The 72,089-nt window shown below is 32.5% G+C and overlaps 2 protein-coding genes across 2 annotated transcripts; both read right to left on the bottom strand.

Annotated features, from left to right (window-relative positions):
• Window positions 1–30,282: 30,282 nt before the first annotated feature.
• LOC139504421 (putative ankyrin repeat protein RF_0381) lies at window positions 30,283–31,941 on the bottom strand. Its single transcript, XM_071294504.1, has one exon. It carries the CDS (start codon window positions 31,939–31,941, stop codon window positions 30,283–30,285), a length of 1,659 nt encoding a protein of 552 aa, XP_071150605.1.
• Window positions 31,942–41,419: 9,478 nt separating this feature from the next.
• LOC139502679 (heat shock 70 kDa protein 12A-like) lies at window positions 41,420–62,085 on the bottom strand. Its single transcript, XM_071292212.1, has 7 exons — window positions 61,782–62,085; window positions 51,380–51,601; window positions 46,470–46,593; window positions 45,320–45,933; window positions 43,503–44,299; window positions 42,933–42,993; window positions 41,420–42,222 (listed from the first exon to the last, which is right to left on the bottom strand). Exons 1-7 carry the CDS (start codon window positions 62,076–62,078, stop codon window positions 42,199–42,201), a joined length of 2,139 nt encoding a protein of 712 aa, XP_071148313.1. The 5' UTR covers window positions 62,079–62,085; the 3' UTR covers window positions 41,420–42,198.
• Window positions 62,086–72,089: the final 10,004 nt, after the last annotated feature.

Genomic DNA, 72,089 nt, shown 5'->3' with positions numbered 1-72,089 from the left:
CGGAACTCCAAAAGGAAGCGTTAAAGCATCAAAAGGAATCAGAAACGCCGATTGTATTGGATAGGAAGCGTTGTAAATAAACACCGTGAAGGGCATCGACCCAGATAGTGGTAGTTATAACTTAAACGGTACCAGTTGTTGTGCATCGAAATTCAATGTCTCTTCAGTATTGCTCGAGGCAAAAGTTTTTGAAAATCAAAAGCTAATTAAAACATGTAAAATAAAAAATGAAGAGGTATACACTAAATAGGAAAAAAAAGGTATAAACAAAGCCGGGCAATTATAAGGATACAATCTGTCTCATCAGCCACAAACTTTTGTTTTGTGAGGTTTGTGTTGCTAGGTTTTCGGCTTTTTTTTGTGTTGGTCCTTTGTCTTTCAGCCATTGCGTTTTCATTTTATTTTAAACTTATGTAGTTCGAAAAAAATAATTATCGTCTAGATTTTCAACTTAAAGTAATGATTAGCTAGGCGCCAAAACGTTAAAGGAAATACAAATATTGATGAAATTGTTACTGGCCTGCTTTTAATTGCATAGTAGTTCGATAATCATATGTTATCAATCGTAAAGCACACAAACTAATTTGTTCGCATTACGGAGCTTATGCATTCTGAATATTTATCGTCCACATGCTTTCTTGTTACGCATAAGATAATGAGAATGTACAGACAGTATTGGTTTACCCCCTAAAATATTAAAAGTTTTTTGTATTTGCGTACAACAGACTAGATTTATATCTTACATAATACACCTACCTTCTCTGCACATGATCTCAGGAGCTGTTTACCAGTATTAAGCAGATCTGCAGAAACAGGGATGACCCATCTAATGTCGTCTTTATGAACATTAGCTCCAACGTTGGTAAAATGTTTGTTAAGATGCTTAATAAATGCTTTTATAAACATTTGTAATACGTGACTTGCGAGTAGTGATTTTCCGGTCTCGTCCACCAACATCATATCTCTGGTAATATTCTAAATCATCGATGCAATATTGTTTAACTTTGAATTCTCCAAACAAATAATTATTTACATATCAATTACAACGGATTTAATAACATAACAGACAAATATTGTAGGAAATATTTAAATAAATGACAGGAATAAAGTAATTAAAAAAAAATTGCGTTCGTCTCACGCTTAAAAAGCAATGCATACAGCGCTTATAAATTTGAAAGTTTCTTTTGTACCTTCGGACTTTTATTGTATAAATATCTAAGTGGTGATATGAAATATCTTTGATTTAATCATTTTCTGTAAACTAACTGTTGTCAATATGTTGAATTGTGCGAAAACTATCGTTTATGTACTCTAATGCATGAAAATATACGCCGGGGATTTGATCACCAATAAGACCAAGACCAACCACCCATTTTGTCTTAAAACGTCATGTACCAAGTCAGGAATATGACAATTGTTCTGAAAAAGTCAGTGTAATGTATATTGGCGTATGTTTTTGTAACAGTTCTGTGTTTCTGATGTTTTCATCTTACAGCTGATGTGTTACCCTCGGTTTTAAAGTTCAAACTTATTTATATTTTCAATTAATCCATCGTTCACAACTAATTTCGGGGAGATATGTATTGAACCTTATGGATTGAACATTACTGAAAAAAATCTAAATCCAAACGTTACCTGTATTTTTTTATTTTAAAACAAACAATACATTATCAGGAGGAAACTAACGAAAAAAATCAAGAGTTAATTTGAATGAATAGCAGATATAAACATAATCAAAGTCTACCTGCAGTCTTATCACTACACTTTTCGCCTTTTCAAAGATTTGAAGAAAAAAAACACTTATTGCCGTAGCGAGGCTTCTCAATTCAAAGAGATAAAACTACATGATATGTTGTCTAGTGTTTAATGCGGTCATATTTAAGATTCCGTTCAAGAATATGATGTTGAGAATTATGTGGAAAGGAATGGCAACTTATTCATTTAAATGTTGTTTGTTTTAGTAAAAGCATGAAAAGTAAAGTTATTCTTGCAGATTTGATTAAGTTCTTACAAAACTATAAGCAAAAGACAAACACGAGAAACTACAATAAACGACAATTATTCAATTGAAAGATCCAGAAATAGGACAGGCACATACAGAATGGGGTTAACCTGTTTGCTTTAACTTTTATGCATAAGCAACAAAACTTCAAAACCAATCTATGGAAGAATTTGGTAGTAGTTAAGAAATGTTTTTAAAACGAAATCTCTGACATACCAGTAATTCAAACATCACATTAATTTAAATGAAAAAGTCGCAACAGACAGGATTAGCGAACGCGCTGTGGAGAATAATCAACTTTTTCATTTATATTATTTTAGGGGTAAAGCAACTTTATTTACATGTTTTTTTAACAGATTTGATTTTGAAGAAGAAACATGGTTAGAAAATAATCAAATATTAAAATCATTACAAACACAACTCCATCTAATTGCCTGTCATGGTAAGAAAATACATTAAACATCACCATTGAAAACGCAATCCAGATGTTTATATTCTTTGTAAATGACGTGTCCATTGTAAAACAAATATATTATATTCTTAGAAGTCTACCCGTGCTTATATAAATATCACAAAAATCCGTGGCGTTGAAACATTAAAGTAATGCTTAGTTTGTTTGATTGTTTTCCTGGTTAAAAGTCGTACATTAATTAGAGGTGCTCGTTATTATTCCCTGGTTAACGTATTGTTATAAGGAAAATCACAAAAATACTGAAAGAAAGTACCCATATCAAAGGACAACAATCAAAAGCTCAATCCCATCAACGAAGGAATAACAACTATCATATTCCTGACTTGGTACAGGCATTTTCTTACGTAGAAAATGTTAAATAGTGTATGGTGTAAAAAGACGAAGCTAGTAGATTATTAGTCACCGATGGAATCATCTGCTCATGATCAGTAGTACTGACATGATTGATAACAAGCTTTTCCTCAAATATCCATTTAGCAATTCAGAAATTATTCAGAAAAATAAGGTTTTAACTTTCACAGGCAAATATGACATTTTAAGGATTTTGCTTTTAATTTTAGCTCTGAGATTTCCTGATGAAAGTGAGAAAAAAAATGTTTCGGGTGCATGCATATATGTAATTCCAAAATCCTGTTTTAATTTTTAATTTTAAATATTGATTATATGACAACAATACAATGAACATTGAGTATGTGAATTAATCATATAATTTCTAAACGAGATATAACATATCGTTGCAAATGATGAACATGTAGGAAAACAACAGATGAAACTTATTTATTATATAGAAATGTTAATTAAATAAAATACCTTATTGGTATCAAATCCTCTGAAAAAATAGTAGTCATGTTGAAGATCGGCCAAACATATATCCGAAAATGTAGTTTCTGCATCATACCCAAAGGTTTTCAACTGTTTGTGCTTGTCTAAAAGGACACATGTCGGAGTTTTATTTGACAAATAACATGGTCCATCTGACCAAACCTGGTTGAAATGAATATTCAGTGGATTTTGTTCAAATTCACCTTTAAACGACATCGCATATCCACTTTCCGTAGTTCCTAAATGCAGAGCTGCAACCATTGTATAATTTGAACGATCCATTATACAATTAGTTACCTGCAATAATTGAATTGCTACATAGTTCGATTGCAAATAAAATTTCAAATGTAATCAAATCTCCTCCTGTGGGTTTATTTATTTTCGTGGTTATTAATTTTAGTTGGTTGAGGAAAATTACTCATTTGCTGTTAAATGAAGACTTTAAGAAAAGCACGAAATCAAATATCCATGAGAATTGAAGTTTTTCCTCAACCAACTAAAATTAATACCTACGAAAATAAATAAATCCACAGGAGGAGATTTGATCATCTTTGGCCTCAAAGTTCAGGTTCATATGATGACAGATTTTTGACACCTTTAAAACACCTAAGTTTCTACTTCAGTCGATTTAATTAGTTTGTGTGAAAGATTCGAACTGATTTAGTTATTACAGACGCTCTAATTCAAGCTTAAATATGAAAATCTCTCAAATATAATATAATATTTCATTTTTCAGATTTTTTTTGTCAAAAAAGAAAGAGGTCGCATCCGTGTTCATTCTCAACCTTTATAGATGTTATGTATTATGATAAAATACAACTGACAATAACGTATTAAGAATGAACACAAATGTGGACACTTCACTTTTCAAACGGAAAGCATCTAAAAATGAACCAAAATGTTAATCTTTCGACGATTTCAATAATTTACCGTGACTTAATGATTATGATTATGCTAGTACCCGACACATGTGTAATGCATTGTCAAAAACAGCCCATATTTATGTAACATAAGTATTCTACTTTCCAATAAATAGCTAAAAGTCTAAATGTAAACAATCTTGTGAAACTGCTATAAATTGGGTTTAAAAAGGGGTTCTCATGGGCCTACTTCGTGGAACATTTAAATTCGTGGTTTCCCTGTACCTATAAAATCCACATAAATGGATATCCAACGAATAATGATAAAACCACAGTTTGTAACATATACCTTGCATAGTCTTGTTATTACCATGCAACTCAGCATAGCTATGTCATGTATGTTTCATGATGGTGACAAAAGTGTCTTTTCAGGTTTTCTGGCTTAGACATTATTTTATTTGTAAAGGGAATTCCGTGATGTAACTATCATCTGCAAGCTTTTTACATTAGCTTCTCTGGCCTATTTTGACCTTGAAATAGATAATTTAAAAGACAACTATGACAAGACCGACACAAACAAAGCGTTTAAAGATTAATAAATTAAAGAACGCAAAAACTGTCTTTAGTTTTGATAACTCTTATGATTATTTTTACGCGAGTTTTTGAAACTGATTCCAAGAGAACGCTATTTGAACAGGGACATGTTACGAGAGGAGAGCACAAATTAGACCGCATATTTTAAAGAAACACGTTTAAAGATTGAATAACATTTCTGAATCATTATCTTACATGTCAAGTATACATAAAAGTATGAAAAACAAATATGAAGAAGCTATCATTTAGTAAAAAGTAAAATAACAAAATGCCGAACTCCAAAGGAAATTCAAAACGGAAAGTCTCTTGCAAAATGACAAAAAATAAAACCTCCAAAAACATCAAACGAATGGAAATCAACTGTCATATTCTTTACTTGGTACCGACATTTTCTTATGTTAAAGGAAATATCAAATATAAATACTGAACTCCGAAGAAAAATCAAATACGGAAAGTCCATAATAAATAAATTACATCCCGAGAGAAATTAATGGAATTTACATGTGTTACTGATTGCAGGCAAAATACAGAAAGATATTCTTAACACCCTTTTGTGAAGAGCGCACAATTTCATTACAATTTAAGAGTTTTCATTAAAAAAAGAAATCATGTATCGATATCTTAAAAAGTAAGAATAATGAATATAATATGTTTGGCCTCACACTTATTAATCTGCTAAAGAAGAAAATACATTTAATGGAAAACAAAAACATGGCCCTAAATAATAAAACAGGAGAAGAGAACTAGAAATGGGTGTTAAAAATAAAACAAACCATGGAGACCAAAACACATGATTCATGCTACATTCAAAACATTTGATAGAGTATTTGACAGCTGATTGTGCAGAAAAAAAACGACCCTTAATAATACAACAGGAGAAGAGAACAACTAGAAATGGGTGTAAAAAATAAAACAAACCAAAGAGACCAAAACACATGGTACAATTAATGTTTGCTAGAGTATTTTACAGTTGATTGTGCAGAAATCGACCATTTCAATGATAAAATATAATCAATATCAAGGGAGTAAGTAAATAAAAAAAAAACTATAACATAGATATAAGAAGTTGTGGTACAAGTGCCAATGAGATAACACTCCATCCAAGTCATAATTTGTAACAGTCTATAAATTTCGTAAAATGACAGGTTTTACCAACAGGACGTTCAACATTATGATATATAAACAAACAAATGGGGTATGAATGCCAATAAAACAAATCTCAAACAGACACAAAATGACATAGAAATTTTAAGACAACCAAAAAAAAAACATTTTCAAAGAGAAAAAGACAACGGTATGATTTCTATACAAAACAATGGACGAACAACTAAATTGTCTCTGCTTGTATCATATAAACAGGTGAAATATTAAACTTTGAGCGTTCCTGATGAAGGTGAATTCATAAAAGCGCTTCGGACACACCAAATTTATAACGTCTTGTTAAAACTTCTTGTTATAATTCACGAGCCTACCCTGATAATGAAATATTTTGATTCTGATTCAAACTTCTATTCAAGTTTTGTTAAAGATAACTGATTAACCAATACACCGTCACAAAGACCGAATATCAAAATATGAAAGGTTTCAGACCACCAATTAAAAGTCCTGAACTGTTCAATCAAATTTTTTTTATTTTTTTTTTCATAGATATAAATCCAGTATCCAACTATTTAGGTGCGAAACATAATTTTATAGACATTGATCAAATATCAATATCCACCCACTTCATCAGAAACCACCTCTTTTTTTCATTTATTTCTTTTTTATAACTGTTTTACTGTAATTCATTAAAGTTTTATTTATTATTTTTTTAAATAGTTTTTAAATTGTGTTTTTAAAAATTATGGTTTCATAGTAGAAAAAAGTAAACTCACAAAAATACTGAACTCCGAGGAAAATTAATCGGAAAGTCTACAATCACATGGCAAAATCAAATGACAAAACACATCCAACGAATTGACAACAACTGTTATATTCCTGACTTGGTACAGGCATTTTCAAATGTAGAAAATGGTGAATTGAACCTGGTTTTATGGCGCTAAACCTCTCACTTGTACGACAGTCTCATCAATTCCGTAATATTTACAACGATGCGTGAACAAAACAGACATCATAAATAAAATTATAGTCAAAAAATGGGTACAGCAATTTTCACTGTGTTACAATCTTAAAACATACAATTTAACAAAAAAGCAAAAAAGCATCTATCAAATTAAAAACACATTCATTGCTTTGCGTGTTGTTTTGTAGTTCAATGTTTATTCAAAACAATTTTATAATTTCATCTGGGGAATGTTGGCACACAGGGTTGAACATCAAAAGTATTTTAGAATTTACTTCAGAAATAGGACGAGATTTGAAATTGTCCAGAAGTTCTTTAGAATTTTTAGGAATCCACGAATGGTTAATACCACTACGCGATTAAACTAATTTTGTCGTTTGTCGTTCAAGTATTTTCTAATTTATAATAAAACAATAATATAATGAATATCAGTTAACATATGTTGTTTACAGGATAGTAATTAATTAGTTCTACACAGTTAAACGTTTCGTAGGAATTATGAGGTTTCTATAAAAAATATAGCTCGTTTCACTAATTCGCCAATATTGTTGGTTCGTTTGAATCCTATTGATAAGTTTATATGGAATTTAGTTTTAATAAGATACTAATATTTCCTTTTTTTTGTCTTATTGAAATTTGATTTGAAATAGAATTTATTCTACCAATTTCATTTGACAACCTCCAACTAATAGTTTTTCAAAAAAGATTTTTTTTTTGTTTAAAATTCATTGTCAGTTGTGGTGTTTCTATGTATACGAATGCCTTTACCTTTAATAAAGGATTTAAAATTTGAAATCGGGTGGTTTGAGTTTTAATGAAGATATAGGATTTTTTCGGTATTCATTGTAATTCATTTCAGGTGTAAAACACCAGTATTATTGAAGCGTTCACCTTTGAAGATTTCAAAGTCTAGAAGTTTAATTGAATGATTATTGCATTTAGAAGTTAACTTTGCATCGGAACTAAACACATTTATTCAAAAACCAGTTGTTGGCATGACACGGGTTATGTTCTTCTCATATATGTTATGATGGTATGATACTAAACCCCTAAAGGGAAGGATTGTGTCTGATATTCATATGATGAAATCATAATCTTTCAATCAGTTTAATTGAAGTCTGGAGCTTCCATGTCAGTTAACTGCTAGTAGTCTGTTGTTATTTATGTATAATTGTCATTTTGTTTATTTTCTTTGGTTACATCTTCTGACATCAGGTATGGGGGATGGTTGAGATCTCGTAAACATATTTAACCCCGCCGCATTTTTGCGCCTGTCCCAAGTCAGGAGCCTCTGGTCTTTGTTAGTCTTGTATTATTTTAATTTTAGTTTCTTTTGTGCAATTTGGAAATTAGTATGGCGTTCATTATCACTGAACTAGTATATATGTGTTTAGGGGCCAGCTGAAGGACACCTCCGGGTGCGGGAATTTCTCGTTACATTGAAGACCTGTTGGTGACCTTCTGCTGTTGTTTTTTCTATGGTCGGGTTGTTGTCTTTTTGATACATTCCCCATTTCCATTCTCAATTTTATTTAGAAAGTCATTAAGTATTACACGTGAACAGGATATTCCCCATAAAATTAAGGTATTCCTCACTCAAGGGTACACGCAATTATAATATGAAAATTTCTGCTTTACCAGTAATCAGCCATACCAACTTATCAGTTGACTGACCATGCCACTTTAAAAAGTTATTAATGGATGAAAATGATAATCATCATTTTGATTAAAATAGATTGCATAACAATACACTTTCTTTATCAAAATTATGAAGTAAATTATTTTAACATTAAAACAAATTGAATAATTTTCCAACGATTAAAAGAAAATTATTATCTACTTCGGGAAGAATAGAAAACTTGTATGTATAAAGGGTCCTCATGAAATGGATCTAAAAAAATAAATAAGTTTTTGAATTAAGATGGGATCAAATTATTTGACCCAAACGAAAGCCCCCCTCCCACCTGTTGTTTTTTTAGCCACACACACGCACACGATGAATTGTTGGGTGCAAGAGACACATGGTCACATTTTAAAACTGCCTCAAGTCACCCATTTTAGTAAAGCAAATTTAAGAGTCAATAATTGGTCGAAACTAATCAAGACTCTGATCAGATGATACAGAAGGTGTCGAAAAAAGTTTAGACAATGTTCATACTAATAAGGCACCTTATTAGACAAATTCATACTATGTTAAGCATTTTTAAAGATAATTCAGACAAATAAAGAATGTCGAGTAAAAATTCATGCAAATTCAGACAAAAATTGGTCTTTTCAGACTGTTTGACATTTTTAGTGTAAATAACCGTAGGAGCTTCAAGAATGTTTAAAAAACCCACACTGCATAGTCTTCAATTCCAGAAATGACAAATGTGAAACAAACGAAAAATCTAACGGCCTGATTAATGTACAAATAAAAAAACATATAGTACTTAGAAATAAAAGGACAACCACTGAATTACAGGCTCATGACTTGAGACAGACACTTACATAATCTGGTTGGGTTTAACTTTTAAAAAGGCGCGCCAACCCTCCCTTATCTGGGACAATGTGTACTAGTACAACACGCTATACAATGAATCAGTTTCTCCGTTATCTTTATTTAATCAATCAGCACAAGACATGTATTAATATTTCTACACATTTCACTTCCATGGCATAGACACAGCTCATGAAGGGTTCTGCTCCAGCGAACACATTATTTTGAGCACGCTTCACTATACGGAGCACAAAATCGATTGGAGGTGTTATGAACCAATTGAAACTCATGATACATTTGTAAAGCCAATTTTAGATGAACAGGTGTAAAACTGTTTTGGCCACAGAAACGATTGACTCAGCAATTGCCTAGCATTTACGACAATTATCTTGTGCCATTTCCAGCGAATAGACTTGGTTGTACAATGTTGTATGCAGATCATTCAGTAATCATGACATGAATTGCTATGAAGACGAAGGCGTTGTCTTAATTAAAGAAAGAAGAGAAAATTCATCAGAAGTTTGTTATTCTTCTGTGGAAATCTGTAGAGTTTGGATGTCCTATCTAAGTAAACTTGCAGCTGAATGCAATTTGTGTCCGTTGTTGACATTGAGATTTTAAGGTCAGCTTTTTATTCACTAGCAGCCGTGATATAGTATCTCCAATAGTTATAATGCTACATAATGTTATGTAAGATTTGCCTTCACCAAGTTGTGGTTGCTTGACAACTAAGTTTCTTTACAAATCAATGAGTTTAGATTGCAGTTTACAAGTAGATTTTTTTAGGTTAAGACGATTTTTAGCCGTTTGTAATTTTGGGAGATTTAACTCGCAAATCTAGACAACTTTTTCCACTTCTGTCACCGCACTAAAGTGTCAACGCTCTTGTTCGTCTTTTTCAATGGATTGAATGAGCTTTAAAAAAGACAAAGGATTGACATTTTTAATAAGAAAGTGTTTTTAACATTATTTCCAATGACAAGTTATGTGGGATGCTTACTAATGATTGATTCCGCTCATACAATAATTTTCCCGAAGATGAGACCAATATTCAAATTCTAAATAATCACTGATCTACATGTTATTTCGTACGTTCAGATAGTTTTGATTCCATCCCCATTTTGCCATGTACTTCCAATCAGAGAGGTGTTCTTGAAAATAGTGCTGCAATTGATGCTACTGCTATAGTTAAATGTATTTATAATATTTCTCTTAAAAACTGTTATCAAATTAAAAACAAAATTAAATAAATTTCTTATCTCTATCAGACATGAACACGTCGTATGGATATGACTATAACAGTAAGCTTAATGTTGCAACTAGGCAATGAAAAGGGGATAGTAAAAATTATGAGGGAACATTTTAACGTGTTTTCCTAACTGTTTATTCACCGTGTAGAACGCCACATGCGGGGTGTCGGCTATGTTTGACATGGAGTTGCAATTTTGAAGCGACGAAAAAGTAACAAAGTAAGTTCAAGCATCAAAATTTCTTATTTTTAGAACTCTCAGTACCATATAATGTATTGCACGGAAGGAACCGCAACATAATCTATTTCCTGAAAGCAGAAGCAGTCGTTTTCAGTGCTCATTTTTCTCAAACACCTCGCCCTAGTTTTCCGTGTTGCAGATTTCGGGGTGTCAGATTTTGCGTCGCAAGGGGTAGAGGCTTGTCATAAAAAAGAATACATTTTCTTATAAATCGATCTCTATCTGATACTTTTTAATTCAAACACACCTACACTGTTATGATGACAAATTACAAACTTAAGGTATGTAGTTCTAGCTGGGCGATTACAAACGAAATAACTTTCTTGAATCATACTTTCTTGTAAACCTGTTCCGTTGTATATTTGTGTACAAGTCGTTGTTTTCTCATTGACATTTGTAGTATCATCGTCTTCAGGATTACTTGAAGTTGTGTTGTCATTCGCTGAAAAAGATGCCGGTGAGTGTTTTATTGGAGAGAGTGTTCTAATTCTTTTAGGAGTGATGGTTTTTTGGCGGCGTGCACGAGTGCTTTTTAGATAAACCTGGTGATGAACTATGATGCATTTTGGCTGGTGGAGGCTTCGGGCATATCTTATATTGAGGACTATTTTGTGATTTTCCACCATGTTTTGGTTTATTGAGCCATAGCCTTGCCTTTTTTTTACCATGATAGTGACTGAAAAGGAAAAAATCGTTTACCAGCTTGGAAACTAAATATTTTGAGCCATTTTTTACTATGAATGAGATCAAAAGCACATGTTTTATAAGACCAAAAACAGGCAAAATGAAAAAAGCCTTATTTTGTCATGGTAAAGTAGATGTGAATGAAATCAAAAGCATATCTTTTATAAGACCAAAAACAGGCAAAATGAAAAATCCTTGTTTTGTCATGGTAAAGTAGATGTGTTTGAAATTAAATGTATCATATGAAGGCTAATTTACATCCAAATATGTATTTTTGTATGACAAGCCTCTTCCCCTTGCGACGCAAAATCTGACACCCCGAGCGACACTTTATATTTTGATGAATAACAGTTTTAAAACCAATTGAGTTTAACTAAGAAACTGGTATTTGGTATAAGTCAATGAGAGGAATACAATTCTATATAAATGATACGGAGGGTAGCTGTGTAGAGTAATTTTTTTATACCGAAATTGGCATATAAAGCCTCAAAATCTGCAACACGGAAAACTAGGGCGAGGTGTTTGAGAAAAATGAGCACTGAAAACGACTGCTTCTGCTTTCAGGAAATAGATTATGTTGCAGTTCCTTCCGTGCAATACATTATATGGTACTGAGAGTTCTAAAAATAAGAAATTTTGATGCTTGAACTTACCTTGTTACTTTTTCGTCGCTTCAAAATTGCCACCCCATGTCAAACATAACCGACACCCCGCATGTGGCGTTCTACACGGTGTTTATTGCTACTCGTAATTTATATTTATTTGGTAACTGTTATTAAGTTAGAAAACTCTTTTTTTTCAAATATTTATTGACTGTAGAAAAAAAGATGAGATGTTGGTTTGGCAGACTCAATATTGATCAAACGATTAAATAAAATTGAGAATGGAAATGGGGAATGTGTCAAAGAGACAACAACCCGACGAAATAAAAAACAACAGCAGAGGGTCACCAACAGGTCTTCAATGAAGCGAGAAATTCCCGCACCCGGAGGCGTCCCTCAGCTGGCCCCTAAACAAATATTTACTAGTCAAGTGATAATGAACGCCATACTAATTTCCAAATTGTACACAAGAAACTAAAATTAAAATAATACAAGACTAACAAGGGCCAGAGGCTCCTGAATTGGGACAGGCGCAAAAATGCGGCGGGATTAAACATGTTTGTGAGATCTCAACCCTCCCCCTATACCTCTAACCAATGTAGAAAAGTAAACGCATAACAATACGCACATTAAAATTCAGTTCAAGAGAAGTCCGAGTCTGATGTCAGAAGATGTAACCAAAGAAAATAAACAAAATGACAATAATACATAAATAACAACAGACTACTAGCAGTTAACTGACATGCCAGCTCCAGACTTCAATTAAACTGACTGAAAGATTATGACTTCATCATATGAACATCAGGCACAATCCTTCCCGTTAGGGGTTTAGTATCATACCATCATAACATATATGAGAAGAACATAACCCGTGTCAACATACATACTGAATTGTAACAAAAAACATTCGGAATCATTTATATATGTAGAAATATATGTATATATTTCGAAATAAACGTATTCATTTTACCGTTAAATCTTCAAATACGGCCATATCAGGAAACCCTGTTTCACTCATGCAATATTCCTTCGTATTCGTTCGTATTTGTTTATCAAATGAATATCAGTTGATAAGGGGTATTGCTAAATGTATCGCTGTGAAATATATCTATTTGAATAATAAAGATAACTGAATACTTTATTACCTACACTTTGAAGTGTGAACGTTCGCACCCCTCTTTATAGTTGGTTAAATTTCTCCCTGTACTTTTATTAGCTTTTTGCGACCGGATTTTATTTATACCCTTATAAGTACCTCTATGACATTTATACCGTGATAAAGTATATGAAGGTAGAAACATAGATTACATTATTTGTGTCGGACAAATATTAGACACTCTTATCACACACACTATTTGTAGATTGAATAAGAGTCCCACATAACAACCGTATACAAGTAGATCAATCATATTATTTTCTAAGGTTAAAAGTTAAATTTAAAAAAACATTTTCAAAACACCAATTCATGCAATGCAAATACACATTTGAAGGGTTTTACATTACTAATTTGTGTGGCCCTTGATAGCTTGCTGTTTGGTGTGAGGCAAGACTCCGTGTTGAAAGCCGTACCTTGACCTATAATGGTTTACTTTTATAAATTTCTTATTTGGATGGAGAGTTATCTCATCGGAACTCATACCACATTTTCCTATATCTATTATCTCATTATATGAAATGATTTTAAACATTTTTTAAATATCTATTAGGATCGTGTATCTTATTTTGTTCCATGCGAATAGTACACACAACTATTCAACCTGGTTGTTCCAATAACGCTGTCAAAAGGAAGTTTTGTTTTGGTAGAATGTCCACAATACAGCGTTATCAACAAAGATTAAACGATTTAGTTATTTCCCTACATCAGTTCTTCACATTTTCTAAAACAACAAAAACTTGTAATTTAGTAAGTAGTATATGACTTCCATCCAGTGCGGTCTATCTGCTATTCAAATAACATTGGCGGATTACAGACCCCTTTAGAGAGCTACAAATGTGATCAATGCAAAAAGTTTTTACAAGCATCAGTCTAAACGTTGTCTAAGGGAGCAACCATTTAACTTCAAGGGGAAGGGTATGGTTTTTTTTTGTCATTCGCGCAAACAACTTTATTTAGTTTGTCAACGCTATCAATCATTTTTTTATATTAAATATTAAAAACTATTAGGTATGGATTCAGAATACATTGTAGTTTGTGTTGTCCACTTCTTGGGCAGATTTTTTTTCTCATTAAATTGGGGATCAGAATATTTTTTTAAAAACCATACCCCCGCCTTTTGAAGTTAAATTGTCCTTCTCTGACTAGGCCCCAAACTCCTTTTTTAAATAGATTAATCCGCACATGAAAAGATGTACCATTTTGGAAGCCCATCGTTGAGATATCCAATTCAAATTTAGTGTCTCATTAATGACAATATTTATATCGCAATAATATCAACATTAATTATATATGTGTGAGAGGGAAAAAAGCATATGGAACAAGTTTATTTGTTCATTAAAAAAATGAACATCTCAAAATAGCCCAACCGATGAAATCAAGGCAAAGAATCTAACTATAACGACAAAGAAACAGCAACAAATATACAATCATAGGTTTGCCTCCGAGCACTTTGCAGAATATCTATAAAAAAAAGCATTACGAAACCTTCTGTATGGTTTGTCATTTGGTATGCGTTGTTGAGTGATATCCTTAAAATAAACACATTCGTTGAACATTTTACTAGCTTGGTTAGTGTGTTTGGTAAGCAAAGAAAGACTAGTAATGTAGAATTGTCTGACAACTCAGAATCATGAATTATAAGCTCAAGAGACAAATCTATATGAGCTTAATTAACAGTCTAACATTCAAATCCATGTGTGTTCGTAGCTCCATCAAAATGAGTTCAGTTGAGACGAATTTGTATAAACTTTCAATCTCTCGTTGCGTGATATATGTTCATAAATTTTGTGTATTTATTAGTGCAGATCGTATGTCTAGGTGTGATTGTTTCTGATGCAGTCAAAAACTGACAGGCGCTTCAGATGTACGATTAGTGTAATAAGCTACTTGCATGTGTATCCCCGAGAGGTAACAATCCTGTATAAAGATTATATAAACTTAAAATAACTAGTTTTTGACTAAGTGTCGTGTAATTCAATACTGTGCAGCATTTATCAATAATTATTCAAGTTTTCAAGCTTATAGTTTGATACACCACAATACCGTTTCGTCTACATTCGACACACCATTGACGCTGATATCAAAATAGTTAGAATGCCAAAAAAGTATAAAATTTACGAGCATTGAGGACTCAATATTCTAAACATTTGTACAAAATACGGCTAAGGTAATATTTGCCTGGCAAATAAGAAAATACTTAGTACTTTGAGTAAACTTATTTATGCAAAATTTATTTATAAAAGTGGCATATCAATAAAACCATCAGTAGTATACCGCTGTTCGAAATGCATTAATCTATTAAGAAAAAATCCAGTAATTGATGTTCACATCTATACCAAAGTGCTGACTAATGGGCTGGTGATACCCTTTGGGTCAAAACGTCCACCAGCAGTGGTATCCATCCATATGAAACATATGTCACCATTGACACGGTATCGTCTGATACGGCAGTTGTACCCTCATCACCAGATATGACAAATATCTCAAACATGACTCTTTCAGATCATCGTACTAGTGACAATAGCAATATTACACATATACAGCCATGTTCAGTTCTCCTTAAAGACATTTTGGATTTTGATGACTCAGAACAACACTGTCGCATTTCGAAATATGAGACCAAAGGCTGTAAAACATAATAACAGTTGCTGAATTCACTAGCAATTTAACCAATTTTACAAGAAGCTACGATACTCTGAATTGTAAATCGATAAATGTCGTCTACGGATTGGTATACGTCGGTGAAACGAAAGGAAGCTTAAGCCTAAACAAACCTATGTACGGTCATAGAATAGACATTAACCTGAATGCAAACGGCATTCTTTGACAGCATTTTATTCAGCCTGATCATTCCATCGTTTCTACGACAGTTCACATTATCGAAATATATACCATGATTCTAACAATCCTAATCTTGCAACGCTTCTCCGTAGACAAAAAGAGGACTCCTGGAGTAGACAGTTGGGAACTGCGACACCATATGGTTGCAATGACAAAATTGATGATATAAGTATTCTATGTAGTCCTTCGTGTAACTCGGTGAATGTGATGAATAGTTTTAACTCTACTCCTCGACGTAGGCGATGTCATGGTCAGCGTCATTATACATCACCTACTCTGCATGTTGTCTCGATTAATAATTTGCTGCCATTTATACAAAAGCCGTTAAATATTCATCACATTCGCACGAAACTTTATGCATTACCCCTTTCAAAACTTCACTCTCTGTTCCATTTATGATTGATTAAAAACCCTCAATCACATCAATACATACTTACAGCTATAATTCCGGATATTGCAAGTCACAGACTGTTCAAGCCAGTTCGCATTGGGAAAGATGAAAAAGAGAAAATATCTTTCCTTTGCCAACAAAGGTCTCGATGGCGTCAACTTAGGCAATATCCTTCATCATAAATTAGTATAATCGAAAATACCTTCTTATTATCAGTCTGTACCAAGCATTTCTTATACCTATACCAAACGTATTGCAACTAAAATTGTCAATTACAAACACGTTTTGCAGGATCTCAATATTGACGACTTCAAGTCTAAACGACCTGATTCCCAATTCAAATATAATCCGGCTGGCCACGTCATTACCGGTGACCTCAACATTGTTAATAACACACCCCTACGAAATGTGTTATCGAAAGGTCCCGTGCTTGTATTTACTATTATGATTTTCTTGATAGAAGATTGCTGCTCACAAGGAAGCTATTAAACCAAGAGTTCCAAATAGTGAAGTTGAAATCATCCACTCGTAAATTTTATAGACGCCATCACGAGTTGGTTGACAGATATGGAATAACCTTTTCACAAATGATATCGGATATGTTCCTGACGTCGTAACTATAATGCCCTTACCTTTCATGAATTAGAACTATTTACCGGATTTCTTATGATATAAACAGCACAAAAGGTGTGACATGTGGAGCAGGATCTACTTACCCTTCCGTAGCACCTGAGTTCACCCCTAGTTTTTGGTGGGGGTTCGTGTTGCTTATTGTTTAGTTTCTATGTTGTGTCATTTGTACTATTGTTTGTCTGTTTGTCTTTTTAATTTTTAGCCATGGTGTTGTCAATATAAAAAAGAAGATAATTTTCGATTTGTGAGTTTGACTGTCGCTCTGGTGTCTTTCGTCCCTCTTTTCCATAGCGTTCACTTTGTGCAACGACACTGATACAACATACAATATACGAGACAAGAAGAAACGGAAGTACATTGATAGATATAAGAACTATACCCGTTTAAGATTTTGATAAAATAATCCAGAGTAATTTTTGTATAAAAAGTTATCCCATAAACATGCATATATATTTATTCAGGGGTCAGTTGAAGAATGCCCCCAGGTGCGAGAATTTCTCGCTGTATTAAAGACCTATTGGTGACCCTCTGCTGTTGTCTATTCTATGATTGGGTTGTTGTCTCTTTGACACATTCCCCATTCCCATTCTCAATTTTATCGTAAAGCTTATCAATCTCACAGTTTTTGCCCAAAACATCGGAAAATTTTCACTGTCACATTGTACAGATAATTAATTGATTAATTGATTTATCTCACGGTCGTTTATTAGGGCTCGTGGTTCTACTCCGGTGAAGGTAAATCCAGAACAGCTCTTTGGACGCATGGAACTAAAAATATGATATTTTATTTATGTAGCAATTATCGATACCTCTTGAGGTGAACTATAATACTCCGATAGTGTCATCAGCACAGTAAACAGAACTTATGTACAGACATGATTAATAACAAACCTTTAAAAACATGAAGAAACTTAGATTTAACTCCCTTATGCAAAGTTGACCTTAGATGAATTAAGCTATATTTGGTTTTTGCCACGTTTTGGTTATAAACTCTTCAATTGTTTTGGTTCTCCGAACCGTGATGGTCACGCTAAAGTACGATGGTCCACGCTGAAGTGCGTTTGTTTACCCACTGGAGTGCGATGGTGACATTGTGACGCTTACTTGTTGTTAGATACGCTCAAGTGCGTTGGTGTGTACACTGAAGTGCGATGGTCTAACTGTGATGTCTATAATACTAACTCAGCAGGACACATTTAATTTTGTCAAATATACTAATAACTTGTTCTTGTCATGTCAGAGCGAAGAAATTGCTCACAACACTCAATTACAAATCTATCTATCTGATATCGTAACAGTGTTTATGAAATAAAAACCACCAAGTACAATCATGCTTGATTCATATCTATAGTAAGACGTCAGAAGATTGGGCCATTTGGGTTTATTTTGGCCTAACCAATTGCAGAAGATGATAACTGTATATACAAAATAAAGTGATTAAGATTGCGTTTTTTTTTTGTACAAAGCATGTTTCATTTGAAGAATAATACAAAAATATAGCTTCTTGAAATCACAAAAGCGTTGCTAATAATTAATTTTAGTTTACTATTTAGTTGTTCACACACAATTATGTGATTTATATTTGAAGAGAAGAGTAAATTAATATTAAGAACAATATTTATTTGTCTTACAAATCGTTTTCGGCACGCATTATACATGCTTCCGCAAACACTAGTTAGCACATTACAGACTAAGAACCTCTTTTAGTGAGGGGGGCGTTGTCTTTATAGTCGCTTTTCTCCAATGGTTCGTTTTCCGACTTCGTTTGACAGCGTGACCATCGCACATCAGTGTCCCCATCGCACCTCTGAGTCATACATATACATGATATATATACATTTGCATTGGGCATTCCTGTGGAAGGTAAATCAAGAAAAGCGCTTCGGACGAAAGAAATTATTAACGTTTGTGTTTTTTGTAACACAAAAGTATAATCCTTTCATTGGTGCTTACTTTGATCTTGCTTTTCAAAAGTAAAAAAATAACTACATATATAAGTATATATAAAATACAAGGCATTTTGTAAGTAATTCATTGTTCCAACTCAGTTGATTGCAATTGTTGTTTTTTTTCTATTTGTTATCACATTTTTATCGCGGAAAAGGGATAACTTTTTCAACAGTTTCATAGGAAGTGAATAAAATATTTAGAAAATTTTTCTTTTGAATGGCAATACATTTTATTTACAGATAATCAGGATTTAATTCTACACCTACATGTACCCTCCCCTCCCCATCCCATTATGAGGTACATGGATGTTATTTAAAAGAATATAAGAATATTTTATTAGTTGATCATTTGAAAGTCTAAGAGTTAAAGGTATTCATAGATGTTAAAAGGCTACAAACTGACTCCAAATCGTGATCCAGGTACATAAATGATTATAATTATGTAGGTCACAGTTCGATTTCCTATTCAGTAGGAATCAATGATATTTTCAAAATCGTACATACGAATGAGTTTAATTTGGCTTTTTTAAAAATGGTTATGGAAAGTTTCACATAATTATTCATTCTCTATATGATAGCGATACATTTAAAAAAAAAACTTCGTATTATCTGTTTCGTAATTTAAAATATGGCTCAATGACGATTTTTCAAAAAACCTATCAAAGATTAAACTTTAAAAAAAATAATATCCCAATTGGCAGCAACAAACTTACAAACGAAAACACAGGTCATTTTTCTAAGCCTTGGTGCGTATTTCATTGAAACATCGGATTGTCCGGGTTGATTCGATGGAAGAGATACCTATCTTTCTAAAAGAAAATAACTCCATAAACATTGATATATTCTTTTCAATTTGTCATTTTGGGGATATTATATCTTTCAATGCAGTAGTGATTTTTGTAAAATTATTTAATGTTTTACTTAATAGAGCTTTGATAACAATAACAGACCTGTGTATCGGTTAATATATTATTATACCGGGCAAATAATCCTTGTGTAAAAGATTAATGATAAAACTTAAATAAATTTCTTTGTATTTGAGATTTTAGATAATTATGCATACTTAGATAGCACTCTTTGACTAAAATAATTAGAAATTGAATAAAACCTTAAAGTCAAATGAAACTTTTAACAAAAGTTCAACATCTTTCATATACTGGGTAGGCTAACTTTTGCTATGAAAGAAATGAAAGTGAACTTGTTTTAAAATAAACTTTTTAAACCTTATAATATCAAAATCTTAATTAATGTACCGATATTGAATTATTGACACTTATTCGTCCATATTTTCCACACAGCGGAAGTGGGAGAGGAAACACGTGATACATGAATGTAAACACACGTGGTGCCCTCGATAGTAAATAGAAATGTGTCTGTTTCATCAAAACTTGTCCGATTATTTCTTTGCCTGAGCCTGTTCAACAATTGTTATAAATGCCGAAACATATCTACTTTAAGACACCATAACGTCTAAGCATGTTTCGCCATTATGGTCTATAGCAAATTCAATTAATAAATAAAAAAGTAACAAAAATTATGAACGTCAAGGGAAAAACACGCTAAATATACACAGAAAAAAGTCCCAAAAATATTCGAAAGCTATTACTTGTTTAATCAAACAATTTTCTCCAAACCGGATTAAATTAACTGCAATAACTAATACTTTTTAGAAATATGCCTTTTTTATTAGAATAAACTTCTTATATCGAAACCACTGATATAATGTTAAAAATTGCAATATTATAACATTCTGTTTAATTGGAAACAACTGATAAATATTACTTTCTACTTTCGATTTCCAAAGGTGGATACATGTACCTGTAAACAGATGTCAAATTGAGATTTAACAATATAAAACTTACAAAACCTTTGAATAGACTTATTAAGAAGGGATATAATTACGATACTGTTGTCAAGTCATTAAAGATTGCATATTTTGGCGTTAATATTGAGTCACTGATAAGGTCTTTGCATCGGAACTAAACACATTTATTCTAAAAACAGTTGTTGGCATGACACGGGTTATGTTCTTTTCATATATGTTATGATGGTATGATACTAAACCCCTAACGGGAAGGATTGTGCCTGATGTTCATATGATGAAATCATAATCTTTCAGTCAGTTTAATTGAAGTCTGGAGCTGGCATGTCAGTTAACTGCTAGTAGTCTGTTGTTATTTGTGTATTATTGTCATTTTGTTTATTTTCTTTGGTTACATCTTCTGACATCAGACTCGGATTTCTCTTGAACTGAATTTAAATGTGCGTTTTGTTATGCGTTTACTTTACTACATTGGTTAGAGGTATAGGGGGAGGGTTGAGATCTCACAAACATGTTTAACCCCGCCGCATTTATGCGCCTGTCCCAAGTCAGGAGCCTCTGGCCTTTGTTAGTCTTGTATTATTTTGATTTTAGTTTCTTGTGTACAATTTGGAAATTAGTATGGCGTTCATTATCACTGGACTAGTACATATTTGTTTATGGGCCAGCTGAGGGACGCTTCCGGGTGCGGGAATTTCTCGCTACATTGAAGACCTGTTGGTGACCCTCTGCTGTTGTTTTTTATTTGGTCGGGTTGTTGTCTCTTTGACACATTCCCCATTTCCATTCTCAATTTTATATGCATTTCATAAATTAATGGTACGAGTAAGCAATAATACAGAAACTTTCACAACACAAAGGGTGACTGGGGAATAGAAAAATGGTCACTTGGTCTTCTCCCGACCGGAAGTAAAAAGCTTGCCGAAATGAGGCGTTCGTTTTTCTGTGCGGGATGTATTAAGTTTGCAGTCACGTCCGGTCAGAATGGGGACGTTAAATCCGATGTCTCGTGTAAAGAGAGTGCCACGCTAAGAACCCTTTCAACAACTCTTTGAGGGTCCGTAGGTTGCCTGTTGCAAGGCAACATTTCTGTCCCTATCCAATATACCCTCATTTTCCAGTGGCAGTCCAAATTTCCAAAATGGATTCTATTTGCTTCTAAATTTGTTTGACAGTAACGATCAATTCAGGCCAAACAGAAAAAAATATTTTGTTGAACATTTTTGTTTCTCATGATATCAATAATATTGATGATAATTCATTATATAAAACAATAAACGCCATAAAAATAAATATAAAATCAGTCTACATTCAAATGAAATTAACATAGGCCCTCCTTTGTATTTATCAAGTAAAACAAAGTTGAGGATAAACGCAAGATCACGGCTCTTTTAATATGAACCATGGCAGGGAATTTACTACTGCAACTACTGTATCAGGGGAAAACTGATCAATGTCACCCTCCAGTGAAATTTCTACAAGATTGGGATATTCATCATTCCGAAAACCACTGGTCATTCGAACAAACTATGTTGAGATTTATTGACACTATTGTCTTGCCGTACTTTCACAAACAACGTGACCGTTTAAGATGCTTATGCTGCTCATCGTGTTGAAGAGGGACGAAAGATACTAGAGTGACAGTCAAACTCATAAATTGAAAATAAACTGACAACGCCATGGCTAAAAATGAAAAGGACAAACAGACAAACAATAGTACACATGACACAACATAGAAAACTGAAGAATAAACAACACGAGCCCCTACAAAAACTAGGGGTGATCGCAGGTGCTCCGGAGGGGTAAGCAGAGTAGTCCAGATGTGGTACCGGTCGTTTTGTTTATTCCGTTTTCTATACCACACGACAAAACTATTTTGTGAAAAACGTGCAATTTATCAAAATTTTGTATTTTTTAATTTATTCATGTCGTGATGCTAGTGGGTCCTGTCATGGTGCGCTCCCACCTCCACTGACCCAACCAACCCCTCCCCCTTTCCCCCATTATTGGTATAGTGATGTAACAACACAACAATTCAGCACATAAGATAATAACTTAAAGACACAAATTATTGAACAACAAATACTCGCAGTTACTGAAAATTAGTTCTGTAGTACTAGTAGTTAAAAGATTTTCAACTAATAGATGAACCATGTTCGCTAAGATAAAATTCTCAATCGTACCGATCAAAAACTTCGCAATACTTCAGTTCACATTTTAAGTTTGATAAAGCAGAACTTTAAAAGTGTGCAGTGAATCTGGTGCTCACAACAGTTATTTTCATTATAATATATGCATCAGACATTATAAAGGCATTTGGAAGGTACCAAGAAGTATTTTACAGTTCAATTCATAATAATCATGAAAGGATGGAGATTTCATGGGCGTTAACATAGGATAAAAAGAAATTGATGATACTTTTTGGCGAAAGACTTCAGTTGTGCAGCTGTCCCAAGTCAGGAGCCTCTGGCCTTTGTTAGACTCGTATAATTTGATTAAAGTTTTTTGTTTATAATTTAGAGTTTAGTATGACTTCCATTTTCACTGAACTAGTATATATGTCCCAGACCATATGAGTATTTGGATCGTACGTGTACGATCCGGACCATATACGTATACACGTATTGTCCGACCATACGCGTACGGTTGGACCGTATGAGTATACGCGTATGGTCCAGGACGAGCTGATTATATGTGTTATTGGATCATATGGGTTAAATTTAACCAAACCTTCATCACAATCTTTATTTCAAGCTTTATAAATTGTTATTAATACAATTAGATGGATAAAATGAACAAACGAACAATTGAAATTAAATATTTGCTTAATTGTATATCTGAATCCTATGTTGGTACTCTCGCCCAATGTGACATAAGTTACGTTATAATTTTTACATTATCATGTTTGCAGTTCATGCATGTGCCTTTGCATTTGCATTTTTTTGTTAAGTTGCTTAATATTTTAAAACAATTGTCCTCCCACATTATGTTTACTTTGATATCTTCAATTTTATTGATCATAATTCAATTAATGTATTAAAGATCTACATGCTAAATAGAAAAAAATAAACAGATTTTAAATTACAATTAGCGTGGATTTTTTTAAAAGTTGAAATAAAAAGTTTTAATTATGCCCAACTTATGGGCATTATGTTTTCTGGTCTGTGCGTCCGTCTGTCTGTTTGTCTGTTCGTTCGTCTGTTCGTCCGTCCGTCTGTTCGTCCGTCCGTTCGTCCCGCTTCAGGTTAATGTTTTTGGTCGAGGTAGTTTTTGATGAAGTTGAAGTCCAATAAACTTGTTCCCTATGGTATGATCTTTTAAATTTTAATGCCAAATTGGAGATTTCCCCACATTTTCACGGTTCATTGAACATAGAAAACGATAGTGCTGATGGACATCCGTGTACTTGGGACACATTCTTGTTTCAATTAAAATTGAACTATTTTATATTAATTTGAGAGTTAAGTTATGTTGATCTGTTATATGCATTTGTATCTTATAGACTTGACCGTATGAGTATTTTGAAAAAGTACGCATATGGTCCAGATAACGAGTACGGTCCAAATACTCATACGGCCTGGAACATATATATATGTTTTTAGGGGCCAGCTGAGGGACGCCTCCGGGTGCGGGAATTTCATGCTGCATTGAAGACCTATTGATGACATTTCGCTGTTGTCTGTTCTATGGTCGGGTTGCTGTCTCTTTGACACATTCCCCATTTCCATTCTCAATTTTATTCAGTAGTTGTCGTTTGTTTATGTAGTTCATTCAACGTGTTTCTCGTTTCACGTTTTTTGTATAGATTAGACCGTTGGTTTCCCTGTTTGAATGGTTTTACATTAGTAATTTTTGGGGCCCTTTATTGCTTGCTGTTCGGTGTGAGCCATGGTTCCGTGTTGAAGGTCGTACCTTGATCTATGTTGGTTTACTTTATAAATTATTACTTGGATTGAGAGTTGTCTCATACCACATCTTCCTATATCTATTTAATAAAATTGAGAATGGAAATGGGGAATGTGCAAAGAGACAACAACCCGACCATAGAAAAAAACAACAACAGAAGGTCACCAAACCTTATTTGCATCAAATTCGTATATGGTTAAATCCTCAACAAAAACTCAAAACTTTTGTTCCACTTTTTAGCGTCTACACTGACAAGCCATGTAAGCTGTCGGTATCCTGTTGTATCCACCGCACGTAATCTTTCACATTTCCATCTCCTTTTCTGAAATTATTTATATTTTACCAAATTCATACGTGGCAGGATTATTACCCTAGTTACTGATGTTATCAGTGTATTGGACATTATTAAAAAAATGTCAATTTGTTTAGTTAAAAGAAAACTGCAAAAACTTTGTCATGATTATCTGTCGATTTCTAGATCTATGGTTAGTAAAATTGAGAATGGAAATGGGGAATGTGTCAAAGAGACAACAACCCGACCAGATACAAAACAACAGCAGAGGGTCACCAACAGGCCCGGAGGCGTCCTTCAGCTGGCCCCTAAACAAATATATACTAGTCCAGTGACAATGAACGCCATACTAATTTCCAAATTGTACACAAGAAACTAAAATTAAAATAATACAAGACAAAAAAAGGCCAGAGGCTCCTGAAATGCGGCGGGGTTAAACATGTTTGTGAGATCTCAACCCCCCCTATACCTCTAACCAATGTAGAAAAGTAAACGCATAACAATACGCACATTAAAATTCAGTTCAAGAGAAGTCCGAGTCTGATGTCAGAAGATGTAACCAAAGAAAGTAAACAAAATGACAATAATACATAAATAACAACTAGCAGTTAACTGGCATGCCAGCTCCAGACTTCAATTAAACTGACTGACAGATTATGATTTCATCATATGAACATCAGGCATAATCCTTCCCGTTAGGGGTTTAGTATCATACCATCATAACATATATGAGAAGAACATAACCCGTGTCATGCCAACAACTGTTTTTAGAATAAATGTGTTTAGTTCCGATGCAAAGACCTTATCAGTGACTCAATATTAACGCCAAAATATGCAATCTTTAATGACTTGACAACAGTATCGTAATTATATCCCTTCTTAATAAGTCTATTCAAAGGTTTCGTAAGTTTCTGAGGTGAATACTGACACCTTTGTGCTTTATAAAGAATATTTCCATAAAAAATTGGATGTGAAATACCTGAACGTATTAGAAGTCTGCATGTTGAGCTATATTTACGAATGATGTCTTTATACCGATGATAAAATTTAGTAAATGTTTTGACTAGTTTGTGATATCGAAAACCCTGGTGTAAAAAATTTTCAGTAATACATAAATTTCTCTCGTTAAAATCTAAAACATTGTTACATACACGAGCGAATCGTACAAGTTGAGATATATAAACACCGTAAGATGGTGACAAGGGAACGTCACCATCTAAAAACGGATAATTAACGATTTATGTCTGATGACAAGGACTTGACACCCTGGTGACCCTGCTGTCTTTCATGATTATATTCATATGCATATATAAATAAACAAACTAAAGGCTGCAACCGGTATTTTTGCATTTAAAATTATTCGTTGTAACTAGAATATTTGTGCTAAATGGAAACTGTGTGGGTCAAAATCGTTTATTGTTTATAAATGTTGCTGGACCAAGTTTCGTTAAGTGATCTGAATTTTCTAAAAAATGCAAGATAGAGAGACATTGTCACTTTTAATGTTTTTACTCGGTAAGTTTTGCTCTAACTGCTTGAACTTTTGCGATGTAAAATATAAACTCCAATACATTTTAGCAGGCAGTGGTCATACCAGTTTAGTAAAGTTTGTAAATTTGGATTGTTTTTTTTTATCTTTTATGGTTTTTACAAGTTAAATGTAGGTGTATAATTTAAGATTATATCTTATATACTTGCTTATACTGAATTGTTTGTAGGCAGAGCTACTATATATTTTAGTTTTTTTGAATTAAAGGCACATAAAAAACAACCGATTTCGGTAGGTGCAAAACCTTCTTGATTTTTAATATGCACAAGCATAAATTCAACTGAAAAAAATATACAGTTTTTATTACATGATAAGATATTTAATTTTAATCTCTGGGCACCCGCCACCTACCCCGCCACCTTTTTTTTACGGGGGAGGGGGGAGGGTAAAAAAATGTGCAATTATTTTATCGTAAAGAGTAGACAGTCGAGTACGCATCTTACTTTCAAGGCGTGTTTGAGCTCCTTGTTTTGTCCTAAAAATGCATAAATAAAAAAAAAAGGTTTAATATATCTGGCTTAAGAGTAGATTTGTTTTAAGTATATATAAAGGCTACATGTTAATATAATAATACTAAGAACTCCCAGTTACGTATCAAAAAATGAAATAAATGATTGAAGTGAAATACCTTAGTAACGAGTCATTACTACAGAGACGGTGCGTGTGAGACAAAAACTTAAAAGGGTCGTTATATTACCAATATCTAAATAAAAGTGTATTTCTTTGAATTTCAAAACTATTCCAATTCCAAGTTTAAACACTTTCACTGTGACCTCCCTCTTCTTTACGCCCCCTGCCCTCCTTCCAAAAAAGCAATTATATTGTCATCATTTTAGTAAGCACTAAATTGCACTCAAATTTAATTTTAGCTGCTGAAGACACATGATTCTTACGCGCAGAAACAAGGCTGATTTTCATTTGGTTGGATAAAAATAAAAGTAACTACAGTATCGTACAAAGTTGTCAGAGAAACAATATTCAGGATGCTTAGGACACTGAATGTATTATCTATACTCACCTAAGAAGTGTTCAGTCTCACCTGGTTGTTTAAGACTGATTCTTACAAAAGATGTATTCCTACGCATTTTAGCGCCCGGTCCAAGTTAGGAGCCACTTGCCTTTGTTAGTTTTGTATTTTTTTTTAAATTTTAGTTCCTTTATATGTTATGAAGTTGAGTGTGACGTCCTTTTTCATTGAACTAGATTACATTTTTGTTTTAGGGCCGGCTGTAGCCCGCCCATTTTATGCTCTTTGGTCATTTTATTGTCTCTGACACATTCCCCGTTTCCATTATCAATCTTATTAGAAAAAAGTCCTTTATTCTATATTTATGCTTTCCATTTTTATGCAAAACCTTTTTTTTATATTTTGATTTTTCTTTTGGGGTTATTGTTGAAGGTCGTACGATGACGTATGGTTGTTAATACTATTGCCTTTGGTTATATATTGATATTTGTCCATTGACAAACATTCCACATCAGCTTTTTTATATGGGTATTGTATATTTTACACCGTATTTTGGTGATCATGCAATAGGATCGTAATCCCCAAAATCGTAAACATATTTTCTTATCTTGAAAGGAGACAAGAGGGGTTCCATTAACGGGTCAATAAAGAAGATAACAGTTAATTTAAAATATTTATAACCGTTAAATCATCTTAAAGTCATAAGAAACCTCAAATTAAAAAAAATGCATATGATTTTTTATAACTCTAAAGATAGTTTTCATTATAAAACTTATGTACATATACCTTTTTATGAAGAAAATTCTGTAATTTGTACATATTTAGAAGAAGTTTACTTTATTTTAATTGCTTTCTTTCCTTTCAGGAAGCAATTCCCCAAAATATTTTCCGTTTGAACGTGACCTCAGTGTGACCCATCTCGTAAAAATGTTGATTGTTGATATCAGGTGACAATCATTAAACTTCGGCTTCAAAACACGAACTTTAATTAACTGCCATACTTTCACAACACTGACTGATTGAAAAAAATGAGATTTTACGAAATTTATGCGAAAAAAAGATAAAATCGTGCACAGAAGATTGAGTTTATGATGTTTGTATGCATTGTTTCAAGAATTTGAATAACATTATGTTTCACCAGTCACTCGTTTATTATGACTTTAAATTGGAAAACAGAAAACAGTAAAATCAAAAACCAAGGGTATTATTTTTATAATAACATCAAACATATTCACAACAATGTCAATTTTAAGAAAACAGATAACAGCTTATTACAATGTATAGTCAATTACAGTTAAGCATAAATGATCTTGAATATTTGCCACTTTTAACTTAAGTATAAAGGCACAGAACCAGGACCTACCAGCACAGTATCAGGACCGTTTTTCTAATCACCAGCACATCGTCAGGACAATTTCGTTTTGCGAACTTGCACGACTTTTGCAATAACAAATTGTTGTAATATTCTTTGCAGGTACTTATGACGTATCAGAGAAAAGTTAAGCAACAAAACAGTTGTTTTATTGCCGTTCTAATACAATGTAAACAAACCCACCAGCACATAATCAGGACCCACCACCACCCGTCAGGACCAAATCACTAGCACAGAACGTTCTCTCGCAGGACAACCTTACCCACCGTGACATTATTAAGATGACTTAAAAGTGTATACAAGAAGACCAGCATGCATTATTATATTAATACGTTGTTTAAGAAAAAGGAGACAATACCTTCAATAATTGTTCAATACCGGTTCTATTATAATTGAATTCTACATCATGATATTTCTTTTGATTTCATATTTCTATAAAAAAAAAATTTAAAATGCACTTCGAGATCTCGGGATCTCTTAATGAAAACATTTGAACCTATTATTTTCTGAACATATAAAAAAATATGGAGGTTGTATAGAGCTCACATGCATCATCAAGAATTGTTATTGATCTAATAACACTTTATGATAATAGACAAAGAACAACACAAAATAAAGTAGAATAACATATCATATAAGGGCATTAACTCAAATGATGAGTATTCTTAAAATATTTATCATGATTCTAATTTGTAGAACTTTTCTTACTAATCATTTAAGCCATATAAGTTTTTACCTATCTATTTTCAAAATACATATAGGCAAACATTCTTTATTGTGGAAAACTGTCCTTAACCACACCAACAACCAGTCGACTTACTATTTTGTTCTTTCGAATTGTTTGTAGATCTAGTCTTACTGATCTTGTTTGCTTTATGAAGTTTCTGTCTATCTATCATCATGATCATACTTTTCAAGATAAAAAGCAAAATTGCAAAGCTACGGGAAAATCATCAATAAACGGCAAATAATAGTTTTCAAATAAGTATGCCTAAATGCAACCACTGTGAAAGAGAAATAACTTCCCACACCTCTATGATGAGCACAATAAGTCAATAAGTTGTTAACTTACTACGATCATGCATAATAACTTGTAAGTAAATCATTTTTCTTTTTCCTTTTTTTTTTATAATCGAAGTTTGTGTCTATTTATCATAATTTTCTAGATAATTGGGGAAAATGATTTTTTTTTTAAATTCGTAGTTGGAGGGCACCAACTATATGAACATGTTGATGGTAAGGTTATAAGGTAGATTTCATCATTTGTAACCTTTATTTCAAAATCGGATTTTCACAGTCTATAACGGGTACATACTATTAGATAAAAAGTCCTCTAATCATGTGGCAAAACTTTCAGTCATATCATCCAGGTCGTCACGGGATTGGTGATTGTAATGACGTTTGCCTAAATATGGCCCCGTAGTTTCAGATGAATTGTTTAAAGTTAATGGACGACGATCGAGAACTGCGAACGAGGTTGGAATGCAAAAATATGAATCGATGTTGTCCTCCAACGGCTCATCATCCAATTTGTCATGCTCAGCAAGTTTAATTATGTCTTTATGTCTTCCTTTAAGTGTCATATACAATGGAGGTTTCTCGTGATTGTAACAATGAGATGTATCAGTATTTTGATACAGTAGCAAGTCTAATATATCTGTAAAATTTCCTTTGGTGGCCGCATACAATGGATACTGTCCTTCCATCCAATTGAATGAGGAGACATCAACATTGTTCTGCAGTAACATTTGCACTATATCTGTATGTCCTCCTTCCCAGGCAACATACAATGGACACTTTCCATTTCTGGCACACTCAAAAATATCAGCATTTGTTTGCACTAAGGAATCTACTATATCGGTATATTTTCTTTCACATGCAATATACAATGGAGATATCCCTTTCTTCCATTTGACTTTATAGACTTCCGCATTGTTCTGCAGTAACAGTTTGGCTAAATTGGTATTTCCCATTTCCATGGCCACATAAAACGGACTTATTCTATTTTGGTCGCACTGCAAAACATTAGCATTGTTCCTCAATAACAGTTTAGCTACATCCAAATGTCCTCTTTCACATGCCATATATATAGGCGACCTGCCTGCTGTGTCTGTCTTATCCACATTACATTTAACATGAACAATCAAAAAGTGCACCAAATCATAGTAACCACTCGATGCTGATTCTACCAAAGGATACGAAAAATATTTTAAAGTATTAAGATTCAGTTTGTTATTTATTCTACGTCCCGTGGTTTCAAGTTCCTTTAATGCTCTTTTGGCATCCTCATTTCTTCCATAAAAGCTTAATAACTTTTCCCTAAATGTCTGATAAATTAACTGCTTATTATTGAATGTACTTGTAATGACGTCATCTTTTAAATCACATAACAATCTCTCAAAATAGTCTTCTTCTTGGTCTGTCACAAGTACAAATAAATCAGTATTTATATCAACTTCCGTTATAGATTCAAAAACGAAATGATCCCGAATAAATACTGAAGAAGCATATTTGATGAAACAATCTGTAAGGTGCTGTTCACATATAACAGCTGCCATTGCATACATTTTGTCATTTATTATTCTACACTCTGTGCCTCGCAGTTTTAAGTAGGTTCCATTAAGTGTCGAAAACTCTGATTTTAAAGAATTTCTATGCATTTCTTTGCTTAAGTTGATGTCAAATTCTTGTATGATGTCCTCAAGTCTGTTCTTCTTCTCTTCTGGAGGGGATTTGAGTTTTAGCCAATCAGTATTGAATCCACCTTCAAATAAGATACACAGAACAAGAGCACAGAATTGATATTTATTTTCATCAATTATGCTGCTTATATCCTTTTGAATGCTGCTCACAGGAGCTGTAAACAGTTTTTTTACTTCATCGTGTGTTTTGTTCTTCGACAATTTACAAAGCAAGGGAAAGCATTCGCAGTTATTCATGAAATGTTCTGTCTGGTTTATTATATCATCTAGATTGTACTCTTGCATCATTAGCATTCTTTCCTTTGGCAGCAGGCACAACTCGGGTGATAATAAATTACATTCTTTTTGTGTTAATAAAGTAATACGTTGAAACTGTGATTCTTTATATATATGCAGTCTACAAGAAACTAACAATTTTGGATTTGGATTTGATATTTTAAAAGTGCCATAATTTTTTTTTTGCATCATTGTTTGATGTAATTTTGAATATTTTCTCCATTTTTTCTAAATAATCTCTCCATAACTGTAATGTTGATTTGTTGAATGTTTCCTTCCCACAGATGTCATCAACAACAAAAACTTGTTTTATGTTTTTATTATTATAATTCATAATATCTGTTGGTCCTGTTAACACTGGTATTATCTCATATCCAAACCTGTCACGTAAGTGTAGGGCAGCATGATGTATGTTCGAAGATTTACCACAGCCCGAGCTTCCTGTCACAACAATACAGTTATGCAAGGGTAGAGACTCCAGTATGTGACGTGTTCCTCTGGTTTTGACGAAAGTAGTTTCGTCTTGCTTCCATTCTGTTATTTCTTGTATATGTTGAGCTACATAGAAAAAGAAAACCATATCACAAACTACTTTTCTGTAAATTTAATTTTACCACAAATTATCGAAAAAGATTAAGTTCTGCTCACAAAGATGAAGTACAGTTTAAAACTAGTAGGTCTCGACACCATAACAAGTCTTGCTTGCTCAACTGGTTTAATAATATGTTGAAAGTCTTTTAGTAATATGTGCTAGTACACATAACTTAGTATTATACCTTCTGATGAAATCGTGCATAGAAATATGCATTGTCGCAGCACGATATTGATAAATTCAATTACTTGTAATAATTGAGAAACTGGCAAATTCACAGAAAAAGTTTAGAAGAGAAAAGGGGAAGAGGTAGGTATTTCCACCGCCCAGGAATTGTATTTTGGATCAACGATCTGCCGATACCTGTATCTTGGCATTGAACAAGGTCATACTTTTCTATGAATGTTTATGACTTTTTTACACTAAATTCATTGGAATTTGGATGTGTACGGATTGATAATTTAGTCTTAGATGCATGATTGTTTAATTAGTTGTTTCTGGCTTCGTACTCTATTTGGCCATTTAAACATTTTTTTATTCAAGTTTCACGGATGAGTCTTTTGTAGATGAAACGCGCGTCTGGTGTAAATATAAACTTGAAATCTTTGTATCTATGATGAGTTTATATATAGAGCGTCACTGATGAGTCTTATGTATACGAAACGCGCGTCTGGCGTACTAAATCATAATCCTGGTACCTTTGATAACTATTTACACCACTGGGTAGATGCCACTGCTGGTGGACGTTTCGTCCCCGAGGGTATCACCAGCCCAGTAGTCAACACTTCGGTGTTGACATGCATATCATTAATGTGGTCATTTTATATATTTCCTGTTTACAAAACTTTGAATTTACCGAAAAACTAAGGATTTTCTTATCCCAGGCATAGATTACCTTAGCCGTATTTGGCACAACTTTTTGGACTTTAGGATCCTCAATGCTCTTCAACTTTTTACTTGTTTGGCTTAATAAATATTTTGATATGGGCGTCACTGATGAGTCTTATGTAGACGAAACGCGCGTATTGCGTACTAAATTATAATCCTGGTACCTTTGATAACTATTTACACCACTGGGTAGATGTCACTGCTGGTGGACGTTTCGTCCCCGAGGGTATCACCAGCCCTGTAGTCAACACTTCGGTGTTGACATGAATATCATTAAGTGGTCATTTTATAAATTTCCTGTTTACAAAACTTTGAATTTACCGAAAAACTAAGGATTTTCTTATCATAGGCATAGATTACCTTAGACGTATTTGGCACAACTTTTTGGACTTTTAGATCATCAATGCTCTTCAACTTTTTACTTGTTTGGCTGTATAAATATTTTGATATGAGCGTCACTGATGTGTCTTATGTAGACGAAACGCGCGTCTTGCGTACTAAATTATAATCCTGGTACCTTTGATAACTATTTATATCCAACTCAAAGCCAAATAATTGACATATTAGCATTACACACCTTTGGAAACATAACGTTATTTACTTTGTGTTTTGAAGGTGATGTTAAAAACATTTTGTTTGAAAGATGGCAAGGAATAACAGGCAAAATGTATAGTATATCATCATAGAATGGAAGAAAGTGGTAAGCTGAACCAATTCTCAGCAGACAAAAATGTTTATTAACATCCGGAGGTCAATACGAATTTTTATATATTAGATATAAAAAGAATATGTGGTATAATTGCAAATGAGACAATTCTCAACATGACACCAAAATGACACGTAAATTAACAAATATATGTCACCGTACGGCCTTCAAAAATGATAAAAGCCCATACATCATAGTCAGCTATAAAAGGCTCCGAAATGACAATTTAAAACATTTCAAACGAGAAAACTAACGACCTTATTAAGTTACACAAAATGAACGAACAACAAATATGTAATACATTTACAAACGACAACCACTGAAATACAGGCTCCAGACTTGGGTCATGCACATACATACATAATATGGCGGGTTTAAACATGTTAACGGGATCCTAACCCTCCCCATAACCTTTGACAGTGGTATAACAGTATAACATAAGAACGAAGTAAAACAATCAGTTGAAAAAGGATTAACTCATCCGATGGACAAAATACAAGTTGACATGGTCGGGTACTTGTACATCTCAACAACAAAAAGACACTAGGAACTGATCTGAGAGTACTCGCAGTTAATTGACAGCTAATTAAAGCCATAAACAACTAAAAAAATCATCTTAGACTAAATTACCAATGCGTACACATCAAACATCCAATGGATTTAGTGTAAAGACGTCATAAACAGTTAGAGAAAAGCATGACCTTGTGCAATTCCAAGATACAGGTATCGACAGTATATATACATACTAGTAACATTTTGTTTGCTTTTAATTTACAGCTAACAAAATCAATAATTATACCAATAAAAACAATATTCAATGATCTGACTACAGTGCTGAATTGGTAACTTTTTAGAATAAGTTTATTTAAAGGAGCGATAAGTTTACAAGGATCATTTCTAAATTTCCGGGCACGCTTAGTTTCCGTAAAAATGAGGATGTGCTTTCCCGATTGAAATCATTTATCTACAGGTACAACCAAACTTTTATATCTATGGAAAAATTTAGTAAAGGTTTAAGTGATTTATGGTTACGATATCCCTGGTTTAATAAATTACCATTAATGCACTGATTACGTTCGTTAAAATCAAAAACGTCACAACAGACACGGACATAGCAAACGAGTTGTGTTAAATAAACAACGTAAGATGGTGCCAAAGGAAGATCATCATCTAAAAATGGAAAATTAATAATAGGGAACGACAAATCGTTCCTTTTGTCATAAAGTTTTGTTTGGTGTTTCTGGTTTAAAACCGAAATATCTATATCTAGGAAAGAACAGTTATTACTGTTTAAATGTGATTCATTTAAATTAAGTTCTTTGGGGTAAATTTCAGCAGTATATTGGGAAAATTCTTGATTATTTCACGAAACAATATCATCAAGATAACGGTAAGTGTTGTTGAATTTATCAATTGAATACAATTTCGACGGGTCTTACTATGTTAAGTCATAAACTGTGATTCGTAACAGTACAAAAACAAGTCTGTTATTAATGTGGTGCAATTAGTGCCCATAGGGATACCTACAACCTATCGATAAACTTATCAAGAAGAAAATTAACAGCTTCAATCACCTCATCACGTCTCCAGTAGGTATATTTACCTTTCTCATTAGAGAAGAATGAGTTGCAGCAAATATATTTTCATTTAGATCTATCAGACGACCATTTCATTAAATGGGAAAACTTCAGCTTTGTTGTGGTTGTGATATGTTTGTTTACTATATTACTCTCTGTTAAGTAGATGGAATGTAAATGAATTTAGAATTTCATTCTTAAGAACGTCCGTGTAGTATTTACGACATACCACCACATTGTTGGCAGCTTTATCGGCCGGTAAAAACACAATCGCTTTGAAAGTTCTTAAAGTGTATTTCTTATTCTAGAAATAGATATATTTTGTACTCTATCTATAACTTCTGGATTTTTTTCGAAATGTAAAAGAGAGACGAAAGATACCAGGGGGACAGTCAAACTCATAAATCCAAAATAAACTGACAACGCCATGGCTAAAAATGAAAAAGACAAACAGACAAACAATAGTACACATGATACAACATAGAAAACTAAAGAATAAACAATACGAACCCCACCAAAAACTAGGGATAATATCAGGTGCTCTGGAAGGGTAAGCAGATCCTGCTCCACATGTTGAACCCGTCGTGGTTCTTATGTGATAACAAATCCAAAATAGTCTAATTCGGTAGGTCACATTCATGAAAGGGAAGGGTATAGTAGTTACGACGTAAGGAATATATCCGTTATCATTTGTGAAACGGTAATTCTACAACGGTCAACCAACTCGTGATGGCGTCCGTAAAATATACGAAGTGATGATATCAATTTCGTATCATTAAAACGTTTAATACCACCGGAATCGATTACACTTGTCCTAAGATAGGAATTTGACGTGCATTAGTTATCGTTTGTTTTTTTATTTAATAGATAAGACCGTTTGATTTAACGTTCGAATGTTGTAGTCCATCAGCTAGTTTTCAAAAGCGCTCTAGTTAAGGAGTTTGTGTTACACCCCAGGGTACCGCGATTTTTTTTGATAGAATTCAACTTCATTATCTTATTGATAAAATACAAGGTGTTAGACTAAAAGAAAAGTGTCCAAAAGAGGTTTAAAAACGTTCCTTTCAATGATCCCCTCATTAAGCTATCACGACTAAGTAATTTTTAATTAAAATTTTCAATATAAAGCGACTAAAAAAATTAAATTATAGGTCTAAGCAACTAAAACAGATATAAAACTATCATATTTAATGTAACTCTGAAGATTTTTTGTTTAAAAAAAAATGTTTATTTACATTACAAACAATCCGATTTTTTGGGTTAAAATTAAGACATATTTTCTCATTTCATAAAGAAATTCATAATGCAATTATCCGTTTTTGTGAATTAAAATTTAAAATTGACCGGTATGCAATGTTTAAACTATTTGCAGTATTTATATATCGTCTAAAATATGAATTATTCAATAAAACATATGTACGCGTAAATACTCGTGAAATACCGGAAATCATCACATTACCGTCTTCGATTCAGTCGATAATATATTCACACCTGAGTGCACACATAAGCACTTTAAACATATTAATTTGCGACTGAAAACAAACATTAAATTGACGAGTATGTTGTTTTTGTGAGACAAATTATTTTATAAAGTAAATGTGTAAAAAAATATTTATGAAAAAATGACAAATAAAAGTAATTTTTTTACGTTCTGAAAGGGTGCACTCTATCGAACTTAATAAAGGTGTGCTTGTTTACATTTTGTATTTTAGCTCTGTCGTGATTGAGTTCAAATTGTTAGGTCATTTATTCGACAAACATTGCTTTAAAAGAAGGTCAAATAGTCAGTTTGGGAATTTGTTAAGACTTTTTACTTTCTTTGGCACACAACTATGTCGATTTGACATACCGTCTTGTTACTATTTATTTGCTTTTCGTAATGTATACATGGTTCCTCATTTGATAGTGTTTTTCCCCATTTTCTTTCCTTCTTGCTTGGATATATTGCTTCACTGTTCAATGAATTTAGTCTTGTTTTTTAAATTTTGTACATATTGTCAAATGATTTTGTTACTTTGTTTGCAGTCAGTTTTTTGCATATGACCGTCAAAACTATTCCCGATACATGTCAGTCTATTTGCTTCATATGCAAAATATCCATCCTGATGCGCATGAATATCTTTCATCTGGTTGTTTTTATGTTCAGAGAAGCTCTCATGGATTTTCTAGATCTCCAGTTGACCAAACAATAGAGCAAACATTGAACAGAGATACAAAAACAGGAGCTGGCATTGTTGGTTTCAGTGAAAATCAAAGTTTTACTAAATGTTGGTTGTTAAATGCACATGAAAGAGCTTCAATATCATTAAAATGTTCAGATTTGGCAGGAATTGTTAACCCTGAAACATCCGCACAAAAAGAACTTGAAAAACTCAATGAAGCGAGAAGAAACTGACTATTAAAATTGGTTCAGACACTGTAAAGGAAGACAAATCCATTTGAAACGTCTAAGCAGTTATCTGGCTTTTCCTCGGATACTGTTACTTCTTCGGAATTAAGGTGCGACCTTCCAAACGCGTATGAAAAGGGAAAGTCGGCATCAGAAAATGTCATTAATGAACGGCTTATTCAAAAGTCAACCAATATTCTCAAACTAATCAAAAGACAATCATTGCTTACATTTTCAACAAAGGAAATAAAAGGTTAACAGTTAATGGGTGATAAGAACAGCATCATATTGAAAGCAGATAAAAATCTTTTTGGTAGCCTGCATGTCGTAGCCCAGACTAGACAGCCGGATATACGAGAGGTACTCCAGTTTGAATTATGTCCTCTTCCATGGTCTCTTGCAAACGTTGATGATACATCTGTAAAGACAAATAAATCTGTCCTATGTGGTCTTTAAGAAAAGGACGTTGAACAAATGCAAGCCATTCCTGAGGAAAGCATGTGGATATTTGATTGTACGGCAGTTCAATCCTTTACTAAGATACCAAGTACTTTTTTTCTGATTTGGCAATTGTTGTTTAATAAAAAACCCTTTTAATTTCAGAAAGAGCTCCCCGCATTGATTTTGTCACTGATCAGTATCCCACAATATCCATAAAAAATTTAGAACGAGATCGCAGGTCCTTTGGAGGTCAAATCATTACGACAATATCTAGATCAAAACAATCTTGTCCTCGGCAATTGAAGAAATTTTTGTCAGTTGGTAGACTAAGACTAATACTATTAGTATAATAGTCCCAGTTTATTTGTATCATATGGAAGTCTGTGCCACAAAATATATGTTGAAAATGAAATAGTGACAAGTATAGAATGCATTGAGCTTCTAAGCATACACGAAGAAGCAGACACAAAGGTGTTTCTTCATGCAAAACACGTAGCTGACAAAGGTTACGATTCCATTGGTATAAACTCGTCTGACACGGATGTGGAAGTATTGGCCTGCTATTTTCAGAATTATATCAGTTGTAATATTATTATTCCAAATGCAGATTAATAAATGTGCAATTATCATCTACTGCCCCCAACAAAAGATGCAATGTTAAAGCACATCAAACGAGCCAACTTTCAGGCAAAGATTTGGAAATCTGCTCTTCAACACAACACTGTTCCATCGCCAAACAACCATGGTTAGATTGTTAAGAACGATTTGATCAGCATTAATTATTGACTAGACCAACCGCCAGTGTTAGATGCTTTATTGATACTGATAAGCTGTTCATGTAAAGCTGGTTGTGCCACCAAAAGGTTTTCATGTGTTCGACAAAGTTTATCCTGTACAGATGGCTGCAAATGTACGAATGCTTGTAGCAACAAGAGTAATCAAATCGTTGATATGGCTGACGATGACGACGAAGATGATGAAGATGATGGTGATGATAATTCGGTAGATGGCGTTGACGAAAATGAAGATGATTCTATGGATTAACCTTCTATATGACATTAAAATGTGGTGATTCTGTTGTTAAACGAACTTTAATATAGATCTTGAAACCCTGACAGTTCTTTTATTTTTTTAGTGCTGTGTGTGTTTTTAATGACTGTGATATACATTGCTTATGTTTGTGTTTGTCATTGATTCCATGTTTTTCTCCCTTTCTTACCTTTGAATTTTTTTTCAACTGCCTTTAGTTACTTGATGCTCTATGTTCAGTGTAAAAAATATACCCTTTTTTATCAAGAAAAGTAGTATGTATGCTTTGTTTCATTCAAAATCATGAATTTTGGATATTACCCTCCCCCTTTTTTTCTTGGTCCTATACGATTTAAAAATTAAATAAAAATTAGCCTCCGTATTAATAAGATATGATTTGTTCAATTTGATAAGAGAAATAGTAACGAATACTTGGTTACATTTTCTGTTTTCTGTATATATGGGTTAAACAAAGATTTTCATATACTCTTAAATAAGACCCCTTTTAACCCCTTTTGGACACTTTTTCAAAAGTCTAACACCTCTTAAAATATTCTTCAGACATTACTCTTTAGATTTATACAAAAAAATTGCGGTACCCTGGGGTGTAACACAGAACTGAAATTTTACCTTACCAGCTGATGGACTATTGGGTGTTTTTTTTTTGTTGGTTTTTTGGTTTGGCTTTTTATAGCTTGATGTTCGTTGTGATCCAAAGCCCCATTTTGCATACCGTACTTTGACATATAATGATTTACTTTTTTAATTGTGACTTTCACTCATACCACATCTCCTTATATATCTCCTTACTAATATAGAAAATCGAGCACATGGTTCTTAAATAATAATTTAGCAAAGGACCTGTTGATGTGTTTGAGCTGTTGATATTGCCATTTCGTTTGGGACTTCCCTTTTAAAATTTTCCAAGTCGTTCGCTTATTTTGTTATTTTCTTTTTTTTTAAATACAATTAAATGTTTTAATAATTACATTGCAAATGACTACCGATATATTATCAAAAAGCGCATTTAGTTCAGTGAAAAAATAGCCCTTTTTTTAAATTGGCTACCTTTAGCTGTCACTGTTTAATCAATGTGCATGCCTTTTAAAATAAAAAGGCAAATGTATTCCTTTTGAAAGGGTTATGCACCTGACCTCTTAGTTCTTGAGTGGATCTTGAGTTTTGAAATGCTGTCTTATAAATGAGTACACAGATTTGTATTGTATACATTATACATAAAATCGTAAGCAAATGAAACACAAAGTAAACATATAGTTTCATGCAGTGTCTGTTTTATACTTTCCATTTTTGTGTAACAACATTCCAGCGTCACCAGCATATAGAGTATATGTGTCTCAATTGATACGTTACTCTAGAGCTAGCTCAAAGTACGTTGATCTTGTTGAACAAGGAATACTGTTTCTCAAAAGTTGATAAGACAGGGATATGAATCAATCAAACTAAGGTCATCACTCGAAAAAATTTATGGTCGCTATCATGAGCTGATAGGCCATTACGATAAAAGTGTGTCAGCAATCATATCTGATATTCTTCCTCAGTCATAATAACCTTCCATCTTTACCGAACTGAAAAAAGAAATAACACGATGGGTACCGTATACGGTGCAGGAAATGCCTACCCTTCCGGAGCACCTGATTTCACTCCCGGTTTTTAGTGGAGTTCGTGTTGTTTTTTATTTATTATTTGTAACTGTTGATGTAAATGTCTTTTGGTTTTATGGGTCTTTGTTTACTTCTTGGTTTTGATTGTTACTGTCTTATAGATATACATAACATGGTAATCGACTGCATACACATGGAACAAATATTGAAATACGATTTTTTTTGTGTTATTTTTTTTTTATTTCTCTTAATAAAAAACGACTTTACTATTCTAGTAAATTATTTCTATGTTTCACACATTTATAAGAAAGGAGATGTGGTATGATTGTCAATCAGACAACTCTCCACAAGAGACCAACATCATCATGGCAACATGACACATACATTTACAACTATAGGTCATCGTAGGGCCTTCAACAGTGAGCAAAGTCAACGCCGCATAGTTAGCTGTAATAGGCCCTGTAGTAAAATGTAAAACAATTCAAACGAGAAAATTCAAACGACCTTCTTTATATAAAACAAAATAACGAAACACAAATATGTAACACATAAACAAACGACAACCAATGAATTACAGGCTTATCCTTTTGATAACGGAATATTTAAACAGTTAAATACTGTATGTCCTAAATAAATCCTAATTAGAAATCTGTAAATTAATTTTAAGATAAACAAAATTTAAAAGGTGCACCTTTATAGATTTTTTGGAATTTGAGTATTACTTTTGGTTATGAATCTTTTAAAAATAAGAAAATAAATAAGGATAACATTTATATAGGATCATTCAGCAGATATTTTCATATTCTTGAAATGCTTTACCATATCAAAAATGTAGAAAAAAACAATATTTGTTAAAAACAGCAAGATAAATTAACTACACAACTAACATAGCATATGAGAAATGAATACAGTTAACACTAAGGTCAATACTTTCAGTAATAATAATGTTTATTGTACACCATGCAATATGCATGGAGAATTCATTTTCTGCAAGCCTTTCGTTCATCTAGAATTCTCATTTTCTTAGAGTATTATTTCTTCTTTGTTTTTTTTTCCTATAAAATTAACAAAAGATTATTTCAATATTATGCTTGATATGATTCAAAATATTTGTACGTTGATACATATATTTAAGTTTTTTTTCTCTCTCAAGAATATCAAATATATCATAGAACGACTAGCAACCTTAAGCTTTACTTCTTTGTTAGTACATAGTCTTAACCTGTTGTAGGACACAACACAGAATCCCAAACTATAATTTAAGGGATCAAGGAATAGCCATTGTGCTACATTGGAAACTTTTGTGAAATGATTTGACATATAAATTAAAATTCTTAAAAATATATAATAAGTGCAGAAGTGTTAAACATCTTGTGTAAGTATAACAGTAAAGTCCCCAAAAAATGTCCACATGTTTATCTGCGATAAAGTCGTGTTAAAAGCTACAAGATGTTAATCAGTGATCTAATTGAGTATGTATGAATAGAGAAAGAAGCTTTATTGTTTGTTTTCATCAAAATAAAAGAAATCCGCTTATAAAACAAATGTATAGTCTTATATAGATATAGAAAGATGTGGTGTGAGTGTCAATGAGACAACTTTCCATCCAAATGACAATTTATAAAGGTAAACCATTATAGTTCAATGTACGGCCTTCATTACTGAGCTTTAGTTTACACCGAACAAAATGCTATAAAGGACCCCAAAATTACTGGTGTAAAACCATTCAAACGGGAAAATCAATCACTGATTATTATTAAGTTACCCTCTTTTTTATGTCTGTTTTGTGCATTAAAACAACACTTCCATCTTCTTTACCCACCAAGCTGAAAATAATGAATAACAATTGGTTTGTACTAGCTGTTATACTAAGAAAGTGTATCTTGAGTTAATACACACCAGTACTGTATGTTGTAATTAAACGAATACTTGTATTGATGCACTAAACGTATTTTTCAAAGTAAATTCCAATTGACACGTTTGTCTATTTGAGGAAAAATGACGTGATTCGATACAATTTTAGCCAATGAAATCCTTTTGAATTTTGTCTATCTTAAAGTTCATCTACAGTTTTCTGATTAGGATTTATTTGGGAAATACCAATTCAAGAGTCTTATTATTCTGCTTTTAAAAAATGGTCGAAGGGTCCAAATGCATTGAATGCAGAAAGTGCATTGGAAACAAAATTGCGGAAAATGGAACGAGCATGCCCATAGTAATCGCTTCCCTTTTATAGGTTTTTTTAATTTTTTTTTTTTAATTATTTTTATTTTTTTATTTCTATTTGCATGCGTGTTTGTATTTTTATTTTTCAAGTCCATAAATGATTCCTTACCTCATTTCAAAATCGGACACAATAGCTGTGACAACTTCCTGAACAAATCCCTTCTTATCAAACTTGTATAATTTTTCGTTTCCTCTTGGTTCAACGTAATCACTAATGTCATGAATATCTCTCTTCAGAGTGTCATATGAAGTAATAAATGTGATATCATGTGATACACTCATTAATCTCTCCAAACTTTCGTAAATGGTTTTTTGATGTTCGTATATACGTTCTTTGTTTTTTAGATCGTATTGAAATTCTTCTGTTTCTATATCAAGTTGACTCTGTACTTCATCAATTTTATTATCTTTTGTGGAGAAAACTGCTTTCGTAATCTTTTGGGCAGCTTCATCTATTTCTGCCAAGGCGGTTTCAGATATTATTTTAATGGTCGGTTTTTCATATTTTGTCATGTGTTCTACTACTGTTGACAGCTTGGTGACTTCTAGTTTCAAATCGGAAATATTTTCCTCTGCTCTTCTTCGGTAGTCATTGGCAACCGTGTTGATATCTGTGATGTCATGACCCTTGTGCTCAGTTGTAACACATTTACCGCATATCAGATCATGACATCGTGTACAAAAGTAAATGAATTCTGACTTGTGCAATACACACATTGCATTAGAAGAAAAGGCTGACGGATCAGTTTTTTTCAAATCTGTTACTGTGTGGTTCTTCGCAGTCGGCAACTTATCATGATTTGTTCTGCATTCATGACAAAATGCCGATTTACATTCGGTACAGTGGTAAACACCTAGATTGTCACAAAAGATGCACGTTGTAACTGAGGCTTGTGCTGCTTTCATCTAAAATGAAGGAAAAAAAATATCTATAGCAAACAGATACTCCGTTTAGGTTTGCTCTGAATGTTGAAAATAGTGTTCTGCCTGACGGCAATTTGTATTAGGAAGAGCTGCTTCTCAAATCTCTTTTCTCCAATAGCCCGATTTATTATTTGATTTCTTTCTTTCACTATCTCGACAAGTTTTACTTTATTATCACGTTTATGTCTCCTTGTTATTTTCGTTCTCAATGGTAGTGGTAGACTTGTGATGCCCCTCAGTTAATTTAAATTAGCTGCTTGATTATTTTTTATTTGTTCTTGTACCTGTGGGACAAATCCTTATTATATAATAATGTAGCCTTCTGTTTCTTTTATCTGTTAGTCCCGTTGTCAATTGTGTTGTTAATATTCTTTTATATGATACTATTGTTAGTATAATCTTGTTATTATCACATAGCTCTGTAGTAAACTGTTTTTGGTTGTTGTTATTTTTTTGTATGGTTTATGAACCATGTCTTACTAAATTGATCTGGATGTCAATCCTATATCTTGTATTATGTTTGTCTTATAGAAAATTTCGTGATACTGGCAGTAATTTGATCCCTCTTTGAAAAAAATATTTTTCGATATTAAGGTAAACTATAGCTTGTTACATGTGTGTAATAAATAGTTTGTTTAATTTCGAAAATCGTTAAAATATACCCACTAAAAATCTTATATCCATTTGTCTTTTTTCATTCAACTTTCGGTTCCACTGTGATTTATTTTCATAGTTAATCTTTTCTAAAACTAAATCATAGATTCATATGCATTTTTATAAACAGAAAATGTATAAGGAAAGGCACATACACAAATGTTTCTCAGACGATTAAATCTGCTTTTAATGGCATGTCAAGATTAAACTGCTCCCTTTAAGTTTACATGTACCTTGGAGTTTTTTTTATTCTTTTTTCCTAATAAAATTTCCCATAATTAATTGGCCAACATATAAATGTTTAATAAAATATTCCAGCAAAAGCCAGCCAACTAAACATTATCTCACCTCAGTTGATGTAAGCTGCTTGTACCGATAAGGCTGGTTGCCACATGTAACTGCTCCTTTCATCACTGCTAGTCCAGAGTCTGTTGGTATAGTTATGTTTCTATTTGAGAACGTCTGTCTCACAGCAATTTGAACTAAACTACATTCAGAAAAGTCGCCAACCATGACGATCTCCTTCACTTTATGTGCATTTTTGTACTCTGTAAACACGTTATCCATCAGGTTTATTATCCTGTCAATCGTTGGTTTGAATAAGATGCGGATTACATTGGAATAAATTAGTAATTTGTAACCCCTCAACCGAATGTCATTGCCATAAATAGAGGTAGATATTACATCCTTTAGATCGATGAGACAACATGGAACACGCAGGACAATTCTTTCTTTTAATTTTGAACAAACAGTACAATAAATGAAATCTTTCTCTAAATCTAAAAGGCCTACAGGGTCTTCTTTTCTCAGTGACGTCATCACTTGTGAACCAAAAATTGTAACTAGAAATTCTAAAAAGCTGTTATTTACAGATGCGTCACCACAATCATTTCCTGTTGTCCGATATTTTTCTATCACTTGATTACCATCTTTCTTGAGGACTGTTATGTCTGCACCACAATCTAATATCAGGAAATAGTGTTAAAAAATTCATAAGTAAACCATACATTCAATATAATGTCTGGAGCCGTCATGTAACTCAACAGTTAAGTACTAATTTATTGTTTATAAAAGAATTTACTATGCCCGCATATTGTTATCCAAACATTTGTCTTTATTATTATTGACCTATGTTTGTTGAAATATTGTGTACGTGTTTTCATTGAGAATATTAAAAGGACTTAAATGCATTAAATACATACCAACACGTAAATAGATCTCATATTATTTTCACTTATATACTTTTGAATACAAGACATTTTGGTTTTCACGATTATGAGACAGTTTCTTCACCAATTCACAGGTCTTAACTCATAAATTCTGAACTGAAACATGCCTATCTTATATAATTAACTCCAGTTATGTTATCAAGAAACATAATGCTGAGTTGTAAGAATTAAATAAATTAATCTCAATAAAAAATAAAGACTTAAACAAATATATCAAAACACGTCAATATAGATAAATGTCACATAGAACCTCACACAAAATGCAATACCTTCTAAATGAACAATCATACATTCAGCTCCGTCTTGTAATTCATGGAAATGGTCTTGATGACAAGACATAAATGCAGCTTCCGCTTCTGTCACAAAGATTAACTGATCAGAGCTTATTCCTGCCTAAAAATAAATAGAATACAATTGAATAATTCATGCACGAAATGTATCAAACCTACTGTCCTTTATTGATGTATGCTGTTGTTTGTATAATGCATACATACTGTTTTGTTATCAAGCAATATTTATTTGCTTTTCTAAAAGAAAACCATTTCCTGTAATGTTATAAATACTTTCAATAACATATTAAATTTCTCATTGGTGAGTTCTACAAGAGACCAGATGTCAGATATGGAAACATACTATATCATTTGGTTTATATTAAGTTAGTGATTATATATATATATATATATATACATTATGTACACAGCCATGTATCACCATCATTGATGGCGATCCGATGGATACATCTGTTGTAGGGTTGTCACTGACTCAGACGTACTTATATATATATATATATATATACAACTCGTCTAAACATCAACCCAACAATGTTAGATCTGTAAATTTGCTTTCGCATATATATATATATATATATATACAACTCGTCTAAACAGCAACCCAACAATGTTAGATCTGTAAATTTGCTTTCGCAAATTTTTGGTTCTTCCCTCGCCGGGATTCGAACCCATGCTACTGTGATATCGTGACACCAAATCGCCTGCACTGCAGCCGTCCCGCTAGACCACACGACCACCTGGGCTCTCAAAAAAGAGCTTTCGGTGGGCATGTGTTACCTTTCCACGTCAGTTTTAATCTAGCGGCGTACTACAGTACATGATATATAAGGCATGAAGATGTTATTGTTACAGATCAGCTAAATATATATATATATATATATATATATATAGGCATCGTGGCCACTCGTTACTTGTTTTCTGTTTAGTATTAAATTTATATTAAGATCCATTTTGTTACATCTTGTGATCAATTTTATTTGGCAATCGCCAATGGCAGTCAGCAGGGTTAAAGGACATCAGTTGTTCGACCTGTTAGTCAAATGCGTTTTGTTTAAATATACTTCTTTACTTTTTTGGTCTTTGGAAAATGTTGTTTGTGCTGTATTTAGACCCTTCTACAACGACATTTGATTTACATGCACACGTATAAAAATTGCGGTTCTTATCTAACGCAATCATAGGTTTGAACGCAGTTTTCAATTTAGACTCGTTTAAATTTTTTTCGTTGTATCATATTTTCCCTCCGGTTTATATGATCCGTTCATCCTATATTGACTCTTAAAGGGGCACTAGCTGTCAAATTCATTGTAACCAATTTGACTCAAATTCTCATATTTGGTTTATAACAATGTAAAACATTTATCCAAACTATCAAAAGTATAAAATAAACAGTTTACAGAGCATGGGGTAGATAATATATAGGTTCGTTTCGTGTGTATCTTAGTCCAGACGCCATCTAATTAACTATCGATTTGACCTCAGATGACCATATAAGCGGTGTAAACAAAAATAAAGATACGAATAGATTAAACCAACACGTGCAATTGCATTTTTATAGGTCTGTTTGATTTTATTTTATAGATTAAAAATAGATGTTTCTCATTGTTTTTAACCATATAAGAATGATTTTATGTGCATCGAATTAGTAATCAAATGATTTACCGTAGTTTCACTTTCATTGTTGACATTCTTTTTCTTTAAATAACCAGTACACGTACAATGCATGCGTTGTCAATCTCTAGCTAGGGGTTAACTTGAAGTTCACATGAATACCGGTTAGAATGATGATGACGTTTTCACTTGCAAGTGAATCAGTCAAAAATTATGTTTAATCGTTTATTTCAACAAAATTAAAGGAAATTGATTGCTAAAAGCAAATTATTATTTCATTATTCCAATTTGATTAATGATTGATCTAAAAAAAAATCATACTTTATTTTTTTATATATATCGTAGCTAGTGCCCCTTTAAAATTCAAGAGTCCATCTAAAAATGAGGGTTTATTTTATATGGCCTTTCAAATACCGTTTCGATCTCTAACATCACTGAAGAGACATTTATTGTCGAAATCCGGATCTTGTGTACAAAAAAAAATTAACACCTTATGTTTGTGACATAACATCGTGGCCACCAGTTACTTGTTTTCTGTTTAGTATTACATTTATATTAATTTAATTATACAAAGATGGTTTACAAGTCCTACACAGTTCTCCAGTCTGAGCAGAAAGTTAATAAATCAAGGTTATATCAAAGAACAGTTGTCCTTTTTTTTTTTAGAGTTAATCGAAATATACCAAAACCTTGTTGATAAATATTCGTTTTTAACTTCACAAAAAACACATGATCGCCTTGAATTGTAGATTGCATGTACTGATCTTGTTTATCATCTTAAAAACATGTTATAGTGTTCTTTTGTTTGTATTAATTTTATAAATTATTAACCCTTACTATTTTGTTCATTTTTGGTAATATCCGTTTGGCGTGGATCAGTACTTATACATCCGGAAAATGTGTTATTGCGCTATGATCATGTTTATATTCTTGAATTTCATTTTTCTAATGTCCTTTGTCTATATGCTATTTTGTTTTTTCTTTGTTGACATATTTGTTTGTTTTTATATTGAATAAGATTATCACACAATGTCGATTGCTGTACCCATGTGTTTGATATTTTTTCCTGTTATGTCTATTAGTTTTGTTCACACATTGTCAATATAATGGATTTTTCTGCGACTGTCAAACTGTTTTAATAGTTTGCTGACGCACAAGTGCCTTATTTACCGGATGCCGATATGAATAAATCTGATCTCTTAGCAGCACACATTTTTCCGGAAAAGTGTATTGAGTCAAATCTTCCAAATCATCATGTTCTGCTGTCGTCATTTATGATCATATCTGTTGTCATTTGGAAGAATGATATTCCATAACGGTCAACCGATTCATAAAATTTTCGAAAGGGTAATTTTCAACTTTATAAATAGGCAACCTTTGGTAAAAAGCTGTCAATGAATCATGATAGCAAGTTGAAGCTCTGGAATATCATAGTAGCTGGGAAATGTATACCAATGAAGCACAAATTAAGTTAAAGATAAATGCAATCATAACTTCGTGAGTCTAAATTGCGTCTGTTGTCTTATCAGGAACGGCCAACACAAAACATATTTGGTGTATAAATACCTAGCCAAGCCTAGAGTCATATGACCAAAAGGTACATAATGCTACAAACACAAATGCAGGGAAAACTGCAAAGTAACAGATAAATATACACAACGTCAGCATATAACCTCTACACAGCTACTTTTGCATAGGTACTATTTCTGTACTAAAAATCTGTAGTATTGGAAATCTACTTTTAATATTCAGTACTATTTTGTAACTTTAAAGTTATTGTAATATTTAGGTACCTGTATTTTACAGTTCTTGAAATTTAGGTACTACATATTTTTGGTTACTTCCATTACATTTTCAGCATTTTGAACGTTTTTCTATTTCAAATTTCTTAAAATTATGATTTTCAAACATGGAATATTGTATTATTTCTGTACCAAAATATTTAGTACAAATTAAGTACTGTAAAACACAAGTACCTAAATATTTCAACAATTTTAAAGTACAGAAATAGTACTAAATATTAAAAGTAAATTTCCAGTACTACATATTTTTAGTACAGAAATAGTACCTATGCAAAAGTAGTTGTGTACAACTTAAGATCATACTGTATTGGTTTTTTTATATTGACACTGTACTAGGTTTTGGTACATCTAATAAACAGGACAAAAAGGACGAATATTTCTTTTCAAACCTTGACTCATTTTTATTTGGTATGGAAAAGATGACGTTTTTCCAGTCTGAATAGCATCTACAAACTCATGAGTATCGTATGTACGCAGATACATAAAGCTGGTTTTTCACTTCTAAGGTAAGAAATATTTATAATTCTAACATTGAAATCGTTTCGTCTGTTATAAAAACAAAAAGGTTCCACTTGTGAAGCATCTTGGTAGTAACATGTAACCATCAACTGTGCTCATTGCTACCTTGTAGATCTCAAGCAAGATACATAGCAGATTTACATGTGTCAAAATAGTCGCCAAACTTTACTCTATTTAATGAAAGGACATCATTTATATAGCAATACTTGAATTAACAGGATAATGCTAGCTTCTTTTCATAGAAAGCTACTGTATGACATCTGCCTCATGTGAATACGGGAACAATTTGGTAAGAAGAGGATTACAGTTAGGTCCCATATGAATGTCAATTGTTTGTTGAAAAAACACGTCCTCTTAACATAACAGATATTTTTTCAATCAAGAAATCAAGTATCTGAACATGGACAGCTTTACATAGTCTTGTTGGAATCAGACAGGTTTTAATAAGATAAATTATGTCAATCAGAATTTAAGTCTGGAATTTGTATTTTTTATGTTAAGGGTAGAAAATTCAATTGTTTGATTAATATTGCAAGATGGAATTGACGTAGATTGATGTATTTAGCAGATTTTAGTATTCACAATAAAATTTCCCAATAACTCTGAAACTGGTTTTAACATGGCAGACCACAAACTATTACGCTGTGTACAAGGGACACTTTTCTTGTCTCAGGTATCTACCACAATGAATAAGAATCCATTTATGTACAACTGGTTGAATCCTAAAGTAACATAGCATTGACCTAAGTGTATTTATTATTTTCTCTTAGGAGGTATCATGGGGGTATGTGTAAAGTTACATTTCCAGCCAGTTGAATTATCATACTTTATTCCTTTATCAAGCAGTTTATGACATTCGATTAGAATATCATTATGTTTTGATATACATATATATGAACACATGTGTTGTACACCAGAACATTGCATTTGAACCATACTGTTAGAAAATATATTTACCTGCTCTGCACATGATCTCAAAAACTGTTCACCAGTATGCCGCAAATATGCAGTAACATTGACGACCAACGTCCACATCCAGTGACCTTTTTCAAGTCGTTTCTCTCTGTTGATAATTTGCATTGTATAATTAACAAATGCTTCGATGAATATTTTGAAGACGTGACAAGCAGGTAGAGATTTGCCAGTCGCATCCACTAACACCATATCCCTGCTGAAATTCTAAACCATGATATGAATTATTGTTTTATTTTAATTTCTCCAAATATTCCACATTTTGCATGTTTATTAATATGAATTAAACCACATGCTATGATGATTTGCACATGTGCGTCATTATTAATATTCGAACATAACTCAGAAAAAGATAGTAATTAGACCTGCAGCATTCAGCTAAACATATTAAAATGAAGATGATAATAGATATATATACATTTATATTAAATTAACTTATCGTCTTAATACAGGCTAATGACATAACGCCCGTTAAAATACACAGATCAATACTAATAGAATCAAGACAAATGGCGGAATAAGACTCTTACCAAACAGAGGTGAAAGATATCAAAAAAAAATTCAAACTCATAATTAGAAAATAAATAGACAACGCCATTTTTAAAAAAAGCCCAAAAGATTAAAATACAAACAACAGTATACAAGGCATAACATAGACAACAAGCTAGGGGGCAAGGTACTAGTATATTAACTTTTGATATTGAAGAAAACTGATAGGATACTCATTATATCATTAATGTTTAACAGGCAATATTACTCTCGTGTCATGGACGATTGTATGTATTGTTATATAGATAAATTCTAAATTTACTCCGAAAGTTTAAATAATAGTCGGCATTAATCAGATAATGTTATGATTAAAAGAAACCAAAAACTTTTCAAAAGAAGAGTTATAGCCTATTACAGTTTTACATCTTTCCTGTAACTTCATACCAGGTAGGCAATATAATCTTTTTTGTTTGTTTTTTAGTATATTTTTTTTTTATTGCTGTATGTTTTTACTTTTCAAATTTATATTTACTGTTTGCATGTAATATAAAATTACTATGACGCAAGAAAAACAGGAAAAAAATGAAATCATCAACATGAAATCATTAGAAACGGAATAAAGATTGCATGCGAAGTATGTTATTTAAGGCTAATATTCCAACCTTCTAAATAAACAGTCTGCAAGAAAACCATGCAAAATACAAAATATTGTTCAAAAAGGCATGAAGGAACTTTTGAAACATTTTATGTTTTTGAAATCTTGAATGCTAGTAAAACAGTGTGAAGTTTCTACTAAACTTAATCTGCTTTAAACAGTTTTACTGGCCATTTAAATTTATATTTGCTATATACATTTATTTTTTCGTGAAACAAACATCAGTGCATAGCCAAATGGATGTTTTAAAAAATATCAAACATCCAATGTTGGCAAATTATTTACAAGTTATTTATTGCATTTAACATGTATAACTTTTCTATATTTTTATAAATTTCTTACAAAGTGACTTGTATTTTTCATATACCGCCGTTATTAAGTAGTAACAATTCATTTGAGTCTTACTTCATGTGGTTACAGTAACAATGATTTCTAAGGTTTATATATAGATTAATTAGTGAGTATTATTACACGTTCTCAACGAGCCTTAAAACTTGAACGCATTAGAAAGGAATATTCCACTTTCGTGTGGTCGGTAAGATTAGATGCTTATTCTGAAAATCTTTGTAGAAAATAATAATTTTTTGAAGATTTATAAGTCAGATAATACATACTTTACCTACAGTCGGTCTTTCATTTGATCAATCGTGACACCTTTCGATGTGTTCGACGACAAGAAAAACCTTAAAATATGCATTATCTATAACATATCCCCTCAGCATTTTTCTTTTAACAAATTATTAAAAAGGCCAGAAGGGCTAGCTTGATCTGTAACTGTTAGTTGTCCTTCTGTAAAATAAACGGTGTATACCAATGGTAGTGAAAAATGGGGTAAATATAATAATCGTAATGCCTGTGTGTCTGTCTGTTTTTTAATATATCTACATCCCTTAATTTTACATCGAGTACGATGATCATTTGCCGAAATTGGATTTTTTTTTATATATTTTGTAGATATTTGATTTTGTTGCTACTTTAGAAATTATAGCCTTTCAAAAAAGAGCAGTTTTGTAAACATGGTCAAACTTCAAATTTTCAGACCAGAATAAGTAAATAAAGAACAAAAGGTTGACTTTAAGCATCAACATATTCTGTCAGTTAGAATATATATTCACATCATATTCTTACAAATAAAACCGTTTCTTGTTGACAAACACTGGTATTTGACAGCTTAAAACTTCTAAATAAAGGCAACAGTAGTATACCGCTGTTCAAACTCATAAATCCATGGACAAAAAACAAAATCGGGTTAACAAACGAAAACGCATTAAATATAAGAGGAGAACAACGACACAACACTACAATGCAACACACACAGAAACAGACCAAGCATCAGACAAAATCCCATGAGAATAACAAATATAACATCAAAACCAAATACATGAATTTGGGATAGACAAGTACCGTGACACGTCTTATCGCAATGTGAATTTACACTCAAAAATAAGAGAAAACAAACGACACAATTCTAAAATGGCTAATGTTCAGCTTTTTTTTAACCATTAATGGCTAAATATAGGAGACGCTCCATAAAGAGACCACAATTCAACGTTTTGAAAAACAAGTTTTGCACAGAGATTAGTTGCTATGAAGGTATCATGTATGCACAATTGTTAGTCAATATCAGAACATTGCATTTAGAGCCTATTGCATGGTTTTCTGGCAGAATTTAAATAAAATTGAGAATGGAAATGGGGAATCTGTCAAAGAGACATCAACCCGACAATAGAACAGACAACAGCAGAAGGTCACCAATAAATCTTTAATGCAGCGAGAAACTCCCGCACCCAGAGGCGTCCTTCAGCTGGCCTCTAAACAAATATATATACTGGTTAAGTGATAATGGACGTCATAATAATCTCCGAATTATACACAAAAAAATAAAATAAAAAATCAAACAAGACTAACAAAGGCAAGAGGCTCCTGACTTGGGACAGGCGCAAAAATACGGCGGGGTTAAACATGTTTTTTGAAATCTCAACCCGCCCCTATACCTCTAGCCAGTGTAGAAAAGTAAACGCATAAAAATACGCACAGTAAAATTCAGTTTAGGAAAAGTCCGAGTCCGATGTCAGAGGAGGTAACAAAAGAAAATAAACAAAATGATAATAATACATAAATAACAACAGACTTCTAGCAGTTACTGAAATGCCAGATCCAAACCTCAATTAAACTGATTGAAAGATTATGTCTTCATCATATGAATATCTGTTTAAAGATTTTGTAAGCTTCTGATGTGAATACTGACATTTTTTTGTGCTTTGTAAAGAATATTACCATAAAAGATAGGATGTGGAATACTTTAACGTATAAGATTTCTGCATGTAGAGTTATATTTACGAATGATGTCCTGGTACCGATGATAAAATTTAGTAAATGTTTTCACTAGTTTGTGATATCGAAAACCCTTGTGTAATTATTTTTTCAATAATACATCAATGTCTCTCGCTAAAATTTAAAACGTTGTTACATACACAAGCGATCGTACAAGTTGAGATATTTAAACACCATAGGATTATGACAAGGGAACGCCACCATAAAAAAAATGGATAATTAACGATAGGAAATAAAAAAATCATCTCTTTTATCATAAATTTTTGTATGAAGCTTTCCGTTAAGGATATAGATATCAAGATCAATGAAAGGGCAGTGGTCATTGATAGTATTAGCTTTATTTAAAGTAAGTTCAACAGGATAAATTTCTTTAGTATACATACTGAAGTCGTCATTTTTGACAGCCAATATATCATCTAAATATATAAAATTAACCGATTTCTCTGACGTCAGTCTAATGTTCTTACAGTGGATTATTTTTCAAGAATCCACTGACCACAGTGTTAACTTAAGATAACTTATATCATAACTTTAAACTTTTAACTTACGATATGCTATCCTCTTAAAAACGAGTGACAAATGCAAGGTTTGAACTTTCGCGTATTTTCGTCAGTTAAGTCTGCAGTCTATGCATCATACCACTAAATCACAAGTGCTGACATAAATTAACATTTAAATAATACTCGTAATATCAATGCATGTCAATAAACTGTATTTTTTGTCTTGTCTTTTTGTTATCTAATAAAATATATCAACACTATAGAATCAAGGAATTGGATATATTACTTATTAGTACAATTCCTTGATAACATAAACATCCATATTAACATGACACTTTGTTTTTTTACGTACAAGGACTTTTCCTTTTCATCATAGCACATGCGTACTTTTGGTTTCAGTATCAAATTGATATCATACTATTAATATGTTTTCTTTGTATGGTTATAAATGGTCTAAATATACATCAACATTCAACGGACTCTAATTTAAATTCAATGTGATAAGCTATGACAGTCAAACTACTTCTTTAAATTTGTAAAACCAAAAACAAAATCATCAACTTTATATGAAAAATGAAATAAATTATACCTCTAAGATTAAAACAATATTTTGGTCGAGAAAAACAATACTATATTTTGTTTTATTCCGGCTACTAGGTTTGAAGTTGGCACTGTTAATATCACAGTTACTTCTCTCGGTGCCAACGACTAGACGACCACCGCTATGAAGAGCTTGCATGAAAGTCTTAAAAATTAACATAATTATATATTGTACATCTGTAGCAAGAGCAATTATTCTTGTGCTTCAGAATGCGTACCACAAATACTACTAGTTTATTGACTGATTGACGATGGATGCCTAATGTAATAACGTTAAAATAGTTCAAACATAAAGGGAAACAGTTTATACAAAATTTATGTATACTTGTTCAAATAAACCAATAATTTTATTTATTTCATCATAAATTAAAATACTATATATGTGAATATTAATGGTTAAAGGTTTTTAAGTTGTTTTTTTTTTACTTTTCAAAAAACGATTAATAAATTCTGGATATTTTTTATATGACTTTTTAAATTAATCATAAATACCAAAATCTATTTAATTTAAACAAAGTGTAATGATTAAACATCGAATAAAAAATATATATACAAACATAATATCTGGTATTAAAAAGGGGAAATAACAGCCCATTTAAGCTAAATTGAACTCATGTTAACTTTAATATAAATGTGAACCGTGTAGATCTAATCATTTCAAGCTATTATAGAATCAAAATGACAAAATACGAAATTATTTTCATGACATTCCAATGATTCATTGTCAAATCATAAAACAGATTTTAATAGAAATGGATTAAGCTAGAGAATTGATAAGTAGTGGATTCGTAAACGATAAAGTAGTCGCTCGTTGATTATCGTTTACGAATCCATTACTTCTTATCAATTTTCTACTACGTATTATTAAATTTTTGTATCAGATGTTGTTTCGATGGGTCTTTGCTGATTTTAGTCATAAATTGTAACTCATAGCAATACAAAAACAGGTCCGCAAAAAGTGGTGCATAATTAGGCACCATTGGAATCCCGATAACCTGACGACATACGGAATCTCCAAAGCGAACACAAATGTTATCTTGTAAAAATTCAAGGGAAGATATAGTATCAAAGTATGTCCAATTGACATAGTTCTTTTGTTTATTGCTACTAAAAATGACCTAAAAGAGTTTGAACAGATGTATTCTGACTTATTAAATGCCCATTTAATTAGGTGTGTGATTTTTTTCTTAATGATAATATGAGACAAGGTTGTATATAGGGTAGAAAAATCTAAACTTTGAACAAATTCAAAATCACCAATATAATCATGCAATTTATCAAGGAATTACATCGAGATTTTGACACTCCAAAAGTCTAGTAGCTATAATTAGTCTTTTTTATACGTACTAAGAATATAAGACAGCACGTAGAAACTACTATTATTGTAAGAATTCACGGATAAGTAAAAATAAGATAATTTAGATAATTTACAATCTAAAAGAGAAAAACAAAACAAAAATGAAAAAAATGATTTGTTCCCAAAAAATTGCCTGTTTATAAGAAGCATAATTGGTCAACTTGTTATAAATTCAGGATCATATAAGGACCTTGGCAAAACAATTTTCATATTGAATAGAACAAGAGTACACACGCTGAAATGTCACCTTCTTTACTAACAATTGATATTTTGTTGATAGTCCTAAATATAAAGTTTTACTACAACTATAACATGAACTTAACATGATCCAAGAATAAGGCCAAGGTCATATAAACCGAAGGAAAAATACATGTATACCATACAATCATTCAATACACTAAATATAGTTGACCTATTGCTTATAGTTTCTAAGAAACAGACTTTACCTAGAAAAACTAAACATTGACCAATGAACCATGAACATTAGGTAAAGGTCAGATGAGTCATGCCAGGCAGACTTGTACAGCTTACAATCCTTTCATACAACAAATATATTTGACCTATTGTTTATAGTTTAAGAAAAACTGATAAAAATACAAAAACTAAACTCTCAGCAATAAACCGTGAAAATGAGGTCAAGGTCAAATAAAACCTGCGAAACTGCCATATACATTATAAAATATTACCATACACAAAATAAAGTAGACCTATGCATATAGTATAAGGAAAAAAGACCAAAACTCAAAAACTTTGACCACTGAAACTGCCGGTTGGACATGTACACCTTACCATGATTCTATACACCAAATATAGTATACCTTTTGCAGACAGTATAAGATAATCAGACCAAAACACAAAAAAATTAGCTATAACCACTAAAACATGAAGATGAGGTCAAGGTCAGATGACACCCGCCAGTTGGACAAATACATCTTACAATCCTTCCATACACCAAATATACTTGACCTATTGCTTATAGAGATATACACTTGACCACCTAAACGTCACCTTGTTCACTGATCCATGAAATGAGGTCGAGGTCATGTGAAAACTGTCAGACGACCATGAGGACCTTGCAAGGTACGCACATACCAAATATAGTTATCCTATTAGTCATAATAAGATAGAAATTAACATAACAAAAAATCTTTACTTTTTCAAGTAGTCACTGAACCATGAAAATGAGGTCAAGGACAATTGTCATGTGACAGACGGAAACTTCGTAACATCTATATACAAAGTATAAAGCGTCCAGGTTCCCCACCTTCTAAAATATAAAGCTTTTAAGAAGTTAGCTAACGCCGCTGTCGTTGCCGCCGCCGCCGCTTGTTGTAGTTGTGTCATTTGTTTGTTTTTATTCTTACAATAATACTTTGATATAGGTCAATTCAACATCAACCTTACGAGTGAAATTATCATATCGGTTATTTTGTTGCTGGAAATAGTTTTAATAAAATTAATGAAGATCATATATGTTTTTTGATGACTTGTTGTAAATTTGACAGTATATTAATTATGCTTTGGTAAATGCAAAATTGCAACGACAAGAGTAAAAACAAAGGTTTTTTTTTCATGTTATATTTGATCTCAAGAATCGGGGTTTTTTTTATTATGTGTAGGAAAATATGTATAATATACTAAATAGAAATCGTTTTGTAACATATTGCCTTCTAATGACTGCTTATATTCAAATCTTAATTATATGTTTTTTTTAAATTGACTTGTTAATGGATCATTCTCTCAATAGGGATGATATGTCCTGATTTCTTATAAAAAAACCTAAAATTTGTATATAAAACACATAATATCACAACTCATTAAACACTCTATATTATTTTTTCCTGGAAAATTGAGAGAACAACGCAATTCAATGAAATTTAAATACTAATAACAAGAGGTTTTGTCAGCAAAGCAAAGATTGTGATAACTTTTATCTGATCGAAACAAAAAAAATAGATAAATGCATGAAAGCATAAATTTATGACTCTTTTAGGTCATTTTTTAGTAGCAATAAACAAAAAAACTATGTTAATTGGACATGCTTTGATACTATATATGCCCTTGAATTTTTACTAGATAACATTTTTGTTCGCTTTGGGGATTCCGTATATCGTCAGATTATAGGAATTCCAATGGGGACTAACTGTGCACCACTTATTGCGGACCTGTTTTTGTATTGTTATGAATTACAATTTATGACAAAAATAAGGAAAGACCCATCAAAACAACATCTGATAAACAAATTTAATAATACTTATAGATATTTGGATGATATTTTGGCTCTCAATAATGACGACTTCAGTATGTATATTAATGAAATTTATCCTGTTGAACTTACTTTAAATAAAGCTAATACTAACAATGACCACTGCCCTTTTCTCGATCTTGATATCTATATCACTAATGGAAAGCTGAATACTAAAATTTATGATAAAAGGGATGATTTTTCATTTCCTATCGTTAATTATCCGTTTTTAGATGGTGACGTTCCCTTGTCACCATCTTACGGTGTTTATATATCTCAACTTGTACGATTCGCTTGTGTATGTAACAATGTTTTAGATTTTAACGAGAGACATTTATGTATTACTGAAAAATTATTACACCAGGGTTTTCGATATCACAAACTAGTCAAAACATTTACTAAATTTTATCATCGGTATAAAGACATTATTCGTAAATATAGCTCAACATGCAGACTTTTAATACGTTCAGGTATTTCACATCCAATTTTTTATGGTAATATTCTTTATAAAGCACAAAGGTGTCAGTATTCACCTCAGAAACTTACAAAACCTTTGAATAGACTTATTAAGAAGGGATATAATTACGATACTGTTGTCAAGTCATTAAAGATTGCATATTTTGGCGTTAATATTGAGTCATTGATAAGGTCTTTGCATCGGAACTAAACACATTTATTCTAAAAACAGTTGTTGGCATGACACGGGTTATGTTCCTCTCATATATGTTATAATGGTATGATACTAAACCCCTAACGGGACGGATTGTGCCTGATGTTCATATGATGAAATCATAATCTTTCAGTCAGTTTAGTTGAAGTCTGGAGCTGGCATGTCAGTTAACTGCTAGTAGTCTGTTGTTATTTATGTATTATTGTCATTTGGTTTATTTTCTTTGGTTACATCTTCTGACATCAGACTCGGATTTCTCTTGAACTGAATTTTAATGTGCGTATTGTTATGCGTTTACTTTACTACATTGGTTAGAGGTATAGGGGGAGGGTTGAGATCTCACAAACATGTTTAACCCCGCCGCATTTTTGCGCCTGTCCCAAGTCAGGAGCCTCTGGCCTTTGTTAGTCTTGTATTATTTTAATTTTAGTTTCTTGTGTACAATTTGGAAATTAGTATGGCGTTCATTATCACTGGACTAGTATATATTTGTTTAGGGGCCAGCTGAAGGACGCCTCCGGGTGCGGGAATTTCTCGCTACATTGAAGACCTGTTGGTGACCCTCTGCTGTTGTTTTTTTATTTGGGCGGGTTGTTGTCTCTTTGACACATTCCCCATTTCCATTCTCAATTTTATTATTAAGATTGTGAATTAGCACCAATAAATTGTAAAAATGGGATTAGAATGAGTTGTTAATACAAAAAGGGTTACCAACAAATAAAGCAAAGACACAGACCTTATTCTGGTAATTTTAACCAAACACATATGTCAATTACACAACAAAATATGAGAAACAGAATGGTTTCAAGATATCTAAAGACGAAAATACTTCATTTTTTCTTTTAAAAAATCGAATGAAAGCAAATAAACACGGACCAAAATCTTCAAAACACACATAACCTCTTCCGGTGTAAAGGTCTATATACAGTTTAGTGCCACCTTGTGACTGAAATTTCAATTTATCGATGATCCATTTGATTCGAACTACATGTTTCTTTGTGTATACAATATAAAGAATTCCAGTAGATTATGCATATTCGTGCTCATCGGTTCCGGATGTTGGGTATTATTCAAATAGGTTGTTTTGATCTGATTAAAATAAAAATATTCTCCTATTTGAATTTTAGATATATATCTTTGTTAATCAAAAGAACAATTCACCAAGGGTCAAAAGTTTGGGGAAAGAGTTAACAACATTTCTTCATTGTGTGTTACTTGGCTTGCTCAATTTTGTTTCTTACTTTAAATTGTGAACAATTGCATCCTTAATAACTTTAATTATTTACATACACAACTGGGTGACATTTAAATAAAAAAAAATGGTAATAAAGCAAAAATGCAATTGCTATTTATCATATATTTGCCATTTGAATGTTTGAAATCGACACACTGTGTCGAGACAGCTGTATTGGCAATCATACCACATCTTCTTTTTATATACATATAATGAATATGTCAAATGTACCTTAGATAACTACAATAAAGAGGAACAGATCGGACGTATGTAATAAATAGAAATTTTACTTAAAGGACAAACCTTTTCGTTAAAAAATCCTCTGAAAAAATAGTACTCATCTTGTTTTTCGTCCATACATAAATCTGAATAAGTATTTTCTGCTTCATAGCCAAATGAATTGAGTTCTTTATCTTTGTCTAATAGGACACATGTCGGAGTTTTAAGCGACAATTTATTACTTTCACAATTCCAATAACTCTTGCTATGAATTTTCCGTGGATCACTTTTAAATTCTGAAGAAAATGAGAAACATGCACCACTCTGTGTATTTCCAAAATGTAGAGCTGCAACAATCAGAAAGTTTGACTGATCCACCATATTGTTTTTTGCCTGCAAGTATATTGTTGTATAGTATTCAATTCCCAAGGGGATACCGAGGAGCAACGAATGTAACAAAGGTCCTGTACATTGTCTTCTTATTTAGAATTATATTTGTGCATGTCTAAAACATTACAATTATAGTAAATGGTTGTTGTTTAATCATGATTTGAATTACCTTATTGGTACTCTATTGCTTTTGATTTGACAGAAAAATAGCAATAATGAATGTGTATTTAAAAGAATATTTATCTATGCAGGTTATCATCTATTGATGATATAGATATAACTTTTTAGACATGCACAAATATATTTTAAATAAGAAGACAATGGGCCAGACCTTTGTTACATTCGCTGCTTTCATGATCAGTACAACTAAAAAGCTAGAATAGAAATGCATTATTTACTGGTTTATATTAATGCATTATTTCCAAATAACTAAAACTAAATAAAATTTAAAACCAACTGTTGAGGGGAAAATTGAAGTTCTTTCGACCATGGACTTTTTAAATCAGTGACAAAAGACACTTCCAGTTAACTCAAAGTTACTCCAACCATTAAATCATAGGTTGCTTCATACTGATTTCCCCATAAAATATGGTTTCTTTATACTATTGCATAACATAAGGGAGACAATTGTTCTACTTATATGAAACTTTACCCACACCAGTTTCTATGGTTTTGTCTTTGAAATTGGGATATAATTTGATACTTTCTGTGTGAAGATCATGCAGACAATATAGTGTTGGTCTCAAATGATGCCAATTAACAAATATATGGTTTCTTGGTATTTTTCACGACCAGCACAGAGTGACTTACAGTTGACTATAGACAGGCACATACATACTGTTGCAGGTTTTAAGATACTAATGAGCGCTCACAACTCATTCCATGAACCAATGGTGTAACAATAATACCGAGTTCATACTGTCTACAGTCGTGTTTATTCTCAGCTTTGAGTGGATAATTTAGTCATAAGTTAATAAAGGTGTCATAAGATGGGTGTTTACAAATTCATCCCGTCTTATGTCCTCGTATAGTCGTGTTGTGAATAATCAGTTGTATTGTTCCGCAACTACACTTCGGGCCAATAAAGCTCACATCAACCTACTATGACTCTACTCGAACATAGTATAGGATATATATGAAAACAAACATTTAATATCATTATAGGCCTGAAACTTAAAGACGTCAAAATATTTTTCTGTATTTAATTCCTTACCAACAAGATATTTTGACTGTGGTGAAAATCATGTAAATAAGTTGTGTTGTCGTGATACTATATTTTTAAACTACTTTATATTAAAATTGAGAATGGAAATGGGGAATGTGTCAAAGAGACCATAACCCGACCAAATAAAAACAACAGCAGAGGGTCACCAACAGGTCTTCAATGTAGCGAGAAATTCCTGCACCCGGAGGCGTCCTTCAGCTGGCCCCTAAACAAATATATACTAGTCCAGTGATAATGAACGCCATACTAATTTCCAAATTGTACACAAGAAACTGAAATTAAAATAATACAAGACTAACAAAAACCAGAGGCTCCTGACTTGGGACAGGCGCAAAAATGCAGCGGGGTTAAACATGTTTGTGAGATCTCAACCCTCCCCTATACCTCTAACCAATGTAGAAAAGTAAACGCATAACAATACGCACATTAAAATTCAGTTCAAGAGAAGTCCGAGTCTGATGTCAGAAGATGTAACCAAAGAAAATAAACAAAATGACAATAATACATAAATAACAACAGACTACTAGCAGTTAACTGACATGCCAGCTCCAGACTTCAATTAAACTGACTGAAAGATTATGATTTCATCATATGAACATCAGGCACAATCCTTCCCGTTAGGGGTTTAGTATCATACCATCATAACATATATGAGAAGAACATAACCCGTGTCATTCCAACAACTGTTTTTAGAATAAATGTGTTTAGTTCCGATGCAAAGACCTTATCAGTGACTCAATATTTACGCCAAAATATGCAATCTTTACTGACTTGACAACAGTATCGTAATTATATCCCTTCAAAATAAGTCTATTCAAAGGTTTTGTAAGTTTCTGAGGTGAAAACTGACACCTTTGTGCTTTATAAAGAATATTTCCATAAACAATTGGAAGTGAAATACCTGAACGTATTAGAAGTTTGCATGTTGAGCTATATTTACGAATGATGTCTTTATACCGATGATAAAACTTAGTAAATGTTTTGACTAGTTTGTGATATCGAAAACCCTGGTGTAATATTTTTTGCAGTAATACATAAATTTCTCTCGTTAAAATCTAAAACATTGTTACATACACGAGCGAATCGTACAAGTTGAGATATATAAACACCGTAAGATGGTGACAAGGGAACGTCACCATCTAAAAACGGATAATTAACGATAGGAAATGAAAAATCATCCCTTTTATCATACATTTTAGTATTCAGCTTTCCATTAGTGATATAGATATCAAGATCGAGAAAAGGGCAGTGGTCATTGTTAGTATTAGCTTTATTTAAAGTAAGTTCAACAGGATAAATTTCATTAATATACATACTGAAGTCGTCATTATTGAGAGCCAAAATATCATCCAAATATCTAAAAGTATTATTAAATTTGTTTATCAGATGTTGTTTCGATGGGTCTTTACTTATTTTGATCATAAATTGTAACTCATAACAATACAAAAACAGGTTCGCAATAAGTGGTGCACAGTTAGTCCCCATTGGAATTCCGATAATCTGACGATATACGGAATCCTCAAAGCGAACAAAAATGTTATCTAGTAAAAATTCAAGAGCATATATATTATCAAAGCATGTCCAATTAACATAGTTTTTTTGTTTATTGCTACTAAAAAATGACCTAAAAGAGTTTGAACATACATATTCACATTCTGATTTTTTGAATGCCCATATAATTAGGTGTGTGAATTTTTCTTAATGAGAATGTGAGGCAATGTGGTATACAGGGTAGAAAAATCAAAACTTTGAACAGATTCAAAATCACCAATATAAGTATGCAATTTATCAAGTACTTCCAACGAGTTCTTGACACTCCAAAAGTAATTTATTCCACTATTATCGAAAGGCCTTATTTGTACAATTTATTATCATGTTTTTAATTGTACCACGTGTGCTGGTAAGAAGAATAGACAATTTAGTAGTTGAACAATGGCTTGAAGACGAAATAAATCTATATTTGTAAGGGGTTTTGTGTAGCTGCGGAAGCCAATACATAGTTAGGACTTTCATTGTATTTGGCTCTGCTTGTAAAGCGGTGGCTAAAAGTTTATGTTTGTTACAGATTTCGTTTTCTGAAAATGGAGTCAGTTGGAATATTGGTGAATTGGTGATTTCCTTTTTCAGAACCTCAATGTAAAATTTACGTCAAACAATAATAATATTATTAGCAGCTTTATCGGCCGGAACAAAAACAAATTCCTTAGCTAGTTCTTTTAGTTTATGTTTGATACGAGAAATAGGTTTATTGTGGTTATTGTTAATAGTAAAATGTTCTTTAAAATGTTGAATACGTATATCAACTATCTTCATTACTGAATTAAAAAAAGAGTCCAAAGATTTTTTTCAGCTTTTTCCCGTTTTATCCATTTCATACAGTGAGTCGTGGATGATATTACGACACTCATTCCAATTAATAATTGACGGGGGACGATATTTAGGTCCTTTACTGAGGAATGATTCTAACTCTCGGTCTTGAACGATGTTAAGATCTCCTGTTATAACATGGGAAATGGGTCCATAAATATATTCGGAATTACTGCAATTACATGAAGTAGGTGTATTTTCACTGATATTAACATCTTTACACAATTGACTATAATTAAACACAAATTTCCGGGTAGATTTCTTGTAAATATAACAAATAAGAGGTAGCTCAGTATTGTCAAAATATCCAGGAATTTGTTCTTTAACAGAATGGTCGTTAAATATACCGGTAATATTTACAAAATCAAAGCCTTTATTGACATACTTAATTTTAATAAAATGTTTTGTATGATCTTCAGGGCGATCAATTTGTGGAAATAATTTAGAATAACAATATGCCATAATAATTTGAACCAGTTGCACATTTAAGATGTTATTTTAATATACATGTAACACACATATTACAAAAAGTAAAGGAAAACGAATACAGTAAGCTTTATTAGATAACATTGTTCTACCTTTTTTTATTGATCGATTTATATTTCCATGAATCGGAATTAGCGAAAAAAAAAAATATACCATACGACAAAACAGATTGATATTCAACAGCAATGAATGAGGTTGTTAAATTATATATATGTTTTTTTTTGTGCTTCTTTGTTACATATTTGTTTGTTTTTATGGAGATTAAGATTATAACACAATGTTGAATGCTGTACCCCTATTTTTGACCTTTTGACCTATTATGTCTGGGTTTATTTTGTTCACACATCGTTGTCAATATAATGGAATTTGATGTATACAAGTGAGAAGTTTAGCTAGCTATTAAACCAGATTCAATTTACCATTTTCTACATAAGAAAATGCATGTACCAAGTCAGGAACGTGGTAGTTGTTGTCCATTCGTTTGATATGCTTAAGCTTTTGATTTTGCCATTTGATTAGGGATTCACCGTTTAAAATTTTCCTCAGAGTTCAGTATTCTTGTGATTTTACTTTGTACAGTCCATTGAATTCTAATCAGGATAACTGCTGTCTCTCTTTAAAACTTTAAAGATTACATTATGGTTAAATGTTATCATCAGTTATGGAATGCCTTTGTCATATCTCAACACGTACATGATTGACGTTTTTTTTTTAAAGAAGACGCAAATAATGTTGTACCACTATTGCAACTTGTATCTTTAGATTGAAACATACATCTTCAGTATTAAAGGCATAATTTACAGTTTCAAGGGTAGTAATGACTTGCTAACGTCAAATATTATTTTCGTAACGTCAACTGTGACATATCGGGAAAAGACTTTTTTTTATTATTAAAACTGATTTAACTAGAAAACAAGTACATGGACTCCGCTTTTTTAAATGGCGTTATGCTTGATAACAAATGAAGAATATTTGTTCCAATAATAATGAAAAAAGTCAACATTGATTTTTTTTTATTTGATAAATATACCGCAAAAAAATGCCATTTTTTTCTTAAAATCCTAAAACTTTGTTAAAAATTCATTATTTCCAAAGAACTGTAAAAACATATTTATGTAAAACAGATTTTCATAATGTTTCTACAAAAATTTCGCTTGTGTTTAGGTGTCAGACCACCAATTAAAAATCCCTATCTGTTCAACCATATTTTGCAATTTTCACAGCTTTCTAAATATTTTTCTTTATGAGAAACGTTTTGAATTGCCGATGATGTGGAAAGGTCATAATCACAGAGACATCGAAAATACTTCTGGGAGTGTTCTGATCAAATTATTTTCCTGTCTTCTTATCCTGTATTTAGGTCCGACTCTTAAAGTTGATTTTTCTGCAGATTCGTTGTTATTCGTAGAATCACAATTTCGTTTGTATGGATGAACTGCGAATATAGATTTTCAACACACTACAGTTCTCCATTATTTTGTTTTAGGTTTGTATGCAAACTTTAATCCCCCACGAAATAAAATATGCATAAAAAAAAAACACTTTTACGATTCACAAATATAAGTACCCACGAAAATTTCAAATTTAAATAAAAAACACACAGGTCGGACAAAAGTCTAAAACATACGCTGACATTTTTGTGACGTTGGGTTTCTCTCATATTACGTTATATACCCTTATATTCGTAAATTAACACATATATTTATAAGCAATAGATAGCATTCAGCATTGATTACTTACCCTCTTATCTTCTTAAATTCATTACTATATGTCAAATGCATTTTTAAGATATATTTCACATTTAAAAAAAACAAGCGTATCTCTATCGTGAAATGTTCAAATGATTTCAGTCGTTAACGTATTTATTATATAAATTACCTTGACACCCTTCAGTAATTATACACAATTATCCTTTTGAATCGTATGATAAGGCGGTTTTAAAGTGAAAGTTCCTGCCTAGATGTATTCAATTGCAACACACTTTTCACCAATGTATTGACATGCGTGGCAATGCGATTTATTTATTTTCAATTTAGCTATCAATAAAAGAAACATGGTTCCGACTCTTTCGTTCCAAAAATATTCAACATCTTAAAATGTTTCTTTGTTTTGTCTTCTAATAGTAAATTGATTTTATTTGATAAAAAATCTTACCAAGTTATTTTTACTATAAGATCATGAAGATGTTTCACACACAATATACGTCGACTTGACTATAGTTTTAAAAAAGTGCTCTTTGGACAAATAGAAGAAAAACTTCAAGGGTTATGGAAACAAGCGACAAAGCGAGAAGAAGACAAATCCGCTATCATATGGCTAAAACAAGACGAATGGTTTCAAAATTATGAAGCCTCATATGGTGACAAATCCATCCTCAAACTTAAGCCAAAACATCAAATAAAGGACAAAGAACAAGGAAAAGAAGACAAAAGTTCTTTGATATATGAGAAAAGAAACGCGTCGAAGAACCGCTCACAACCAAAAAAAACTGAAAGTTACGCAACAGCAGTTACTGGTTACAGAGGAAAAGAACAAAATATAAAATCTGTAAAAAATTCGAAACAAACAAATGCAAAACGGAATACCTCAAAGCCGGTTGAACCCCTGCAAAATCGCGATAGATCACCAAGTTACCCTGGAATGAATATATGGGATAATGAAGAGTGGACACAAATTCGTGGACAAAGAAATAGGAAAACGAGAGGACGCGGAAGAAACACAGGTAATAAAGAAACTGTAAGAGGTGGAGGCAACAGAGGACGTGGTCAACAAAGAGAAGACTCTAACAGGAGGAACACATCTCGAGGTCGGGGCAACTTTAGGAAGAGCCTGGAACAAACAACCGCCAAACCTAGATGCTCCAGCGAACTAAATAAAACTACAAATCGAATTGATCCGAAAGTTATTAACTTATCATCTACAAAACTTGACAATTCGCAAATAGACTTATTAATTAAAGGTTTTTAATTTACACCTACACCTACTCCAAACACAACTATCTTAAAGTCGGATATTCAACAATTCTCAAGACGATTCCGGCTACGGGAATATTTCGGAAACGGCAAATTTGACGATGGATCACTTGTAAGGAACAAATCTACTTTCACTCATAAAACAGGAAGAGACGAGTGTTTAGATTCCTACATAGACACTATCTCGAAACTTCCGATCAATTATTATAATACAAAACAGAATCTCTCAAGAGGGGAGAAAAAAATCACTAGAAGAATTAAAGAATAATCCGTCAATTATATTAAAGAAGCCGATAAAGGAGGAGGAATAGTAATAATGGACAAAACTTTTTACAGGGAGAAAGTTTTAAAACAGCTAAATGACAACGAATATTGCACCAAGCTTCGTAAAAACAGTGATAAAAGTACAATCAGAAAAATTAAAAAAATGGTGGTAGAATACTCAGAATCATTAACGGATAATGAAATTGCTTATTTGTGTAACTTTACTCCGAAAGAAGTTAACTTCTATGGATTACCAAAAATACACAAAAGCAATACAATTCAAACAGCTGTAAAACATCAGAATAGAACGTTCATTGAATCTCCCAACCCTAACGATCTTAAACTGAGACCAATAGTTGCTGGCCTTGAATCAACAACTAAAAGAATGAGTCACTTTGTGGATCTAATATTAAAAAAGTTATGTCCGTTAATACCAAGTTACACCAGAGATGATATAAAATTTTTGAGGTATATACCTGAAAAAGTTCCAAAAAATACACTCCTTACTACATTTGATGTTACCAGCTTGTATACAAATACACCGCACGATCTAGGAACAACGGCAATACAATATTGGGTTGAAATAAACCGAGAAATTGTCGACGGCAGATTCGATACGGAATTCATTGTAAAAGCTTTGAAAATCATCCTTGAGGGAAATATTTTGTAATTCGATGGTGAATACTACAAAAAAAATTAAAGGAACTGCAATGGGAACAAAAGTTGCGCCGACCTATGCCAATTTAGTTATGGCTTACTTAGAAAAAATATTATACGAAAAAGTTGGCCAGATATTTGGACAGAAATTCAAAACTTATGTTTATGAACAGTGGAAAAGATTTTTAGACTATTGTTTTATATTATGGAATAAATAAACTGACGTCTAAGAAAAATTCCACAAAATTCTTAACTCATTGCATCCGTCAATAAAATTCACTATTGAAAGTAATAACTTGGAACTCCCATTTCTAGACATTTTGATTAAACTCTCCAACAATAAAATCATTACGGATATTTATTGCAAGAAGACTGATACACACCAGTATTTAAATTTTGAATCATGCCACCCATCACATACAAAAAGAAACATTCCATATTCTATGGCAAGACGAGTATGTTCAATTGTAATGGATAAAACTCTTCGCAAAAGAAGGTAAGAAGAACTTAAGATGTATCTCTTACAACAAAAATATCCATTAAAACTTATAGATGACAGTATTGAGAGGACAAATAAAATGTCTACAAATCAACTTAGAACACCGAAGTTACAGACAACTGATGATGATGTCCTCCCGTTTGTGACTACTCATGATCCGTCATTGCCAAATGCCTTCAAGTTTATAAGATCGAATTTTCAGATTTTACATCAAAGTGAAATAATGAAAAATTTGGTGAAAGAAGAACCGATCATTTATAGTAGAAGACAATCGAAAAATTTGAAACCCCATCTTACAAAAGCGCGATTTGATATAGTTGAAATCATATCATCCGTGCAAATTTGTGGCGATTCACGCTGTGGAATATGTTCCAGAGACAATTATAATTACTTAGAAATCGATAGTACGAAATATTTCAAAAACGGTAAGAAATTTACAGTAAACGCAAACATGACTTGCAAATCAGAAAATTTACTCTATTGTCTGATGAGTTTTATGTAGACGAAACGCGCGTCTGTAGACGAAACGCGCGTCTGGCGTATTAAATTATAATCCTGGTACTTTTGATAACTAGTATAACATGTGTCAACTGTAAAGAAAATTACATAGGTCAAACAGGAAATAGTGTGTGTCACAGTGTGTGAACGGGTCAGGATTCATAAACAGCAAATACGGCAACCCGAGTACAGACAAATTCCGTTGAGCGAACATTTAGACATTTGTGCGGGAGGAAAATTCAAGTTTTTCCCGTTCTTCAAATGTACAGAACCAACAGAAGAATACCGTAAAGAACTAGAGAAAAAATTCATAAAAGTGTTTGACGCCAAGCTTAATGCTTAGTAGTTACATGAACAATAACGTCGCGTCATACTACTTATATGCTTCAAACAATGACGTTACGTCATAATACTAATGTGTTCCCCATAACGACGTTCATAGTCTTGAAAAGTCCCAAGATGGATGAAAGCGCTAGACAATTCTGCTTTTAGAACTCTTTTTGTGTATTTGATTTTTTATATATAATTCTGTACACCGCTTGAAAAGGACCTTTTTGTATATATATATACATGTATATACAACTCGTCTAAACATCAACCCAACAATGTTAGATCTGTAAATTTGCTTTCGCAAATTTTTGGTTCTTCCCTCGCCGGGATTCGAACCCATGCTACTGTGATATCGTGACACCAAATCGCCTGCACTGCAGCCGTCCCGCTAGACCACACGACCACCTGGGCTCTCACATTGACCGTTATAGACATAGTATTGTTCAATGTATTGTCAATGAGAGCCCAGGTGGTCGTGTGGTCTAGCGGGACGGCTGCAGTGCAGGCGATTTGGTGTCACGATATCACAGTAGCATGGGTTCGAATCCCGGCGAGGGAAGAACCAAAAATTTGCGAAAGCAAATTTACAGATCTAACATTGTTGGGTTGATGTTTAGACGAGTTGTATATACATTATGTACACAGCCATGTATCACCATCATTGATGGCGATCCGATGGATACATCTGTTGTAGGGTTGTCACT

This window comes from Mytilus edulis, chromosome 14, assembly GCF_963676685.1.
Source record: "Mytilus edulis chromosome 14, xbMytEdul2.2, whole genome shotgun sequence".
Lineage (NCBI taxonomy): Eukaryota > Metazoa > Mollusca > Bivalvia > Mytilida > Mytilidae > Mytilus > Mytilus edulis.
The sequence above is the reverse complement of the archived record's forward strand: the minus strand, read 5'-3'. Positions and strand labels throughout refer to the sequence as shown.

Excerpts from the sequence above, each read along its gene's own strand:
- LOC139504421 (XM_071294504.1), bottom strand. The coding sequence starts at position 31,941 with ATGCTAATGATGCAAGAGTACAATCTAGATGATATAATAAACCAGACA.
- LOC139502679 (XM_071292212.1), bottom strand. The coding sequence starts at position 62,078 with ATGGTGGATCAGTCAAACTTTCTGATTGTTGCAGCTCTACATTTTGGA. Across the intron at positions 51,602-61,781 it reads GAGGATTTTTTAACGAAAAG|AATTTCAGCAGGGATATGGT; the intron begins GTTTGTCCTTTA and ends ATCATGGTTTAG. Across the intron at positions 42,223-42,932 it reads AAACAGACATAAAAAAGAGG|GAAAAAAAAACAAAGAAGAA; the intron begins GTAACTTAATAA and ends TTAATTTTATAG.